Source organism: Panicum virgatum, chromosome 7N (assembly GCF_016808335.1).
Source record: "Panicum virgatum strain AP13 chromosome 7N, P.virgatum_v5, whole genome shotgun sequence".
NCBI classification, from domain to species: Eukaryota; Viridiplantae; Streptophyta; class Magnoliopsida; order Poales; family Poaceae; genus Panicum; species Panicum virgatum.
In genome coordinates this window covers 17,345,388-17,416,864 of record NC_053151.1, presented here as the reverse complement: position 1 = coordinate 17,416,864, position 71,477 = coordinate 17,345,388, and the positions used below count along the sequence as shown (strand labels likewise).

The window sequence follows — 71,477 nt, the reverse complement described above, 5'->3', positions numbered from 1 at the left end:
TGCGTTGCAACACGACTGGGCGTGTACTCCTGACGACGTGCGTGGGCCCTCCTTTGCCTGCATGCCATGCCGTGCGCAAACATCCAAAGCTTGCAGCACGCACAATCGTCTTGTTTGGTTCCCACTTGTTAAACTTTAATCCCATTACATAAAAAGATCTTACTATTTAAAAATATTAAATAAAATCTATTTATAAATTTTTTTAGTAGAGCTTTAGCCCCCCTCCTCCAAACACACCCTAACATGTGGTTCCAATTTAGCGTGACCCCAATAGGCAGTGCAGAGAATCTGAATGCAAAGACTGCAACAACCTCACCTCTTGGGCCTAAACATATGTTTGAGACAAAAATAAAATTAGTCCAAACCAGCATCAAATCTTCAAATCTAGACAACTTCAACCTCTCCTCGCAGTGCATCCATGGTAAAAAAAATTCAGCCTCTCCTTGTAGTGCATCCTTGGTAAAAAATTTGTACGAGGCGCTTAGAAGGGTCTCAATTGGTCCAATGGTGGTAGAAAGAGTTAGAGCCACTTCAGACCCACCGCTGGATCCGTCCCTGCAGTTAGCCAAAACTCTACTCCTGCCGCTTCGTCATCATCTCTACGTGCTATTTTTTCTGATCCCTCCCTACTCCGCCCCATCTGTTCTTCTCCGGCAGACGAAGACGACGTGGGCCATGCGCTCCCTATGACCCATCTGTCTTCCGACCTCAAACAGTGACCGACCGCACGTGCATCCGTCCCTCGGCTCTCCTCAAGGTGCGTCGAGGCGCCGGTGTCGCACATTTATAATTCCATTCATGACTACATGGAGATTATACTTTTGAATAAAAAATCGATAATACATGTTTACATGCTTTAAGTGCTATTCGTAATCATGTTGTTCCTGCTATAGTAGAATTGCAATATTAGATTATGCTAGGTACTTGTACATTCATAGTGTAAACCTGGGGCGGATCCAGTAGGGGGGAGCTATGGAAGGAAAAGAGTGGAGAAGAAGAAAATAGAGAGAGGAGAGGGTGGGGAAGAGGAGGAAGAAGACATCAGCCCCCCCCCCCCCCCAAAAAAAAGGCTAAATCCGCCACAGGTGTAAACATTTGTTTTCAGATAATGAAATGGTAGAAGGGAGTGTGCCTCAAGCAGATGTGCATTGTGTTCGCACTGCTCAGCTTTAGCCTAGAGAGAACAAGCTTGTGCTCAGGCTACTCGTGGTGATTTGAAGTATTCATAGTATCCATCTAGATTTGCTTACTAGAGCTTGAAAAAACTTCACCAATTCCTTAAGTGTAAGACTACATGTATAAGAGTTCTGCATTTGTATTTTTCCAAAATATTCGTATGACACATTAAATTCATGATGAATTCCATATATTTCCCAATTATTGAGCCACGGTGTCCATACATGATTTCCTATATCTTATCTTTAAATGTTAGTGCTGAAATAAGATGTATATCTATATGATTTCATTTGCCTATTTCAATTTTAGATTGCAGTCCTGTCTCTTTTAAACTGTACATTTACGTTATGATAGGGTGCGCAAAGCGCGCTTAACTGTTCTAGTACCTAAATTTTCAGCCCATCTATCTACCCCCTAAAGCATCAAACAAGTTTTTCTAAAGCCACCAACCAAAATGCATCCCGTTGAGAGAGCTAGGAAGCACTGCACCCAACAATTTGTACCCAGATTCCCTACTCCATTGAAATCGATAGCTCAAATTTCACTAGCCAAACATCAACGCCATCGGACGGTCCACGTTATATGGATCCACGGCTTAAACGCCCCATCCCACCTCCACCCCACGGACCGGCGGACGCAACACCAAGGTTCGAACCACAGCGAACGCAGCACAAAAATTTTTCCTCCCGCGCGCCTCTCCGAACCTCGCCTCCCGCCGAAAGCGTCCATCACGGAACCCTCACCTGCGCCGGCACCCTCGCCCCCCAACGAATCCGCCCTGCAACGGAGTAGCCCCCCCCCCCCCCCGAACCCCCCTGCGCCGCTCGCCTCGCCCCCAGCGAAGCCGCCCTGCGCCGCCGGCTAGCGGCTCCGCCGCCGGGAGCAGGTTCGGCCGGCGACGCCGTGGCCCGCGCCGAGACGACGTCGGGACCTGCCTGCACGCGCTTCCAACATCCCAGCCGGAGACACAATCGCCGTCGCCGCTACCGTGTTGTCACCTCGCCAAGTTTGACAAATATAACGCAAATTAGAGCATTTTTCTGGCAAACTACGTTTGTGGAGAGGATTAAGACTTGTGTTAATTGTTTCAGGGTCAGAGAGATGACGGGGGGAAGCAAAGTATGATTCTAAACAAAAACACCATTGAAAGTTTTGCTTTATTGCTAATCCAGATCCAGATGTGCTAGATGTTGTGATGTTGGGTAGTTAAGGGCAACAAGTACAAGGGGAGCATTTGCCTTTAGTATTGGCGTGTAATGATCGGCTAAATTCTGATTGAGAGAGATTATGGTTTTTTTCTTTCTCTGCCTCTTTGTCAACATTGCCTAGCTGGAACATAAATACTCAGTGGCTATTTTGTCAATGCCCAGGTGAAGTAATAAAGTGTTCGGGTCAATGCATCAAGAGTGCGATGGAAGGGTAAAATGTTGTTCACCACTGTTCGGGAATTGGCTCATGGAGATGACAGAGCAACAGAGCAAGAAGAAAGAAAAATGAAAATAAAGATTGCAAAGGTAATACAGTATATGGTTCCTTTTGCTGTAAGACTCCATTCTATGCCTGACAAGATGTTACCATATTTTGTATCTTCTTGCCAGGCATTGTATAGGTGACTTGCGTAAAATTGCCTCAGAAGATGTATACATAGCGAAGTACCATGATAACAAAATGCTATAAGCTAGCTGGCCCACTTGGTTTATTTTTTGAATGCATTCTTCTTCATGTAGCAATTTTGTAACGAACATGGCACCATTTATCCCATTTCGAGTGATTTTGGTGATCGAATGACAACGCAATCAATGGGACTAATGGTTTTGTTAAGAGAACATTTATAGATCCCATGGATGAAGTAAAAAGGTCATGCAAAGCAAAACACGAAGAAAGAACTCAAAGAAACGCTAAAATGGAAGAGTTCTGCAGAAACCTGTAGCACCGGAAGAACCGATGCCCAAGCATCGGTGCATCCGATGGTTGTCGGATGATCCGACGCCCTCGCTGTGGATCAAGTCTGAGTGACTCTGAAGATCAAGTGGAGAAACAAGTGAAGCACCGGTTGAACCGACGGCTTCAAGTTAGGCATCGGTGCATTCAGTGTACCATGTTCCAGAGACGATGTCAAGCGAGCAGAAGCGAAGTCTTCAGCACCGGTTGAACCGGTGGTGCGTCGGAGCATAGCATCGGTGTAATGACGTCAGCAGAAAAGAAGAAGGCCAACGGCTAGCTGAGTGCTGTGAGTGACCGGTTTAACCGACGGGCAAGCATCGGTTCAACCGATGATCACTATGTCAGCTGTCAGGAGTTCAACGGCTACTTCGGGCGGATGAACCGACGCTACCCCTGCCAGAGGGATCGGTTCATCCGATGATACACAGATTTATGCTGACCGTTGAAGCAACTGCTACAAGACTTGGAGGCCTATATATATATGGCATCCCCCGAGTTTGCTAGAGTTGCTAGAAGTCACACACACACCCAAGATCATCTCCAAGCCATACAAGAGCCCATTGATCATATCCTTAGCCTTTAGCACTATCCTTGTAAAGTGTGAGTGCTAGATTAGCTCTTAGTGAGTGAGATTGCAAGGCTTTGAGTCTTTGTGTTGTGGTTTTTTAGTGAACCAAAAGAAGAGCTTGGTGCACCGGCCCCTTGGAGCTTTGAAGGCTCACCGGCAACGTCATCGATCCTCCGACTTGGTGTGGAGCGGCGGCGACACTTCGTGCGGGGGACGTGGAGACCCAATCCTTTGTGGAGAAGCTCCTTAGTGGAACCCCGGGGTCAAGGTGACCGTGATTGTGTTCACGGAAGAGACTTGGTGGCCGAGTAGCAATACTCTTAGTGAGTGATACAACAACGTGGATGTAGGTGTGCCTTTGTGACTAACCGAACCACGGGATAAACACCCGCGTCAAAGAGTTTGCTATCTCCTATTCCGCTCTTTAAGCTTTCGCATTTCATACTAGCAATTTGCATGCCTTTACTTTCATAGATTAGTTTCTTGATAGGAAAGGCTATAGGCTGCTAAACTCTTTTGGGATAGGGGTTTTACACTAGAATAACCATAGTTGCACATCTCGATAGCTTGTTTTAGTTTAATTTTTGTGCAAACTAGTTGGAGCCATAGGTCTAAGTTTTTAGAGTGCCTAATTCACCCCCTCCCCCTCTTAGGCTAGAGCACCTGACTCCTTCCATATTTGAAAAAAATATATATGGATTATAGACCATAATATTTCTCCAAACATAGATTGTCCAGGAGAACAAGCATGCTGAATATGTAGGACCAATAGATGGTTCAATGGTTGAACATTAAAATTCTCCAGTCATCTATTTCTCGGGTAAAATTTGCATTTGTGTGCTGCTATTTGGTTCATTGCTGATTTCTTTTATACCCAGCTGAATCATATTCACTTTAGGAATATGAAGAGGTAGCCCAGTTTAATTCATGACAATAGTTGCATTCTCTGATCTAAAGCTTCATGGAGGCTGATCTGCCATTTCATAGCTCTGAATTGCTTCAAAAATGAATCTGGCACTTGTGCTGCTGATTGCTTGATTGTTTTTTTTTATACCAATTTCACCACTTCACCAATATTTTATCATGTGGAACTTTAAACATACTATCTTCTTGCGTTTTCAGTGTTTCAAAGACAAGAGAATAACATAGCTACATGATTTCAGGGAAATGCAAAGATTTTGGTGCAGCTTAGGCGGCCTTTGCTTTGATATTTTGAAGGCATATTCATACCTCTTATTTGTTCCCATTTGCAGAGGCAATCCATGTGAAGGATATTGAACAATCAAATTTGTAGGAGAAAAATCAGAGCTCAGTTATGCTTTCGAATGGAGGATATATCCACAAGGAAATAGCAAACACACAAGGTAAGCATCTATTCCCCCAAATTGCCTTTGCTATATCATGCCATGCGGCTGCTGCAAATTAAATTCCATGCCAGTGTTTTTTATGGTATTGATATCATTGTGTTCGGATCAACATCTTTGTGTGACATTTGCTATCTACAAATAATTCATATGCTTAGACGAAACAATAGTTATTGATGTTTCATAGCATTTTGTTGAGTGGACCCGACTCTGTTAATAAATATATGGCAGAGAAACTAGAAGTTTGAGGAGAAAGCAAAAAGAATAAACCTGCAAATTGTGTCGTTGTTTTTCATGGTTGGCTTAACCAAGGGGAAAGTAACATGAGTGTTGCGGATCCAAACTTTTCTATTTCCATTTAAGCAGTGAGATTTTGATCTGGATGCTGCTGCTTAATGCGCCACAGGATGAAAAAGTTCACCTCTTTAACGCTACACAATGGACATGGTTATTTTGTTGATTGACCTGTATGTAAGCAAAGCTACAATCTTGTCTTTCTTAGCTATACTTTGTAAGGCTGCTATAGCTTCCAAGATTGCAAAAAGGAGCTATTACTTGATAGCTGTAAGCAGCAAAATAATCATGCAAAAAATGTCTTAACTTGGGATTCTGTGTGGTTCCTGTTGTGTTGCTTTCTATGATTCTATCCATGACCTGAAATTGATTTCAAATCTATTACTCAGTTGATATAATCTCTAATTTCTAGCTGAGGTAATCTCTAATTTCTTCATGCTTATCTGGTGGTTCTTTAATGTCAGGAAGTGTAGTGTCCTATAGGCCAGAGAGATGGGTGACAGGTTGATTCCTGGTCTTATGCTTGGAAAGTGCAGTGAGGGCTTATGTGTGACAGATTCTGGGACTTCTATGATCCACATGATGAATCAAAATTACTGCATAGTGACCTAGTGTTGATTGATGAAGAGGTACAGATTATCCCTTGTCTATGTACACACACCTAAGTTTTCATGTATTATTTTCCGCTGTGATAAGCTTGCTATGTTCATCTAAACTGCAAGATGGTTATGCCTATGGAGGTCTGCTCCAGTTTTCTTAGTGCTTTGTGATGCCTTCGATTAGTATCTGTTAGTTCAGTACATTCTTAGTTGTCCATGCCTCTAATAATACTTTGATGCCTCGATCTGATTGAAGCTGCTGCCCTGCCTGGATCTGATTGAAGCTGTTGCCCTGCCTGGATCTGATTGAAGGTGATGAAGAGTATTCCCGAGATTAGACCCTTATCACCAATTTATATTTCAGTTTCTGTTATAATTTGTTCGCAAAAAATTAGGAACTGCAGAGTGGTAATAGTCCTAATCTCAAAGGGAATTCACCGCTGTGGTGACATGACGCAGCAGAAGATTAGAAATGCACGGTCAGGTACTCTGCACTTCTACAGAGTTGAGGGCAAATGGTTCTTCGGCTTCCTGTTGGTAAAAAAAAATATCGAGCAAATCACAGAGTCATCCTGATCCCATAATGTTTGGCGTTATCTATAAGCTCCTTCTTGTGTATATTTTTTGGCAACATAATTGCTGTTATCCCGTGCAATAATTGTTAGTACTTATTCAGCTTTTTAGGAACAAGTAGCATCTTTGTGTACACTATATAGTTTCAACTATTTCCAGGAGCAAAGGCATAGGCTTCTTGAGATATGAAACTGTCTATACTTTGTTTAAGATACTATATAAGACTGAACTAGCCTGGTTACACATTCGTCCAAAGTTTCTCCAAATTGCTTTTTTATTCATGTTTGTCCACTGGTGGCATTAACTTGATATGGCCTATACTGTTATACCGAAGGATTTTTAAGGCCCTTATGTATTCTTTTATGCCACTTATATGAATTGAAAATGCAGATAGGCTTGTTTTTTTTTCTAGTATGCCTTCTTGGCTGTGTACACTGATAAGTATTTGGACTTTGTATGCAGTGATCTTGTTGATCTAATGGATGAATAATTTAAAGGTTTACAAAGAGATTATATATGTTCAGGTAAATTCTATTTAATTATGTCATTATAAAATCTAGTTCATTCAGATCCTATAGTCTTTTTAGACTTGATATTGGAATATTAAAGCAATGTGATTTTAATCACCAGAATGAAGAATTATTTTAGTCCTTGTTGATATACTTCCTAGCTATCTATATGTAAGTTGAAATGATCAATGTTACAACTAGGTTTCTCTATGCAGGTTGAAATGATCAGTGCTTGAATTCATATATTTGTATGGGCCAACAATGGATCATGAATGGATTATAGAAGTTAAATCGCATAAAGAGCCTCTTTGGCTGGTCTCCAAACGGCACTGAGCCTCCACCGGCTCCTTGTGGTTTTGCGAGGGGGGCGGGAGCGAGAAAAAAGACACTAGTGATCAGGTAGCTGTGCTACAGTGCATTGTTACATGGAGCCATTGTTACATGGAGCCGGAGCCCATTGGAGCCATGCCAAAGGCACCCATAGGATGTCTAATAGTATAGAGACATCCTTTTCAAAAATATAGTACAGAGACATCATGTACCCTCCATTGCTATATATGTACATTTTCTCTCTAGAATCACGTCATGTGATGAGTAATATTATTTTTTCCTCCGTACAATCAATACAACTTCCAATGATTATTCAAATTTCTGGTTTGTGTGATTTTGTAATGTGTCGTGTTCCCAAAAAATCGTATCAGCATAAATACCATATGCATGTGTATAATAATTTTTTTTTGAAACAATTGAATGTGTTACAATATATAAAATATGTGTTACAAACCATGTGTTCTTAATATTTGGAACTGTGTTCTCATGAAGTGTTACTAACACAATATAGAAGTGTTACTAGAGTTAAAAAAAATATATTACACAATGAAATCATTGTAACACTTTTTTTTGGATATAAAAGAACACATGTGTTGTGTTCCAATAGGTCATACCATAGTAACATCAAGAATAGGAACACTAACAAGATGTGTTACAAGGAGACCTAGTAACACATTTATTAACCTGTAGTAACACAAGTTGATGTTACTACATCCATATCCTGTAGTAGTCAATCACTCAAATAAGAGAGAGATCATTTTCAATCTCTCATTACTTGTGTTAGTCAGCATGATGCTTTTAAGAAGGATTTCCTAAAGTAGTCAAAACAGTGGATCATAAAGATTCACATAAGCAATAGTGACTGCAATAAGGAAATCGATAGCGTTGACTAAAGTGAAGTAATAATTTTGAGCCGTTGCTTAATATATGTTGCTCTTATTTTCAAGACAAGAGCTATAAGTACTCATATTAAGTAAATTTAAGAGGGATATTGTATAAAACTTGAAGCTTATGCTCTTTCAAGTATTCAGATTATCTCGATAATATTCATTATATTTTTGAATAATAAAATCCATTGAGATAGGTCCAAAGATTTACTAAGTCTGACTCAAAGAGAGTATTAAGGCTGACTCAAATAGGTGCACTAACAGAGGCTTAGAATGTCTTCAGTAAATAAGGTTATGTCTTCAGTAAATAAGGTTACTTTGTCACGCTTATTTTGGGTCAAGGGCGATAAGTTCATCTAAGTTTATTGAACGCCCTTAATGTTATAACCGGGATTTTGGCAGAAATCAATTTAGAATTGGACCCCTAGAATTTCCTAAGAAAAGCTTTGCATCATATGCATAGCACTAAGATTACATGCTTACGAATTAAAAATTTGATAGCCATAAGGTTACTGGTTATTCAGGTGCTAATTTTGCAAAGAGTGTTGATATAAGAATTCCACGAGTCTTCACTCTTGCTCGAGTCTGGGGGAGCTATATTGTGGAAGGTTCCACCCAAACTCAGTTGAGATTATCAGTTGTGGCATGTTTTGATCCATATCAGAAATTAAGATTGAGAATTAAGTTTTCAGCATGAGATCAATTTGAGTTACTTTCTTAGAATTAAAAGAATTGATCCCGGAATCACCATAAGAAGTGCAGTTTAGTTTTGAGTAACATGTCTAGTGGTACTGCCAAACACTTGACATTGTGAAAGAAAGATTCTGAATCATACATAGTATTTAAGCTCATGCTCTAATGATATAAGATGATGCTCAACATATAAGTGCTAAAAGTTGATCATCACTCAGGTTAAGTTTTTCCTAATTGATGGCTTGTCTCAAATTATGCCGGCTTTATGAATTGAGACAACCTATAATTTTAGGACAATTGAGATCTCAAATCCTTGATTCTGAATACAAGTTTTGTTTTCTTATTACTAAATGCGCATGATGAAGTTGAAAACAAATTTGCACATGAGGACCATAATTAAGTACGTCATCTCCCATTATGTATAAGAAATTGGAGTAGGATGATGTATTGTGGGTAATGAAGTAGCAATGGTGTTTATTGGCCGTTGTGACGCGTTACCTCGTATGTGTTTCTACTATGAGTAAAAGATGTTGATAAGCCTAAGCCTTACGATCAAAGGGAAGAATGTTGGAATTGATTTTGGCTTAGTCAATCCATAAGAATTGGGCCACATTGGATCAAGCCCAGCCCATGATCAGTGGGCCCATCCAACAGCTAAGTGGGCTAGGTCCCAGGCCACCACGAGCTATAAGTAGGGAAGCCACCCTTTACTGGGGGATTAGTAGAGAAAATCCCTACCTAACCTCCCTGATTAGAGGAGCTCGCGAGTGGCTTGAAGGCCTATGCCGCCCCTTCGTCACGCCTGAATGGAGCAGGCATGGGTCGTCATCGCCCCTTTTGGGGATCTACTGTTCTTGATGTAAGTAATTAAGTTCTAATTGTTACAGTTTATAGGTGTTCATGTAATTAGGCTAACTAATCCTGAGATTAAGTAATGTTGTAAATCCAACATTTGGTATCCCGTCCTTAGAAATGGGTTTTAGGGGGCGGGTGTCGCCATCAACTGCCCCTAAGAATGATGCAATTTTTAGGGGTGGGTGATGGCGTCAACTGTCCCTAAAAAATCAAAAAGCAGTGGTGCGGGCAGCAGGAGCACTCTTCCATATTTCTGGAATGACAACAACAGTAGCACATGCTCTCTCTTTCTTGTCTCTTCGGCCTTCTCCCCATCTCTTCCTCTCCCACCTGCCACCTCTTCTCCCCAGCCTCCCTTCCCTACACAAGGAATTTCAGAATTTGGGTCCTAATACGCGCGCCTCACTGAATTAGGGACTCAGTTCGTGCGCCTTTCAGAATTTGACACCCTTACTGCGAATTGTTCTATTTTAGGTGTTTCTTCCCATTTTCTTTTTTCTCTTATCCTCTACGATTCACGGGACGCAAGGGTCACGGGAGCCCAGACCCCAGGACACGACGCTCTCGTCGTAGGAAGAAGAGGCGGCGCCGGCCGCTCCCGCCCCCAAGCCCAGCGCCGGCGACGGCCCTCTCGTCGCAGGAAGAAGAGGCGGCGCCGGCCGCTCCGTCCCCCAAGCCCAGCGCCGGCGACGGCCCTCTCGTCGTAGGAAGAAGAGGCGGCGCCCGCCGCTCCCGCCCCCAAGCCCAGCGCTGGCGACGGCCGCCCCCGCCCCCTGCCAAGCGCCGACGACGGTTGCTCCCGCCCCAGCCGTGACTGGGCCCAAGCCGCCGCGCCACAGCGACCCCCGACGGGAGGCGCCCCTGCCCTCCACCAGCGACCGCCCCCAGGCTGCCGCACCGCGCCGCAGCGGCCCCAGACGTTAGGCGTGGCTGTGCCCTCCACGGCTCCACCCGCGACTACCTCCAGGCCGTCGCGCTGCAGCAACCCCCGACGGGAGAGAACAAAGAGAACTGTGTACCCTAGGGGTAGTTTGGTCATTTCAGGTGCCTTGGAAAAGAAAAAGAAAAGGGAAATGGATGTAAAGAGAGAAAATGGAAAGAAACACATGAAATAGAACAATTTGCAGCAAGGGTGTCAAATTCTGAAAGGCGCGCGAATTGAGTCCCTAATTCAGTGAGGCGCGCGTATTGAAACCCAAATTCTGAAATTCCTCTCCCTACACCTAGGGGCGAAGCCAGGTTATGAGTTGTGGGTGTGGATGCACAAAAAAAAATATCAAAAAGCTAGCTATTATCTTAAACTTTGATCATATTGCTTGAAAAACATACATATTTTACATTCCAACAAAGTGTTGTACCCCATCAATTTCTCTCTATCTCTGTCCTTGCCTGCAGCGCCGCCACCTCCCCCTCCTCTCCCCCTCCCCCTCCCTTGCCCTACGGGGCAGGGCCGCCGCGACGGCCTTCGCATGGCGGCCACTGTTTCGGGAGTACACTGGCACGAAGGGCCAGAACATGACGTCCACAGACATGCCGGTGGACTTCCACTTCATCCTAGCTATCGCTATTGACTGCGCCTCCGACTCAACCAACGCTTCTAGCCCCGTGCCCCATCGATAGCCGCTTCCTGGGACAAGGCCAACCGCATGCCATCTGCGGTCGCTGCCGCCAAGCACCGCAGTGGCTGCGGTTGGCGGCGTCACGCTCAGCCTTAGCGGTGGCATCATCCGTTGTGCCAATACCACATTCCACGCCTCCTTCGTTCACGGTTGTGACGTGGCACACGATGGTGGCTCGGCACTAGGGAGGAGCGGCGGCCAGCACGGGGAGCGGAGCAGGCGGTGGCTCTGGTGATTTTTTTGTTTTTTATTCGATCTGGAAGGGCAGGTCGCGGCATGATCCACCTCTCAAAATCCACTAGGAGCGCGTCATGCCTTCACCCACCACTATAAATATATTTTTAGGTGCAAAGAGCATGATCCGCCTCTAGAAATGGGTGTTTAGGGGCTTCCTTTCCTTGCAAACAATATTTGTAGCTGCAAAAAGTAGAAGCATATACCACACACGCCCTTACAAATATATTTTTACCCGCCCAAAACCATTGTCGTGGCAGTGCTCTTTTGTGTCTCAAGTGCTCTAGTGGTTCTTCATGGCCTTTGTGTCAACCTTCAAAAAAAAAAACTCTACCCGGGGGGGGGGGGACGGGCCCACCGTTTTTTCATTAAGAGGAAGCCACACCTGATTACCCGGGTAGAGAAAACCCCCGAACCCTGGCCCATGCCCGTGAGGGCCAAGCCTTACGGCGAGCACAGCGAGGGGTTTTTTTTTTTTTCTCTCAGCAGCCTGAAATTCGCTTCTGATGAGAATCGAACTCAGGACCTGCTGAGAGCGCGACGCTACCGGGCCGGGCTAGCCATCTCAACCGCCCGACCCCTTATAATAATGTGGAGGTGCTGCTTCGAGCTTTCTCAAGGTGACTGATCGGGACTAGCTCACATGCACGCGACGGATTAGTATAACAAAGGCTTACATATTTATTAGTTTCTCGATCTTGGGGATAGATCCAGATCAGAGGTAGTACTGTATATTTTACGTGTGCACTAATTTGTGCTATAGGGTAAATTTAGATTAGTCGTTTCAACCAGCATGTGTCTATTTAGATTAAGAATATTGCTGTTGGAATCCTTAGATTTTATTCAAATTTTACCTTTAAGCAATTTCTAATGAGTTGAATTTCATTACTCCCTAAGTAGGCACATCACTAATGATGTTATGTCCTCATTTTGCTTTCTAGAATTGGCTACACTACATTAATTGATGTCTTTGGATTTGTAGCATACCGATTTTTTTAAACCAACAATTCGTACTTTTTTAAAATCTATCTCTCTTTTTTTAAAAGAGCTGTCTTGGTTTTTCATTAAAAATTTCTATCACTATATATTACTTATTTTTTGCGAGTGACTATACATATGTTGTGCAACCCAATGTCAAGATCGATTTGGATTTTCTAGTATTATTGTACGGCTTACCCAAACCATATTATTTATTTTCTTTGTATTTGTTAGATGTCATAGCACGATTATTGCATCAGGATCTGTGCCTTAAATAAAAGCAACATATCATAGCACGAATAGCCCCAAACAAATGGCGATCGAGCTGAAGTACGTATTTGATTTAAATAAAATCAAGAAGGCTTTGTTTATTATTTGAACACTTTGCCCCGGTCAACAGGCGGTTACCTTCACAGATTTTGCGCCACATGCCTCACCCTGCTGAACAGATTACAGGTTCAGTCAGACAGAATTGCTAGGAAGCTCCATGTGTGAACTAAGTGGTTGACAGAAGTTGCCAAATCGCCCCTGAACCGCGTTGAAAAAGATTTTTCGGTGCTGGAGATCCATAGCACCCAAAATAATTGAGCAGATCAACCTGGTATCGCGCGGATGGATTCGAAAAATGTCTCCAAATGACGCTACCTCACCTCGGGCGTGTTAATTATCGAATCCATGTTGCCGGCAATCTCCAGCAATTGATTTGTTAGCATTATTTTCTACAAGGATTTCGATGTTGATATGTCGAAGAATTTTCCACCACTATGTAGAACTAAAATCATTGAATATTCGTTAAAATGTATCATGCTGTAAATGTTGATGCATGTAGGATTTGAAGAGTGTGCTGCAATACTCCGTGTAATAATATCTTCTTGATCTTGTTTGAAGAAATTTCAGAATGATTTATTGCTCAAACGAGAATGATTTCCATAAACAGTGCTTTGACATGATTACTATGTTTCTTTGATTGGAGTACTTCCTTGCTGCCACGTCCCTCCCCCCCCCCCCCCCCCCCCCACCCACCCACACACACAAAAGGCCGTTAAAGAGAATTCCAATGATTTCAAATAAAGATGAAGTTGCTTAAGGAAACTTGCTCCTTTATTTGTCACTAGTGAATGGATCTTAGTGGCCTGCCTTCCAAAAACGGACACAGCTAACCATCCATTCATCTGGTGCAGCTAGAACCTCACCTGGAGAGACTTCCAGTTTGACTTGGACAATTGGAAACAGGAGGTGGACGCGAGTGCCCCTCCCCGCATCCAGATAAAAATATCAGACGATAACTCTTGAGATCAATGAATTTACCATTGTGGACAAGCATATTTTCTAACATTTAAAACTAACACCATTTTTCCTTAAAATGTATATGAGAAGTTCTGAGTATCTACACTGTGTCTAGACTTGAAGGTATGTGTAAATATTGCATTGTAACGAATTTAACCAATTGAGCTATGCACAATTCGCGAAAACTACTTAGCAACCCCTTAAAAATTTATGGAAAATTTGTTTTAACATTGTTCCAACCTTCCTGTTCCGCCGCTTTTAGGGGTTTCGGCCAAAATGGTTAAGAAATGAGGTCACAACCACAGTCGAAAATAGAGAGAACAGGAAAGAAAAAGGAATCATCAAGCAGCAGCCAGGTAGGCCCATGTTGGCATCCAGTCCACGCGCCTCGACTGAATCAACGCCTGCATTTGAGCCCTCTCGTGTCCCTGCCTCGGGCGCCCTGTCCAGCGCCAGCGTGCTCCTCCCTCCCTCCGGTCACCAACCGAAGCCAAATCAATCATCGTCTCCGTCTCCGACGAATTGTTCCAACCCGTACGCCGCTACGCATACACACACGCGCTATCTGCTCGCGGCTATATATAAATCGGCGACACCAAGCGTCTCTTTCTCATTTCCTCGCACGCATTTATTTTTCCATCGTCGTCCAGCCTTGCCTCCCCCCTAGTTTGCTGCTGCTGCCGCTGCTCCTCCCCTGCCTCGGAATGCGCGATGCCAAGCCCCTCCAGCTCCAGCGGCGGGGCCGGGGCGTGGCCCTGCGCCTCCCCGTGCTGATTCAGCTTCTCGGCTTCCTCCTCCTCCTCCTCCTCGCCGGCGTCGCACGCGGCCAGCAGAGCCCGCTGCCCCCTGTCCCCCCCGCGCCGCCGCTGGCCCCGGAGCTGTCGGCCGTCGAGAAGCAGCTCAACAACCTGACCAACAACGTCGCCGAGACCATATCCGACAATTTCAGCTTCTGCGTCGCCGACCCGTAAGCTCTGCTCGATCGCCTCGCCTCCCCGCTGCTTCTTCGACTTCCTGGCGCCTTTGCTCGCTTCGGATTCTGATCCGGTTCCCCTTTGCCGCGTTGCGTTTCAGGGAGGAGGATTGGAACGAGGCCTTCAACTACACATCCGACCTCAGCTTCGTGGATAAGTGCCTCCAGGACACCCAAGGTAAATCCATGCCCTTCCATCGAATTCCTCGTCTTCCGTTCCTGCTAGCCCTTTGACTGGTGAATCAATCCCCATTATATTCCGCAATACCTCAGGTCTGTTCTTGCTTGCTTGCTTCGTCTGCTCTTATTGACTGGGTTCCTGGTTGATTTGTTGCGTTTCTCGATTTGTTTAGTCTGAATCGGCGAATCTCGTCTCGGCAAAGATTGTTGGGTGAATTAAGTATTGTAGTTTGGGGACAGGTGCATATGTTGGATCAACTTTTCAGCAGACAATGTCCAAATGCTTCTATTAATCCCCATTGGACTCAACTGCCCTGTTTATATTTTATTTCCACTTCTCATCTGGATATATATACTAGTGTTTGTTACAACTTACAAATTTAATATTTCCTGGTGGTGAACTCAGTTCGATTCCGATTTCCATGTGACGAGGCATATAAGATAATTATTATGAGGATCCGTTTCCTAGGATGACAAAACAAGGCTAAACACACAAGACCGAAGACCTTCGCTTTCACTGTTTTACATGTTGTTATCTTGTTATTTCATCCTTGTCCCGAAATAATCATATTTATGTCATTCGACCAAGTGGCTGATTGGGACCTTGTTAATTTGAGTCGTTCTCTTACACAGTTCTTCATGGCATTTGTTACAACTTGGATAGCATGATGTGGACAGATAAAATTGGTGACATGTACTCGTGACAAGTGAAACCACTACCCTATATTGACCATTTATTTCTGTCATGCTTCAGTACAAAGGAATTGTGAAAAGCAGCTAAATAGGACTTGGGCACAGTTGGGTTTGACAAGCTCAACTCCAACTAATCGTATCTAGTGATGTTTCTGATGTGTAGAAGTTAGTCGTTTTGACTCATTCTCATATCAGATGAACCTGCAACCTTCATTAATCAAATTATATGCTAAAGTTCAATTGTACTGGATAGTGAAATTTGGAAGTAACGAATTACTTGACTTCAGAAAAGATATTTTTTTTGGATGCCATTTTGTTATGAGGTTCAGGCCCACATTACTGATTTTTGCATTATATCTAAATGATACATTCAGGTGATCTGCCACAGCGTCTCTGCACACCCGATGAAGTCAAATTCTACTTCTCAAGTTTGTATGACCGTGACGGTGATAAGAACATCAACCTGAAGACTAACATAAACTGCAACATATCTTCTTGGGGGAAGGGGTGTGATCCAGGATGGGCTTGCGCTACTGATCCAGTTCCTGACCCCAGAATACATGATAGTAACAACATTCCGCTGAGAAGAAGGAATTGTCAGGCATGCTGTGAGGGCTTCTTCTGCCCCCGCGGTCTTACTTGCATGCTCCGTGAGTTTCTCCAACAAGTCCTACTTTTTGTTTTTCTGAAACGTCTAGAGAAATCATTTTATGGGGTTGTGAATGACCTGAACTTTTGTTTTCCTTTTGGCTATAGCTTGTCCACTAGGCTCGTACTGCCCACGTGCCACAGCGAATGAGACAACTGGTCTTTGTGATCCGTAAGATTTTTCTTGATGTATTCCTATTGCAATAGGATTCTTGATAAACAAATACAGGATACTATGTATCTGAATTGTGGAACTTTGATCAGATACAAGTATCAAATAACTCCAAACTCAAGTTCAACAGAGAGCTGTGGAGGTGCTGACATGTGGGCTGATATCCAGAGCACTGAAGAAATCTTCTGCCCAGCTGGTTACTACTGTCCAACCACAACAAAAAGAGATTCTTGTAGCAGTGGGTACTGATCTACCTTATGCTTTCTCTATATTGTAAGTCAAACCTTTAAGAAGCGAAGTGGTTTGATTTGGTCATAATTGCTTGTTTCTTCTGCAGGCACTATTGCAGGCTGGGTTCCACCGCTGAAGAAAGTAAGCATCATGAACATGACTTGGATCACACAATCATACAAACTTTTGATTAATGAGCTTATTTGGGATTAATTTGCAGAGTGCATAATAAAGGGCTCCTGTGATGAAAACACTAAGAATGAAAACATAGTCATTCTCGGTGCTTGCTTAGTGGTAACGCCTAATTTATAATTTCAGAATCTCTCTCTCTCTCTCTCTCTCTCTTTGTGTGTGTGTGTGTGAGTAAAATTAACTTTGCCATTCAATGCAGGGTGCATTGTGCCTGTTGCTTCTGATCATATACAACTGCTCTGACAAATTCCTCAGTATTCGTGAACGGAGAAAGGCAAGATCAAGGGAGAACGCCATTCAGCTGGCTCGGCAGCAGGTGAAGGCACATGAGGGATGGAAGGCGGCAAAACAGTTTGCAAGGAGGCATGTGAATGGCATGCAAGATCATCTTTCACGCACATTTTCAAGAAGGAAATCGTTTCGTCAGCAGGTAGATCCAGATAATTCTAGCCGTAGGGTGCAGGAAGCACCACTGATGGGCCTGGACAAGACGCAGGAAATGTCAGACTCTGCTGTATTTGCAGCTGAGAGCATAAATGAGATAACTGAAGTAATGCCGTCAGTTATCGTTGATGTCAGTGATGAAGGAGAAGTAGTTGCTGCAAAGGAAAAGCCTGCGTCAAAAGGAAAGCACAGATCAACTCACACACAGGTATTCAAGTATGCTTATGGCGAGATCGAGAAGGAGAAGTTCCGGCAGCAGAACAAGAATAATCTATCCTTCACTGGGGTGATCACCATGGTGAAGGATCAGCAGAAGGAGATAACTAGGCCTTTGCTCAAGGTTGAATTCAGGGACCTGACCTTGATGCTTGGAAAGAAGAAGCTGTTAAGATCTATCAATGGCGAACTCCGGCCAGGCCGTGTAACTGCAGTCATGGGTCCATCAGGAGCTGGCAAGACCACATTCCTCAATGCTGTCACTGGGAAGGTGAACGGCTATAAGGTGACAGGTTCGGTCCTTGTTAATGGGAAGAATGTTAATATCCGTTCTTACAAGAAGGTCATTGGTTTTGTGCCGCAAGATGACATTGTTCACGGGAATTTAACAGTGGAGGAGAACCTTTGGTTCAGTGCAAAGTGCAGGTAACGATTATTGCATATTAACTACGTCTCTAGTAATTAGCTCACCAGTTTCTGAACATTTCTATTGTGAACCTACAGGCTCTCTGCGAGAATGAAGCGCCGCGACAAGGTCCTCATAGTGGAGAGGGTAATAGATTCTCTGGACCTCCAGGGTATCAGAAACTCATTGGTTGGGACTGTTGAAAAGCGTGGGATTTCTGGTGGGCAAAGGAAGCGTGTTAATGTGGGCATTGAGATGGTGATGGAGCCATCACTTCTGATCCTTGATGAACCAACTTCTGGCCTGGACAGTTCCTCATCACAACTGCTCCTCAGAGCTCTTCGGCATGAGGCACTTGAAGGCGTGAATGTTTGCGCTGTTGTTCACCAACCGAGCTATACATTGTACAACATGTTCGATGACTTGATACTTCTTGCAAAAGGAGGGTTGATGGTTTACAATGGTCCGGTCAAGACTGTTGAGGACTACTTCACAACCCTTGGAATCCATGTTCCGGACCGCGTAAACCCCCCAGACCACTACATTGACATTCTGGAGGGCATTGTGAAGCCTGAGTCTGGCATCAAAGTGAAGCACCTACCAGTGCATTGGATGCTATACAATGGCTATGAAGTACCAAGTGACATGCAAGATGATCTCAAGGAAATTGGTGAACAAACCCCACAAATGAGCTCTAGCCCTTCAATGTCTGGTTCAACCCCTCACTGTCTCCCCCTCAGAAACGCTTTCACAGAAGAGCGTGACCGTCTCGAACACCATCTGTCAAAACCAAAGGACCTATCCAGCAGAAAAACACCAGGGATCTTTATGCAGTACAAATATTACTTGGGAAGGTAAGCTCAGCAACCTTTTCAATCTGGTTCTAAAATCTTGAACAGCTACTTATCAGTTGTTACTAAATATATACCATTGCAGGGTTACCAAACAGAGGTTGCGTGAAGCTAAGCTGCTCGCGGTTGATTTCCTGATACTAGGCCTAGCTGGTATCTGCCTAGGGACGATAGCAAAGCTCAGTGACAAGACATTCGGGATGCCTGGCTACATATACACTATAATTGCAGTTTGTAAGTTCTGATATATATCTACCACTTTATTTTCACCACGAGCATGATGAAAGGTTCACTGACATAAGTTACTGCCATGCAGCTCTTTTGTGCAAGATTGCAGCATTGAGGTCATTTTCACTGGAAAGATTGCAGTACTTTAGGGAAAGAGAATCTGGAATGAGCTCGCTGGCGTACTTTCTTGCCAGGGACACAATTGATCATTTCAGCACTGTTGTGAAGCCAATCATTTACCTCTCTATGTTCTACTACTTCAACAACCCGAGATCAACAATGGCAGATAACTACATTGTACTCCTCGCACTTGTGTACTGTGTGACGGGGATAGGATACACCTTCGCCATCTGCTTCAGTCCTGGCTCGGCGCAGCTGGTATGTATCATGCTGTTTAAATATTTTTTTGTCAACATTTTTTACATGATTGGCCACATATATTGTGCCTAATTCTGATTCTTTTTTGCAGTGTTCGGCACTTATACCGGTTGTTCTAACCTTATTATCCACTCAAAAGAGTACTCCAATGTTTCTGAAGAGATTGTGCTACTCAAAATGGGCATTGGAGGGCTTCATAATTGTAAACGCCAAAAAGTTAGTGTTTGTTGATCACTGTTTCGTTTGAGGCTAGATTTTTTTGCTTCATACAGGCCCTACTGTAATGTTGAACTAGAAGTAATGGCGTTGTCTTTTGATGCAGGTATCCTGGAGTTTGGTTAATAACTCGTTGTGGCCTGTTATTCAACAATACTTTCGATATCCACAACTACATGCTCTGTATTTTGATTTTGTTCATGTATGGTCTGTTCTTCAGGATGGTGGCATTCGCGGCCATGATTTTGTTGAAGAAGCGATGACCATAGTCTAGTTGTTCCATTTTTTCAAACTTAATTTTTTCATTCATCTGTAAATTTGTAAATCAGTTCTGATCTAAACTTTTAGTATGCTGACTAGCACAAAGATTAGGAAATCCTTTTTTGGCATCATTTTTTTAATACACATCTAGTGATGGAAGTGGAAACGGAAAATCACATACAATTTGCCGGAGTTTGGTTTTGAGATTTCCTTGCATTTTATGTAAATTGGAAATGACAAAGTACCACAAATACAAAACAATAATGGTAAAAAAGTACCAAAATGATTTGGTCTCTTCCAACTGTTTCCATATTTGGCTGAAAATTACTGTTGTTTTTTTTCTCCTTTTCCATATTGATCCAGTCATACAAACATACGTCTAATACAGACATGCAGATGCAACACAAGATCTCAAGCCTCTTCCTAAAATTAGACGTCTCCAAAGCTTTCGATGCTTGGACTTTTTTGTTGGGAATTCTCTCGCACTTGGGTTTTGGTGCTTCCTGGTGTTCTCTCATTCCAAACTAACTCAAATCTGCCTCCACTCAAGTTTTATTGAATGGTGAACCTGGCGATCCTTTGTCGCCCATGATCAGTAGCGGTGTAATTACAATTCTCTATTCATCATCCATCCATATTATGTTTTGATGGCTTCAAGTACCACAAACGAAATATTATGTTTTTATTACTATCTACTTTAAAACCTAAACGCTGGGTAAACTTAATTATGCAAAACCTCTCCCATGATCAGAAGGGTTTTGCTTGCATGCAATGCAGTGCAATGTGCTTCCTATTTTTGGCTGGAAACTCCGTGGATTTTATAAACCAATGAGCCAGACAAACTATTGAGCACCAACGGTGATAGCAGAGTTATCACGTGAAACAACCGCGTAGGAAAACTGGGGAAATGATCTCACCCTTTGTTGAAGGCTTGCAAGTGTCTGTAAAATTTAATATCAACCTTTTCAATTTTTGTATGAAACACAAACGCAGACTTTCACATCCACGCACGCACACTCATCTTCTATAAATACACACACAACTTTACCTCTGTAAGTACACTTTTAGCGATTTAGTAACTGCTTTTGCTAGCATATATCACAAAAGAAGCTTACAAAAATCAAGGGGAGAAACGCACTTATATTTTTCCAATCAAACATTTCTAGCGATGATTCCAATGCATGTTACCTTGCAAGTTGCCACCATAGTCTGAACTCTCAACCCCAGTATGCGTAGCACTCCGGTCCCGTACGATTTAATAACTGCTTGCAGGGCATAAGAGTTTGGTCAACATGGATCGATGTAACCAAATCTTGCCTGGATTATTGAAACCTTGTGCATACGCCTATACACGCGTACTCGTTGATATTGAAATGGCGACGCTTCTCCTACTTAAACGCACAATTTCTGACGTCCCCATCCGGCCAACGGTCGGTCTCCACACCATCTCCTCTCCTTGCCCTGCATGAGAATTGGCTGGCACCTAGGCAAGCCGCCGCTCCATTTCTTGTAAGTAATTTTATTTGGTTCTTTTCGTTCAAAAAATCGTTTTTTATTATCTAATGCCATTGTCATAATATTTTCTTAATATGTGAGTTTGTTTCTTGCAAAGGATGAAGACTTTTTATGAAGGGTAAGTAATAGCATTTAAAATGCCACTAAATACAAAGATAAGCATTTAATTTAGGAAAAATAGAGAATATATGTATATATATTAATTCGATAAGAGGCTATGTTGTTGTTGTTATATTAATTCGATAAGACAGTCAATCATATGGTAATTAAGATATGGAACTGTGTTGGGCACTGAGCTAAAAAGTTGTAATGTCCAAAAGGCAAAACAAAACAGTCATCCTTCAAGAACTGTTTTTAAGAGTAAATTTCACCTTGAAATAAGTTGTATGAAACTAGAACCTTTGAAGCCTATTGTGAAAATCAAAACTATTTCACACATCTTACTGCAACAACAATGCAACTTTCTCAGAAACAGAGTCCAACATGTTAGTAAGGAAAGTGGTTTTCCAGCACAATGTTAAAATAGTTTTATGTTTGTACAATAACACTCCAAAATTATTTCTGCAACATACATAAAAATAACTGGAAGTTTTTACAGTTGACATTTTTTTTAAAAAAATTGTGCATGGTTTCAAGGTCGCTGTATATGTCATGTGTGGGAGGACCATCTGCCAAGCAGCGAGCGGCGGCAGGCCCCTGCAGTTGTGGGGTCCACATGTCATCCTCGCACTGCTGCTGCTTCTGCTCCTGCTCGCAGGTGTCGTCCACGGCCAGCAGGCGCCGCTCCCGCCGCCGGCGCCGCAGCTCCGAGACATCGAGGAGCTGCTCACTGACCTGACCAAGCGCGTCGCCAGCATCATCTCCGACCGCTTCAGATTCTGCATCGCGGACCCGTAAGTGCTCCCGCTCGCATTTGGTAGGCAGCGCCGTCGCCCGTCAGTTAGAATTCGCCACCATTCGTCCGTGCCATCTGGCTTGCTGTTTCGATGATTTGGGGTTTGGGCTGCATTTGGTGTCTCAGGGTGGAGGATTGGAACGCGGCGTTCAATTACTCATCTAACCTCGGTTTCCTGCAGCAGTGCCTCATTGAAACCAGAGGTAAAATTCGTAAATCGGTAAATGCTCCCATTTCTTTAGAGGTTCTTGTTGAATTCATTGATGTATTCTTAAATACGACGAGCCAATTTTTACTATGCCAAAATCAAAGTCAATATGTTGGCTTGCCAAAATTAGGGCATACCAAGTTGTTAGCAAGAAATTTAGGTATTCAGTTGGTTTAGTGACAACTAATATTTTTTCTCCTTTAAAGTTTAAGAAGTTTCTAGTAACTTGCCATGTTTTGGTTAAAGTGGCCAATTTTTAGACACATACCGATTGATAGCCAAATCTTATTGCCACGCCTTGATTTTGGCATGGCAAAAATTGGTACCAAACCAATCAAGCTCGACGTACCAATGGCAAGAGGTCCTTACTTTGAGACATTTGGGGGTCGACATTGGGTAAATTGTTGGCGCATAAACCTTTGAATCGACAATTCCTTATTATCATTGAAGAAATTTGTAATCCATGACATGTAGAGCCCACCAATAGTGGTAAATAAGGATCGTGCAAAATTGTGATAGCAGGAAAGAAACTATTCCGAATATATCTGAAGCTAGTATGAATTCCCTGCACTTGAGTGATCCATGAATAGATTTGGTATGTACGATTGTACGTATGATATACTGTAGCATGGAGGAAGTGTATGTTTTTGTCTTCTCTGTACCTTTACTAATGCATGGGTTAAGAGCAAAATCCAAAAACACATTTGAATGTGTGGCAAATGTTTCTTTTTTGTGATTTCAATATCAGTCCAACCTTACAACTGGACATCAAATAGGTATATACAACTGGACAATTCAATACCATGTGAGTGAGATATGGGATCTGCAACCATTATTTCCATGCTCTACACAGTACTTCTGTCTAGAATTCTAATGAAGATCTATTATAATTTCTACACTCAATGTTGGAGTCCAATGGATATTTTGAATTGTTGGATTCCTATCAGAAGATAAAATTTATTATTCTGATGTGAACAAAAATGATTTATTAAGGTGATCTGGTTGGTCGTCTATGCACACCAGCAGAAGTGAAATTCTACTTCTCATGCCTCCATGATCAGAAAGGCAAAAACAATATCTTCCTGAAGACTACCACAAACTGCAACCAGTCCTATTGGGTTCAGGGATGCGAGCCCGGATGGGCTTGCTCCATTGGTCCTGATCTTTTACTCAGCAACATTAATAGCAGCACAACTCCACCAAGAAGTATCAACTGCCAGCAATGTTGTGAGGGTTTCTTCTGCCCCCGTGGTCTTACATGCATGCTGCGTGAGTTTTTGTCAACAATTCTCAGATAATTATGCTCAGTAGTAATTAATATTTTCCAGAGAGTTCAGGCATATATATACCTAGAGGAATGACGAGTTTTCTTTTTGTTTTGCCTGTAGCTTGTCCTCTGGGCTCATACTGTCCACATGCCAAAGTGAACATAACCACTGGTCTTTGCGATCCTTAAGATGTCTTCTTTACGTGTTTGGTTTACGTTTAGACCATGGTTTGTAAACAGATGTGTAGCTCCATGCATATGAATTGTGGCACTCTATACAGGTACAAGTACCAGTTCATTCCAAACTCGACAAATGTCTGCGGTGGTGCTGACATGTGGGCTGATTATGACAGGACGGAAGCTGTGTTCTGTCCAGCAGGTTATTACTGTCCTAGTACAAAATCGAAAATTTCTTGTAGCAGTGGGTAAGGATCTTACTGTATCATTCCTCTCTCTTACACCACACATTTAGTGAATTTTACAAAGTTGTTTAAATTGGTCATGTTGCTTCTTCTTTGGTTCCACTTCAGGTACTACTGCAGATTGGGTTCGACCACTGAAGATAGTAAGCATTATTTTCCAGATATATGATCTTGCTGTTAGTGTTTTCATAGCAATTATTCTTCAGTATGTTGAATTCAGATTAAATGCAGAATGCATCATAAAGGACTCCTGCAAAGCAAACACAAAAAATGAAAGCATATTTGTGCTTGGTGCTGGCTTGGTGGTAAATCCTTTTAAAAATCCGTTTTACTGGTTTACTACATTACATCTTATATTATCAGGGAAAAATTTAGGAGTAATATGCTCTCTGCGAATCCCTGATCCATTGAGCCTAGTAGATTCAGTGTATGAATATAAAATTGAACTTTCCAATATCATACAGGGTGCATTGAGCATGGTACTTCTAATCATATACAACTGCTCAGATCATTTCCTCACTATCCTTGAATGGAGAAAAACAAGATCAAGGGAGAAAGCCATTCAGATGGCTAGGCAGGAGATCAAAGCACAGGACCACTGGAAGGTGGCAAAACAACTATTGAGGAGTCATGTAAATGGAATGCAGGGTCAACTTCCTCACGCGTTAAGGTCCTTTGTTCAGCCAGCAGATACAGAGAACTATACCCATAGAGTGCAGGAGACACCAAAAGTTCTGCTCAAGGCACAGGAACTATCAGAAGCTGCGGTGTTTGAGAGTGAAGGCACAAATGGGATATCTGAAGCTCCTTCAGTTGAGATAAATTCTAGTGGTGATGGAGAAATTTTTGTTACCAAGGACAAAGGTGCACAAAAAGGCATCCACTGATTATCACGGTGAAGCGTCCCCTCATAAGAGAGAACTTAAATGTGATACAAACATCAGTCCCAGGAGGCTGATGCCATATTTATTACATCAGATGGTTCATTACCATACAAACCTCCGAGGAGGACACTCGATACAGATGATAATAACTAGTAACCAAGCTACAACATAACACCAGACCGCAACCCACATGTGGTCTAGCTCGGGCTCAGAGTACTGCGTCAGCGAAAGCATCTCGAAACAGGGCCAGTTCCACAGGCAAGGTTGGGTGTAGAACGATAACCCTACTCGGCGTCGTCTGGTACGAAGTCTGGGTCTTCTTCTGTAAAAAGTAAGAATGGGGTGAGTACAAATGTATTCAGGAAGTCCAATCACACCCACGGGGGGGTTATATCAGAATAGCATGCACAGGTAAATCAAGGGTAGGGTTACGGTTTAATTTGCAGAAAGCTAAATTTTTATGCAGGGGTTTATTTAGCAGAAAACATTTCAGAGACCAGTTTTGTATTGAGTAACACGGAGTTCAAGTTTTAAAACTGCTACCGGACTCCCCGTCCGTGGTAGCACATGGCACGACTGCCGGACACAATTTCAAAACAACACACGCTATCCCAAACCCAAAGAAACACTAGTTATGTGACCACACCGTAACTCGCCCAATACCGTGGGCACGACTATTCGAATAGCTTTTAACTCTGCAGAGGTGTGCAACTTTACCCACAAGCGGGTACCACAACGCGAGCACCGAAGTGTCGGTGTAGATCCCGACATAGCCATTACCCACCTTAGCTAGATCTGATTCGCCATCATGGGATTCACCAAGGGGTCATCGACCTATCTCTGAGGTACGACCGGGGTATAAGTCACACTGAACATATCCCTTCTCCTTGGTCACCCGTTGCTCTCAGCCCTCCTGATGGCTATCACATCAACTAGTGGGGTTTATGCTAAGCCGTTGCCCATTCAACGGTCGAGTGGTTTGCATGATAGTGGAGTTAGGTGAGATGACACACCAACTCGGTCCTTAGACACGACAAGATGGATATCTCCCTTCTTTGCCCTGCCACATTGGCACGAGCACACCAAATGGCAAATCCGTAGAAATGCCATCCATCCCGTCTGAACTTGCTTTACAAAAACACCACATTTATCCCATCCCACATACGCACACATTTTCTTTATAAAATAAATCATGTTATGAGTAAAGTTCTGAGCGTTCTATTATCGATTAACGTCCAAGCAAAATCAGACATTAATCAAGGTGGTCAAGGAATGGTCATCACAAATCAAGGGGTGGCTATCCAACCGTGTTTTCATGCAAGCAAAACTTATGCAATTTTATAAAACAGGCCATTGGGTTGTGTTTATAAAAACTAGGACAGAAACATGCATCAAAGGATGGGATTGAACTTGCCATCTTTAAAGCCTTCTGGGATGTCCTGTCCTTCGGGCTCGCGGAACGGGTCCTCGTTCACCTGCTCACAGTACTGCTCATTGACGGGCTCTCCTTCGTTCACTCCGTGGTCTACAGCGTACACAAACAAGCACACAATCAATACACAGAAAATAAAGATATATCGTTGAGCTCGAATAGGGAACACATAAGATAAGGGGTACAGAGTAATATTTTCGAGTGGTTTCTGAATGGCATGGCCAAAACTAAGTTAAGAGAGGCGTGGTAAAGTTTTGGGCCGATCAGAGTTCGTTAGGTGCATGAAATAATAGGTTATGTAGGGGTCTAGGGTTTAAATAAGGGGTCAGGGACCTTGTTGTAATTATTCTTGTGCAGGCAGGGGCCTGTTTGTAATTTCTAGAAATATCTGGACTATTTTGGAAGGGTCAATGGTTTATTTAGAACCATGTTTGTATAAGGGAGGGGTTTATTTTGAAATAGGATAAAGGGCATGGTTTACTTTGCAAAATGGTTAAAGAGGGGGGGGGGGAACTCTTAACCAAATAAGAGGGAAAGGAGGGGGCTTGGGGCAAATTTGCCCCCTTCTTCCTCCTCCCTCCATGGGAAACAGAGGAGGAGCCGAGCGGCGCCGGCGGCGGCCCGATTCGGGCGCTCTGGGCCTCGGCGGCGGCTCGGGGTAGAGGGGAAAGGAAGAGGGGAGCCCGCGGGGTTGATCCCCAGCCGTAGCTCGGGCGGAGGCGGCCCGGGGCAGCCTGGCCGCAACGGCGTGTGGCAGCGGGCGGCGGGGCTTCGGGCCGGCGCTTCTGGGGGTGCGGTGGCGATCAAGGAGTGAGAAAGAGCATCAGGGAGCCATGGGGGTGTCATCCCCTACCTTGATTTGGGCCGAGGAGCAGTGGGGAGGGGGGCTCCGCGGTGGCCGGCGGCGGCAATGGCAAGCGGCGGTGCTGCAAGTTGGAAAAGGAGGGCTGGGGTGGCGGAGTTGGCTGTGGTGGGGTTGTGGAGCTTGGGGGTGCTCCGCGGCCCCTTTTATAGGCGGCCAAGGCGGTGGGGGGGGGGGGGGGGGGTGAGAGCGGGGCGACAGCCGGCGAGGCAGCTCTGAGGGCGGCGTTAATGGTGTGGGGCGGGCGCTGCCGGAGTGGTCTTGCCGCCGTGGCGGTGCAGCGTTGACGCGGTGAGCGTGCCGAGGCGAGCACAGGCGACGCAACGCCTCGGGCAGGCGGTGCTGTGCGGGTGTCAACGGCGGTGTGCGCGGGCGGGGCAGGGCGAGCGGGACCGGCGGCGTGGTGCGGTCGGCGCCGTGGTGAGTCGTGGCGTGACGTGGGCGCGCGCACGGCTCGGGTCGCGGGGCTGCCTTGCAGCGTGCGGGGACAGGGAGCAGGGCGATGGGCGGTGTGGGTGCGCACGGGCGGCGGCGTGGCAAGGCTTCGCGGCCGGCGTCGTGGTGAGCCCGTGCCTGCGCGCGCGCGTGCGTACGCGTGGGCACGGCCCGGGGGGGTGGTGTGCGCGCGGCGAGAGGTAGGCGGCCGGGGCGCGGGGCTGCCCTGCATCGTGGGCGCGTGCGGCAGGGGCGGCGCCGAGCTGGTGCGGCCGGGGCGCGGTCCAGGGGGGAGGCGTGCTCAGTTGGGGAGTGTGGTCGGGTGGAGCAGGAGGCGACGGGGCCGGCCAAGCGGAGCAGAGCGGGGAGGGGTGGCGCGGTCGGGCCGCGCGGCAGAGGAGGAGGGAAGGAGGGAGGAAAAGAAAAAAAAAAGGAAAAAAGAGAATGGGAGAGAGAGAGAAAGAAAAAGGGAGGGGGAGGGAATCGCGCCGGAACCGGCGCCCGGTCGGCCACGCGCGGTGCTTGGGCGCGCGTGAGCGCGACGCGCGGGTCGAGGGAGAAATAGGGCGGTGGATTTGGCTGTCGGGGTTGGGTCCAACAGGGATCGGGAGATCGGGCGGAAAAGGGGAGAGTTCCCGACACAAAAAGGGGGTTATGGAAAACTTTGAGCTCAACGATGAACACTTGGTTTTGAAACTAATTATCGCACGATTTAAATTTAGCGGATTTTTGGGATGTTACACACGGTCACAAAGGTTCAAGTATGCATATGTAACAATTGAGAAAGAGAAGGTTGAGCAGCAGGAAAACAAAAACCTAACTAGGCCTTTGCTCAAAGTTGAGTTCAAAGACCTGACCCTGACACTTGGGAAAAAGAAGCTATTGAGATCTATCACAGGGGAGCTCCGACCTGGCCATGTCACTGCTGTCATGGGTCCCTCTGGTGCTGGCAAGACCACGTTCCTGAATGCCATTGATGGGAAGGTAATCGGTTATAAGATCAACGGTTTGGTCCTTGTTAATGGAATGAAAGAAAAAATCCGAACTTATAAGAAGATCATTGGCTTTGTGCCACAAGATGAAATTGTCCATGGAAACTGTTGGTCCAGTGATAAAGCCCCCCTCTCCCCCACTCTAACACCTGGGTTTTAGGGTCAGAGTGGCTAGAGGGGGTGGTCTAAGTTGGTACCAGAGCCAGGTCCCGGGTTCGAAACCCATCGGCCACGCATTTCTTCCGCTGCGCGATTTCCCCTGCGGGGTTCGCTGAGACCAGCAGCCAGCAGCCACAGGCGCGGCGCGGCGCGGCTCGCTCGCCGTAGGGGGAATGTTGGTCCAGTGATAAAGCCCCCCCTCTCCCCCACTCTAACACCTGGGTTTTAGGGTCGGAGTGGCTAGAGGGGTGGTCTAAGTAAAACTTAACAGTGGAGGAAAATCTTTGGTTCAGTGCGAAGTGCAGGTAGTGGTGCCTATGATTTGTATCAATTATTCTCTCAGTAACTAACACAACAATATCTATGCGTGCCAGCTTGGTCGTCATGTTCGACTTCCCTTTTCTTCTTCTTCATCGCATGCTGCGCATGCCTTTGATCTTGTTCACTGTGACCTATGGACCTCTCCTGTTCTCAGCCTTTCTGGCTACAAATACTATCTGGTGGTGGTCGATGATTTCTCACACTACTCTTGGATTTTTCCCTTGCGCGCCAAGTCTGAGACCTTCCTCACCCTCCTCCACTTCTTTGCCTGGGTGTCCACTCAGTTCGGCCTCACCATTAAGGCCGTCCAGTGTGACAATGGGTGTGAGTTCGATAACTCCACCTCCTGTTCCTTCTTCCTCTCTCGGGGTGTTCAACTGCGTATGTCTTGTCCGTATACCTCTCCTCAGAACGGCAAGGCTGAGCGGAAGATGCGCACGACGAACGACGTCGTGCGCACCCTTCTGATCCAGGCCTCTCTGCCCCCGCGCTTCTGGGCGGAGAGCCTCCACACCGCCACCTACTTGCTTAACCGCTTTCCGTCCACTGCTTGTTCTGCTCCCACTCCACACCACGCTCTTTTCGGTACCCCTCCTAGCTACGACCACCTTCGGGTATTCGGGTGTGCGTGTTATCCTAACACCTCCGCCACTGCTCCTCATAAGCTGGCGCCCCGCTCGACTCGGTGTGTGTTCCTTGGTTACTCCCCTGGCCACAAGGGGTACCGATGCTTTGACCTCACTTCTCGCCGCGTCCTGATCTCCCGACACGTCGTCTTTGACCCCGAGCTGGAGTCTCTCTTTTCGACTGACCCGGTGGTTCAGCCACCATTACCTGTCTTTCCTTTCCCTGCAGGTTTTCCCGGCACACCGGCACCGCTTCCGGTGATCCCTGCTGCGCAACGCGTAGCCTTGGTGCCCGCGGTCGCGCCACGCGCGGCCCCCGGACCTCCGGTTGTGCCGCGTGCGGACCTGGATCTCCTGCTGCGCCACGCGCGGCCCCGGTGCCTCCCCCTGCACCTGCGCGGTACGCCCAGCCGGTGCAGGTGTACCGGCGTCGTTCGGCGACGACACCGGCGCCGCAGCGGTACGCTGAGCTGGTACAGGTGTACCGGCGTCGTTCGGCGCCGACACCGGCGCCACCTCCTGCTCCGGAGGCTCCTGCGACGTCTACACCGGAGCCGTCGCCGCCGCCGACTCCGCCGGCTCCCTCTCGAGCCGAGCCGGAGGTGTACCACCCGCCGGTCATCCATTGGGATCCTCGGCATATCCATCCCATGGTGACTCGGCGGATGGCGTCCCAGGCCGCGACTCTCTCCGCCACCGAGGGAGAGCCGCGGGTCTCTCCGGTACCCTCCTCTATCCGCGACGCCTTGGCGGATCCTCACTGGCGTCGCGCGATGGAAGAGGAATACGCGACTCTTCTTGCCAACCAGACGTGGGACCTCGTGCCTTGTCCGTCTGGTTGCAATGTGGTGACTGGCAAGTGGATCTGGACGCATAAGCGTCGGGCTGATGGCACACTGGAGCTCTACAAGGCTCGCTGGGTTCTCTGGGGGTTCACTCAGTGGCCTGGTGTGGACTATGATGAGACCTTCAGCCCGGTCGTGAAGCCCGCTATGGTGCGCACGGTCCTCTTACTTGCGCTTTCGCGCACTTGGCCTGTGCACCAGCTGGACGTGAAGAATGCGTTTCTTCACGGCACCTTGTCAGAGACTGTTTACTGCTCTCAGCCTGCGGGATTTGTGGACTCGAGTCGTCCGGATATGGTCTCCCGGCTCAACAAGTCTCTCTATGGACTGAAGCAGGCTCCACGGGCTTGGTACTCTCGGTTCGCCACGTTCTTGCTGACATTGGGGTTCACCGAGGCCAAATTTGACACGTCTCTCTTCATCTACCGCCGTGGGGATGAGACTGCATATCTGCTGCTATATGTCGATGACATTGTGCTCACAGCTTCCAGTCAGCAGTTGCTTCAGAGTATCATCTCCTCTCTGCAGCAGGAGTTCGCTATGAAGGATCTCGGTCAGCTCCACCACTTCTTGGGCGTCACTGTTGAGCCTCGCCCGTCTAGTCTTCTCCTTCACTAGCGGCAGTACGCCCTCGATATTCTGGAGTGGACTGGGATGACTAATTGTAAGCCCTGCTCCACTCCAGTCGACACTCAGGCGAAGCTGTCTGTTGATCTGGGTGATCCGGTGGCTGATCCTACTGCCTACCGGAGTCTGGCCGGCGCTTTGCAGTACCTCACCTTCACCAGGCCGGACCTCACCTACGCTGTTCAGCAGGTCTGTCTCCATATGCATGATCCCCGGGAGTCACACCTTGCTGCACTGAAGCATCTCCTCCGGTACGTCCGTGGCACTGTGGGCCTCGGCCTGGTGCTTCACCGCTCGTCCTCTGCTGAGCTGGTGGTCTACACCGACACTGACTGGGCTGGCTGCCCGGACACTCGTCGCTCCACCTCCGGCTACGCCGTCTTCCTGGGCGGCAACCTGGTCTCCTGGTCGTCCAAGCGGCAGCCGGTTGTCTCTCGTTCCAGTGCCGAGGCGGAGTACCGGGCTGTCGCTAACGGCGTGGCGGAGGGGTCCTGGCTACGACAGCTCTTGGCGGAGCTCCACAGCCCCCTCGCGAAGAGTACGCTCGTCTATTGCGACAACGTCAGCGCCGTGTATCTCTCCACCAACCCCATCCAGCATCAGCGGACGAAGCACGTGGAGATCGACCTACACTTCGTGCGCGACAGAGTCACAATCGGCGATGTTCGGGTACTCCATGTCCCGACTACCTTCCAGTTTGCTGACATCTTCACCAAGGGGCTACCCTCCTCGACCTTCTCGGAGTTTCGATCCAGCCTCAACGTAGCCGGTGGCTAGTTGTGGCTAGGGGGGGTATTTGCCCTTTGTACTCTATTTGTGCTCTCATCTTGTCCAGTCTTGAACACCGCTGCGTCGGTTGTTCAGACTGCGGAGGGTGTTAGCTTTCTTGTTGTCCAGTCTTGAACACCGCTGCGCTGGTAGTTCAGACTGTGGGGGGTGTTGGAGTATATCGAGCCCATGTGTATAGAGGCCCACCTAAAGACCCATGTATAGGTTCTATATATACCCACCCATCTAGGGTTGGAGGAATACAACAATTATTATCCTCCTACAAGTTTAATACTTCAGTATCCTCTGTAGTTGCATCATTAATATGTGAAATTTACTGATATAAGTTACCATGATGCAGCTCTTTTGTGCAAAATTGCAGCATTGAGGTCATTTTCACTGGAAAGGTTGCAGTACAAGCGGGACAGAGAATCTGGTATGAGCACTTCAGCATATTTTCTTGCCAAGGACACAATCGATCATTTTAGCACAGTTGTGAAGCCAATTGTTTACCTATCCATGTTCTACTACTTCAATAACCCAAGGTCAACAATAGCTGATAACTACATAGTGCTGCTAGCACTTGTGTACTCTGTCAGCGGGATGGGTTACACTTTTGCCATCTGCTTCAACCCTGGCTCAGCGCAGCCGGTATGGATCATGATAATTTTTCCCATTCTAGCTGATAGCACATTTTGTATGCTAACACTTGATTTATGCAGTGTTCTGCGATTCTACCAGTTATCCTGTCGTTGTTGTCAACTCACCCAAGCACTCCCCTGTTACTCAAAAACTTGTGCTACACAAAATGGGCACTTGAAGGCTTCATCATTGTAAATGCCAGAAGGTAAGAGTGTGCACATGTCACTCAGATGTTACAAAATAAATCAATGTTTCAAAAATTTATCTTTATGGTGTATCATCTAAAATGCTGATCCATTAGTTACTAAAATTGGAATTATTCTGCTCCAGCATACGGCAAATATGTTTCTTGCTTAGTGGCTGAGACTGCATATTTGTACTGACATATGTGCTTCTTACAGGTACCCGGGAGTGTGGCTAATAACTCGCTGTGGTTTATTGTTCAAAAATGACTTTGATATCCGTCACTTCAAGCTCTGTATTTTGGTTCTATTTATGTATGGTTTGTTCTTCCGGATCATCGCATTTGTGGCCATGATTGTACTCAATAAGAAATGAGTGAATCAGAATCCACAGTCCCTTTTTCATCAAATAGTTTGTGACGTCCATTGTCACCTGCAGAAATTTTAATTTAGAACTCCACTTGTGCATGGAGAAATAAAAAGGACAAATCTCATTATGGAGTAAATTGGATCAATAAACTTAGTTGTGGGATTAAGTTGAACTAGAATATAGTTTAGGAGATACGTGGACTTTGTCCATACTTGCGGGAAATAATTAGAAAATTTATTTTTCAAAAACTTGTTCATTTAATATAAAATATTTTTGTTCTACACCTGAATTTTAAGAGTGAACGTTGCAAGAAAAAAAATCGGTGGAGGTTCTTTAAATTCCAAGGCAGAGACTTGAGAGATCTCAATTTCAAAAATTACAATGGATGATTATTAAGTACAATATTCTTGTTGTAATGTATTGTGTTAATGTTTTTTTAAACGAACTGGGTAGTTGCCCATTATATTAAAAAGAAAATAAGATCCAAATTGTTTTAATGTTGTGCATGTATTTAAATTAAAAATGTTGCTCATGTACGAGGAGGAAAGATGGTGAATTCCCACATTTGTTACTAACAAAAAGATCAAAACAAAGACATACTTGTCAGGATGATGGCGTAAAGGCGTATTCCGGTTTTCACTAGAAAGTTTCACGGCTTTGCCGCAGCCGCAGTGGACCCGTATTCCAAGTTGCAGTACGGTAGTTGATGCAAACTTTAGTTCTTGGATATAGAGTAATAATTTTTGCATATAGGCAGATGTATATTTTTTAAAATAATGTAGGTAAGATGAATATATTGTTTTGGGTGTTTGCTTCCGACGAGCCTGCACCACCGACTTTGCGTATGTATAATTTTATGTGATTATATTTGCCATTATAGAATAATTTGGATCGATTATATTAGGTGTTACCAACCGGTACCTTAGGCTCATCCATAGGCACCGGTTGATGGTACCACCAGGTACTAATGTAAAACTTACCACCCGGTATCTATGGAGAGCCTTAGGTACCGGTTGATGTTACCAACCGGTACCTAAGGCTCATCCATAAGTCCCATGCACCCCAAAAGCATAGGTCCCGGTTCATCTTCATCCTGATACTTTTGGGGTGCATGGGACTTATGGATGAGCCTTAGGTACCGATTGGGGTGGACCTTTGGCGTGTTTTCTACTAGTGTGTATTTGCAAGGGGCATGTAAATTAACATATAAAGTGTTTGTAGTTGCGCAAAAAATATAGTATATTAGTTAGTTTATATAATAGCAGAGATAGTTTATATTGGAATATATACATGTTCATATGGATGGTTCTATTCTTCACATTCAGATTATGGATTAAATGAAGATTTATTCCTTCATGCATTCTCAGGTTGTATATTGAACTTAGAATGGTAACCATACAGTCTCTCAATCCTATATGAATTTTATAATGCAATAATTATGCACCATTAATTAATTTTAAAAACGGATTGACATAAACTAGAGGGTGTTTTATGGGCTTAAATTTGCACGTGATGGGCTTAAGTGAGCTGGGCTGCAGCCTTTTAGTTTAGGCCCGCTTGGAATTATCAGAGAGAGGGGGGGGGGGGGGGGGGGGGGGGGGGTGGGGGGCGGGGAGGGGGAGAACAAGGATATCGTCCCTTTCCCAGCGGCAAGTCAAGCCATCAGCCATGGTAGCGGCTGGAGCTCACTGAGCTATGCCGGAACAGAGATTCTGACTTCCATTTCCAACTATGAGGGTGTTGACAGCCAAAATTGACACCAACCGGTCTGACCGGTATGCCCAAACGGTCTGACCGGTCTGCTCTCTGTAGCCGGTCTAGCAGAGGATGACCGGTTTGACCGGTGGGTCCGATCGGTTTAACCGGTCCATGTGGAGTCCGAATACAATCGGTTTAACCGGTCCATTTGGCTGGTTGAAATGGCGGCAAGCTTCTGGCATCCTTTGTGACAAGAGGGTGCCACAAAAGCTAAAAGGCAAATTCTATAGGACAACAATTCGTCCGGCGATATTATATGGTGCTGAATGTTGGCCTACAAAAAGGCGACATGTCCAGCAACTGAGTGTAGCAGAGATGCGGATGTTGCGGTGGTTTTGCGGGCACACAAGGAGGGATAGAGTCCGGAACGAAGTTATTCGGGATAGGGTCGGGGTGGCACCAATTGAGGAGAAACTTACCCAGCATCGGCTGAGATGGTTTGGATATGTCCAACGAAGGCCTCCTGAGGTGCCGGTGCGTAATAGGGTTCTTGAGCGGGTCGATAATGTAAAGAGGGGTAGAGGTAGACCTAAACTGACGTGGGATGAGTCGGTTAAGAGAGACCTTAAGGATTGGAATATCTCTAAAGAGATAGCTTTGGATAGGGGCGCTTGGAGATTAGCTATCAATGTGCCTGAACCTTAAACTTATTTCTTTCGGGTTTCATCTCTAGCCTACCCTAACTTGCCTGGGAAAAAAGACTATGTTGTTGTTGTTGTTGTTGTATAGATTTAGATCTGTAAATAAGATTTCTTGCGGGGTAATTCTTCCCCACCCTATAAATATAAAGGATCACGACCGATTGAGAGACAACCCAATCGAACCAATCAAATACATTTATATTTCATTGTCTTTAACTTTTTTCCCTTACCCTTGCTTTTGCAACCTCGACATGCTGTTCATCTCTCGTCTCCATGGCATCTGCGGACGCCCTAGCTGGCCTGCCGAGCCTAGGGCAACCTTGGCGTTTGTCGGATCGTCGTCGTTCTGCACGGCGATAGGTCGGACCGGTCCCTCTGACCGGTCTGACCGCTCCACGCAGGAGGCTCTACAAGGAGCACTCCTCGTACCACGCGATCTAGCGCGTTCGTGTGTTGACCAGAAAAGGCGTCAACACAAATTGGCGAGTCCGCTGGGAAAGAAAATCTGGCTGTCATGGCCGATCTATCAAACTCCAGCAATATGATGGAACTTGAAGGATTTTCTGAAGACCTGCGCAAGGTTATCCACATAAATTTGCATTCTCTTTGTTATCGGGTAACAGAACAAGGCATCATCATGATGAAGATATCTGTAATCGACGAGTTGAGGATGTACGATCTACCAAGGCATAGTAAGTCCACAGCTACTGTTATAAGTGGTTTGCTTACTTTTGTGGATGAGCTGATTAATAAAAAGAAGAGTGTAGATCAAATTACTGTTATTCAAAAGTCGTCTATTGAAAAGCCGGCTAATAATCCTTGCAAAATTTGTCCTAATGTTGCTTGTCAAGATACAATTTGGCCGTCCCAAGCCGAAATTGTTGAACCAAAATCCCCTGGCAAGAGTACAGAGACTAAATCTAGTACTTCAATGCTCGGAGGGTAACAAAACAAAGGCAAAGATGATGGTTGCATTGCAACCGGTCTGACCGGTTCCAAGACCGGTCTAACCGGCACATCTAGGATTTTGCAAAATAAATCAAAACCTAAGATGGTTAAGCCCAAAAAACCTGAGATTGGTGTTTAGAAAACTGTTGAATCCAAAGGCCATCACAAACATCAAAAGGAAAAGCCGAAACCCTTTCTTGGAGATCTTCCGGCTAAATCCAAAAGACCAAATAATGATGCTGTTATCGCCATAAATTAACAAGATTAATTTATGGGCCGAAAGCAAGATGGACTTAAAGCAGAAGATTAAGAAGACTTGTAAATCGGCTCCTGCGTGAGCATCTGGGCCACATGGGCCATGTATCCTTAGATTTAGTTTAAGATTAGTGATAGAGTCCAATCGGGATAAGATTAGTTTAGATTGTTTCCCAAGTCTCCGGACTATAAATATGTACCCTTTGTTATTCATGAAGGAGAGCGTCATCACGTCTCACAAATAACAACTCTCGGCGCATCGCCAACCCTAATCCTAGGGTTTCATCCAAGTAAGCGCCATGCTGCCCTGATCGCTTCTTGCGATCAGGGCAGCGTTGTTCTTGATTTTACCTTGGTATTACTCGTACTGAAGCGTTTTTGATGGCGAGTAATGCTAGTTATCTTGATGTTCGTAGCTTGGCTTTTAGCAGATCTATTGTGCTTCGTTGCTTATCATCTACGAATATCATGTTGTCTATGTGCAGTGACGTTTCAATCTTATGCTAGCTCTTGTCGCATAGAATTAGTTGCACAGAGGCAACACCCTACTTCTTTTATGTTTAGTAGATCTGATCTGTTATGGTTTGCTCTTATCTTAAGAGTCTGCGTAATATCTGCTAGGTTAGTCCTTGCAAACGGATTGGATGATCCGGTGGTGTAGTAGATGCTTTATCTTGGCCTTGATAGGGATTGTTCCGGGAATCGGCTCTTACTAATTCTTAGGCCTCTGTTTTGGGTTACGGTTCAGTTGTCTGTTACGTTCATTAGGCCTAGTCACGTGTAGGATGTTCCGATCTAGCAGTGAGGCTTTTACCATCGTGGATTAGATCAATTAGATTTAATTGAAGCAGCTTCATAGTTATTTGCTTTATTTATCAATATCTGGATAGATATAGATCCACTCTGACACCGGGACTCGATCTGCTCTTTAAAAGCCGATGCAAGAGTCGTCCCGGGGAGCCGACCACGGCTCGGACTTACATTTACACGTGTCTTTGTACGCAGGAAACTGTTCGGAGCACGTTCGCACCCTCCTGATCGGGTATAGGTCAGGTGGCACGCCCGGCTTTCCACACATTCTCCGGGCGTGTGACGGAATTGCGGGTCGTCGACGAGGGAGCAGTGCCTGCCAGCGCCCCGGCGACCTCCCGGCTCTTCGTGTTGCCCGTCGCTGCTCGCCGGTGGGTTTCGACTGACAACACATTCTGGCACACCCGGTGGAACTACTCTCGGCAACGTCCACTGCAACAATGACTGGAGCTCAAGATCAAGAACCCGCTCCCAAGCCGGTCACGTATGAAGAGCTCTCTCCTGAACACAAGAAGAAGTATGATGAGATTAAAGCTCTGCTGGAAGCCAATCTCATCGGCTCTTTTGAGAGGACCCGCAACCATGGCATCAGGTGGAAGGGGTTCTCACCAGAAGGCGCTCTCGACAATGTAGATCTGTATGTACCATCAGAAGAGCGCACCAGAGCCCTGCGTCAGGAGATGAACTACATGGTGGCCCATGCGCTTCATCTGCACTCTCAGAGCCTGATGAACGAACTCGAGCGCATGGCATATCGCGTCATCCAGGAGATAATCAAGAACCAGTACTCTCCATCGGGGCCAACCCTGGGGAGTCACACAGAGGAAGCTGCGCTGCATTCTAGACCGGTATTGCCGTTCTCGTTTGCGGCTCCAAAACCACAAAATTCGCCGATCTACGTCATCCACAAGATCGGCGGTGATCCTGGAGAAGGCCAATTCCTCACCGAGCCACCCAAGGAGATTCCGCACGGCTACACGTGCGCCTACATCCCTGACAACGTCAATCCAACACGCTCGGTGCAGATGGTAAACCCAGGAGCTTTTGGAGTAGACGCAGAGAAACAAGCGTGGCTGGCAAAGTATGCTACTGGGCCGAGTGCTGAGCCATCGGCCCTAGGAGTTCTTAGTGTGGAGCAGGTCAGTGCAATACTGAGAGACCAGTTCGGCATCCTGCCCAAGAGGAAAGTGATCGGCTATTCCAAGCCATATCCAAGTGACTATGACTTGATCCCGCTGCCACCCAAGTATCGGCTTCCTGAGTTCACCAAGTTCAACGGGTCAGAGGGAGCCAGCTCCATCGAGCATGTGAGCCGATACTTAACGCAGCTTGGGATGATCTCAGTGTCGGATCCGTTGAGGGTCCGGTTCTTCGGCCAATCCCTTACAGGCCCAGCTTTTGGATGGTATGCATCACTGGCTCCGGATTCGATTCGAAGTTGGAGGCAGCTCGAGGATCAATTCCATACCCAGTACCACTCGGAGGCTGCTGAAGCCGGAATTGCCGACCTCGCCCAAGTCAGGCAGAAGCAAGGAGAGAATGTGTCAGAGTACATACAGCGCTTCAGGGAGGTCAAGAACCGATGCTACTCGTCGCGCATCACAGAGAAGGAGGCAGTCGATCTGGCTGTCCTGGGACTTGCTAAGCCAATCAAGGATGTGGCTTTTCAGTTGGAGTTCACATCTCTGGCGCACCTGGGCAGAAACTCACAGCATACGAACATTACCATCCTGAGCTGTACCAGGACAAGTTCAAGCACCATGTAAACATGGCCCAGGCGGATGAATCTGACGACTCTGGCGAGGAGCAAGAAGTGGCCGTGGCAGAGTGGACTCGGGGGGCAAACCCTGTCCCGTGCAAGTGGGTCAAACAGCAGGGGCTTGTGAAGGGCTTCGACTTCGACGTGACCAAGGCAGAGCAGATATTTGATCTGCTCCTCAAAGAAAAACAGCTGAAGCTCCCAGAGAATCACAAGTTACCGATGGACAAGAGCTGCAGGGAAGACTATACTGCAAATGGCACCACTCGTTCACTCATTCCACGGGTGAATGCAAGGAGCTACGTCGTCAGATACAATCAGCTATCGAGCAAGGCCGATTAATCCTGGCTCAACACACGATGAAGGTTGACACAAAGCCCTTCCCACAAGCTAACATGGTGGAGCTGTCAGATTTCGGATCCAAGGGCCAGGATTTGGCGTTCCAGGTCAACATGGTGGGACCCATGCGCCGCCATGACAAGCAGAGGAGAGAGGCCATTTCTGGCAAACGGCCGCAGGATGAACGCGAGTTGGAACAGCAACATGTGACTGAAGAGCAGGTGCGTCACATCCGCAATCAGCTTGCAGCTTCTAATCGGCTTCTGGAAAAGTACCAGTACCAGTACAAGTTGCGCCGCCGATACGAATCGGAGGAGGACGAGTACGAGCACCGCTCAGGAAGGACACTGGGGAGACGCCAGGCTATACGCGACCACTGGCATTGCCTGTTCTTCAGGTACTATTGGAATTCCAGCATGAGCCGATTGCCTACTATAGATGATTGCTCGGAGTGTAGGCCTCGAGGACACCAGCAGGACGAGACATCGGTGTTCCAGCGCTTAGGGCCCAGAACACGTCATGATGACCGTGTGAGGAGGATGACCAGGGGTGATTCCGAGCAAGAAGAAGAAGAAGACAGGTACCATCGTCCACGTTGGTGTCCTGACGGGCTTAATCACTTGCAGAAGCGCAGGGTGCAGTGCTTGCGCAATCTGGAAGAGGCAGAAGCAAAATACCTTGACGTGCTGAGGAAAGCGCGTCCGGATCTCGCGGAGCAAGTCAGGCGACCGCGAAGGGAGGAAAGGCACCCTCCGAGAAAAGAGTGGCGCTCCAAGCAGACAAAAACCGATGAGAAGCCATCGGCTGATGTGAACATGGTGTTCATGCTCCCATCGGAATTTCGGGCACCCCAACCAGAAGAATCGGCCATCGCACAGCTGGATCTGGGCCCTCAGCCGATCATCTTCGAGAAGCCCAAGGAGAAAAGCTAGAAGCACCTTAAAGGATTGTATCTCAAGGGCTTCATCAATGGCAAGCCTGTGAACAAGATGTTGGTCGACACTAGTGCTGCAGTCAACCTGATGCCATATTCTGTGCTGCGCTGATTGGGTCGTTCTTCTGCCAATCTGATCAAGACCAATGTGATGCTCAATAACTTTAGTGGACAACCATCAGAGGCAATGGGGGTCCTTAATGTGGAGTTGACAGTGGGCCGCAAGACGATCCCAACTTTGTTCTTCATCGTCAACAGCAAAAGTACATACACAGTATTGCTTGGGAGGGATTGGATTCACGCCAACTGTTGTATCCCTTCCACGATGCATCAGTATCTCGTCCAATGGGATGGCGATGAAGTGGAGGTGGTCCGTGCAGATGACTCTAGCGAGGTCTCGCTCGCAGACATGAATGCCTGGGACGCGGAAGGACAAGAGCCGATCTCAGGGATTGCCCTGGAAGACTGTGATCGGATCGAGGCGACAAAAAACGGACTGAGGCTGGTCTTATCCATTGGCCTCATAGAGTAGACACATCCTGGCATGCCACGGGATGTAATAGAAATAGAGAGGCCGGTCCCAGCGATCGGCCCCAAAAAATAGAAAAATCCTGTTTTGGTCGGAATTGTTACATCATGTACACACGATGGTCTGCTCTGGCAGTTGGCCACTCATCGACTATTTGGTTTCGAATGATAATGGAATTATGGAGGCGGCCAGCTCGTGCAGTTGGCCAAATAATTTTTCTTGTCATCTCCCTGTGTTTGCCGCTGATCTTGTGGATAACGAAGACTCGCTTGCGTTCGCAGCTGGTTTTTCAGACGACGGCAAACTCGGATACGGGTTCACATCGGCTGATGATTTGGAAGAGGTTGACATCGGTCTTGGGGATAAGCCACGGCCGACATTTATCAGCAAGAAGTTGGATCCGGCTTCGCGAGAGGAGATGATTGCATTACTGAAAGAGTACCAGGATTGCTTTGCATGGGACTACACCGAGATGCCCGGACTGGATAGAAGCATCGTCGAGCATCGGCTCCCGCTCAAGAAAGGGTTTCGGCCGTTTCAGCAACGAGCACGTCAGATGAAGGCCGAAGTCCTAGAAGAAGTTAAGAAAGAGGTGGAGAAGATGCTGTATGCTGGGTTCATCAGGCCGTGCCGGCATGCAGAATGGATCTCCAGTGTGGTACCAGTGCAAAAGAAGGATGGCCGATGACGTGTTTGCGTCGACTTTAGAGATCTCAACAAAGCAACACCAAAGGACGAATACCCGATGCCTGTTGCAGAAGCATTGATCAACGCAGCTGCCGGCCACAAAATGATGAGTTTTATGGATGGCAATGCTGGTTACAACCAGGTCTTCATGGACCCAGAAGACGTGAACAAGACTGCGTTCAGAGTACCAGGCGCAGTCGGCTTATTCGAATACTTGGTAATGACCTTCGGACTGAAAAATGCCGGTACAACGTACCAACGTGCCATGAATTATATTTTTCATGATCTCATCGGCAAGCTGGTAGAGATTTATATTGATGATGTTGTGGTCAAATACAAATCAGCTGGGGGGCATCTAGAAGATCTGCGCCATGTGTTGGAGCGGACTCGAAGGTTTGGGCTCAAAATGAACCCAAAGAAATGTGCCTTTGGAGTATCGGCCGGTCAATTTCTGGGATTCCTGGTGCATGAGTGAGGAATCGAGATCGGCCTAAAGAGTCAAGAAGCTGTAAAGACGATGAAGCCACCTACTACAAAGAAAGAATTACAGAAGCTCATCGGTAAAATTAACTTTGTCAGGCGATTTATTTCTAATCTGTCTGGATGCATTGAACCATTTATGGGTTTAGTGAAGATCAAATCCGATGATGAGTTTCGCTGGGGGGCAGAATAGCAGCAAGCTTTCGATGAAATCAAGGAATATTTGTCAAAGCCTCCAGTATTGGTTCCTCCTCAGCAAGATAGGCCGTTCTACGTATACCTATCCGTGGGTGACACTTCCATTACTTCGGTGTTAGTCCAGAAGCATGACGGCCAGGAAAGGGTGGTTTTCTATCTCAGCAGGCGCATGTTAGACGCCGAGACCAGGTATCCTGAAATTGAGAAGCTTTGTCTTTGCTTATACTTTACTTGTACAAAGCTTCGCCATATTTTGCTCTCGGCGGAAACAATTGTCATATGCAAATCGGATGTCATAAAGCACATGCTGTCGGCTCCTGTCCTGAAAGGCCGGCTTGGAAAATGGATGTTTGCATTGTCAGAGTTCGATATTCGGTATCAGCCTGCGAAAGCGGTCAAAGGACAAGCACTGGCGGATCTTGTTGCAGACAGGATCAGCACTGACATTGCTACATTATTTATTCGTGCTTGGGCTATGTTTTTTGACGGATCGGCTTGTGATGATGGGTGTAGTGTGGGAATTCTGTTGGTCTCGCCGCGTGGGGCGACTTACTCCTTTTCCATCAGAATGACTGCCCCATGCACCAATAATTTGGTGGAATATGAAGCCGTTCGCAAAGGGATGGAACTGCTCCTAGAAGCTAGTGCAGAAGCGGTGGAAATTTTTGGGGATTCAAAGTTGGTGATTTTTCAGCTCACGGAAGAATATAGATGTGAGAGCGAGGCTCTATTTCCGATATGGATACAGTGCCGCGAGTTGATGTCACAATTTAGGTACATCAATTTCCACTGGATACGCCGAACTCTGAACAATGAAGCCAATGATTTGGCACAGATGGCTTCCGGGTACTGAGAAACAGCCGATGGAGTCGACGTGGAGGTTCAGTTTCTAGAACCCGGAGACTGGAGAGCCGATATCTTCAATTACTTGAAGGATTCGGCTCGGGGGGCACCCAGAAGGATAAGACTCAAGGCCATGAAGTATGTTCTGATAGGGGATGACATGTTCTACAGGACCTTGGAAGGACTACTGCTTAAATGTCTGGGACCTTCAGAGTCAAATCAGCTCTTGCATGAGGTTCATGAAGGAGCCTGCGGTACTCACCAATCGGCTCATAAGATGAAGTGGCTGATTAGGCGATCGGGTTATTACTGGCCCACTATGCTGGAAGATTGTTTCAAATATTATAAAGGATGTCAGGCATGTCAGAGGTTTGGCAAAATTCAGATAGTGCCAGCATCAGTGATGAATCCTATCATCAAACCGTGGCCATTCAGAGGTTGGGGCATGGACATGATTGGACAGATCAACCCGTCATCTAGCAAGGGTCACCAATGGGTCTTAGCTGCCACAGATTATTTCACAAAGTGGGTAGAGACAGTGCCCATGAGGTCAGTAGCATCGAGAGATGTGATCAGCTATGTCAAAGAACACATCATCCACAGATTTGGGATCCCTCAGACCATTACGACCGATGGGGGATCGGTCTTTATATCAGAGGAATTCAGAAAGTTTGCTGATGACATGGGGATTAAGCTAATCAGATCATCTCCATATTATGCCCAAGCTAATGAACAGGCTGAAGCATCCAACCAGAGCCTCATCAAGCTCATAAAGAGAAAGATCGATGAATATCCTAGGCGCTGGCATGAGGTGTTATCAGAAGCTTTGTGGGCATATTGTATTTCTTGTCATGGGTCCACCAAGACATCGCCGTACCATCTAGTCTACGGCCAGGATGCTGTGCTACCATGGGAGATCACGGCTGGATCAAGGCGTGTTGAGTTTCAGAATGATCTATCAACTGAACAGTATGCAGCCTTGATGAATGACAATGTGGAGGATCTGACAGAGCTAATACCTTGGTCGTTGGAGAAGATCAAGGAAAATAAGACTAAAGTTGATCGTGCATACAACAAGAAGGTCAAGCCTAAGGATTTCTAGGTGGGAGACTTGGTTTGGGAGGCAGTATTGCCGTTGGGAACAAGGTTGATCAAGTTTTGCCTGGGAATGCATACATGCTCGAGGAATTGGACGGTGTCAAGTTTCCTGTCGCTGTCAATGGCCAACACCTCAAGAAGCATTTCCCAAGCATGTGGGAAAGCGAGTAACAAGAGCCGATGAGATCCATCTGGCTGTAATCATGACAGGCCAACACGTTGAGTTGGCCGCAAAAAAAAAAAGAAAATATCATGAAAGGCCAACATGTTGAGTTGGCCAGTAAAAGAAAAAAAAATGATGACAGGCCAACACGTTGAGTTGGCCAGTAAAAAAAAAGAAAAAAAAGAAAAGAGAAGGGGCCAACACGTTGAGTTGGCTAGTAAAATATATATAAAAAAAAGCAAGACAGCCGATGTCTAACCATCGACTTAAGATGTTTTTAAAACAGTTACAAGTTTCAGGTTAACAGGAAGTACTAATTATCTCTTGAGCCTATCTACTATTTCAGGAATTCTTCTATGGCATGGATGGCTTCAGTACAGACGGCGTCTGCTCGTGCTACAATTGCTTCGTCATCCTTGTCATTGCCTGTTACTATCTGCCGACTCAAGGTGCTTATTTCTGCAAACTCTGCCTGTATCTGCTCGGCTATTTCCTGGGTTTCTTGTTTGGAGTTTGCAATGGAAGCTTCCTCGGCTTGGATGAGTTCCTTGGTGGTGTGGACCTTTTCTTCGAGTTCCGCAAGTTCTTTCTTCAGGAGGTCGAGTCGGTTCATGTTGGCAGACACGTCAGCTTTGATATCTAGAGTTGCCTTCTTCTGATTAAGGGCCTTGCACTTTTGGGTAACGTCGGCTTTCAGGGAAGCTTGAGAGCGACGTGCTTCCATTCTTTGTTGTGCTTTATTCACTTCTATCCGAAAGAATGGAAGGTTGCTGGCTGGCCAGAGTTTGATTTGCAATGGCTCCGGGAGTTGGGATTCTATTTGCTCGAAGATGTTCTTTATCTTGCTGGAATCATCAACCAGAGCAGTGATTGGAGCAGATAGTAGATCTTTGATGAGTTGAAGCTGATGTGTCAAGTTAGCCGATTGCTCCAAAGATGATGTCTCTGCTCCAGGGATAGTCAGACCCATTGATGCAGGGTCAAAGGAAAGCAAACCTGAAATGTCAAAGCTCTATGGGCATGTCTGGAGTTAGAACAAGATGCATTTATGGAGCTATCGGCTAGTTCAGAATTGGTTTTGGAATGTTACCTGTTCTGAAGAAGAAGTGTTGGACGGTTCAAGAGCAACTGTCCTGTTAGAGCTGGTGTTGACGTCAAGAACATCTTCTGCATCGGCTTGTTCTTCGTTTGTCTCCGTCAGTGCATCAGGAGTAGCAGTCATCCCATGTTGTACTTGGCTTTCTGCATTAGGGATTTCTTCGGGTGCGTCCTGGAAATAGAATTACAGTCAACCAGAGTACATGTGTACGAAATAAAGAAGAAGTTTTTGAATGATGAGTTACCTGGTTGGTGTTGGACTCTGATGGACTCGGGGAAGCTGGTGCTGGTTTCTTGATCACTCGCCTCGTGATCATCTTCCTTTTCTTGGTCAAGACTCGGGGGGCAACACTTGCAGAAGTTTGTCTTCGTTTGGAAGCCGACTGAAGTAAGTCTGGCTGAATAGTCATTATCACTTTCTTCATTATTGGTGATCCTTTGCAGAAGAGTACATTAGGAGTAATTGGAAGAAAGTGGAATGGTTCCCCGTTGCTGGTCATAGGTTCTGGACCATCTTGTTGCTGCAAACAGGGTGAGTTAGAATTAGACAAATAGAAGGATGGATGATCTGGAAAGAACAAAATGCATAAATTCAGTACCTCTTCCTCGGGGATTACATATTCAAGATCGATTTGCTGCAGTCGAGGACCTAGAGCTTTTCTGCAGACATGAGTTTTCCACATGTTCCATCAAGTATCAAAGCCGATTGATGAAGAGGTGAAGGATAGATCGGCTGGTATTGGAATGTGGAGATTATCAAACATGCTGTAGCATCTTGAGCTAGTGAGACCATCAGGCAGATCAGCTTTGCTCTCCACCAAGTGGTGAATATGGAAGTGGGGAGGGACCTGTCCTAGGCCAAATTGCCGAGCTGCTATAACTGGTTGGTAAGATTCATAACCTGGCTTGATGATTCTATTAGAGGTGCTGATGCCAACGGGGAGGAAGCCAGGTCAAATCATCAAAGAATACAGATGCCGAGTGCTGTCATCATCGGCAAAGTTATCTAATCTGAAGGCAGTTGGGTTTTCAAAGGATTCAGATTCAGTGAATGGGAAGTAGAGGGGATTATCTAGTCCTTTGTAGAAGACTCTGAACTAGTTTGCTACATCTGATGAATTTAATTTACTGCCAGGAAGGCTGAATAAAGCTTGGCCGTAACTAGTACATCTAATTGGTTTGCAACTCTCATCAGGGAAAGAGTTCTTGGTCAGGCCTTGGAAGTTGGGAATATGGTGCTGGAAGTACAGTTGTGCCCACAACTGAATAAACCACCAAGGGCCTCCAGTTCTCAGTTTCTTGTGGTTAAGCAGGTTAGATGTCATCAAATGGAGATATCTGTAAGTTTCTCTAAGGAAGAGTTTGCCAAGGCCGGTGTGATTGCCATGGGCCAGGTGATAGGCCAAGGGAAGATAGTTCTTAGTTGGAGCTAAAGAAGGACCACAGAAGATGAAGTGCTCTAGCCAAAGATTTAAGAAGGCTGTGTGTTCCTTCTCAGTCACTGGACCTTTTGTTTTCATGTGCTGATTCATGTAAGTGCCCCAGTTTGTGCAGTTAACCTTGGAAGAAAGTTTGAAGGGGACTTCTGCCATTTTGTGAGCAGCAGGATTAGGAGAGCTAATGTCTAGGCCAGTGATCATGGTGACATCCAGCAGGGTAGGGGTCATGGGTCCATGACCAAAGAGGAAACAATTCAGAGCATCAGACCAGAAATAGCCGATGGTTTTCAGAAGGTTTTCATCTTTGTCAAGGGTTGATAATGATAAGCTAAGTGCATCGGCTATGTTCAAATCCTGCCACAAGGGCATATGAGCTTTTGCTACTTTGTTGTACCATGTGATCCAGCTCTCAGGTGGATTAGGCCAGGCTCTTAAGAAGTCGGCCCAGAGGTTTAGATCGATGTTTTGACTCACAAAAGGGATCCTATTTGCTTCACAAGAGATCAAATCTATGGGGTTTTCATGGGTTTGTGGGCCAAGACAGAAAGATTTTGGATTAGAGGGATGCGGTAGAAGGATGTCTGACACCTGAAGTTCAGAAATTCAGAAGTATGCATATGGTTTCATGTTTCAGAGTTTAGTATTTCAGAGGCTTGGTAAGCTGAAGAAAACTAAAGGATTAGGCCGAATATTACCTTCAGGCCATGGATTGCCGCATCATCGATTGCAGAGCTTGTCGTCTGAGCTGCAGAATCCGCCATGGTCCAGATCCGTTGACTTAAGGTTTGGTTGTTGTGGGTTCTGATTCGAATTCCGGCTGCTTGGAGAGTTCTTGCTCGAATTTGTAGAGCTTGGTTTTCGAATTGCGCTCGGGTTTAAGAGTTTGTCGAGTTCAAATTGGAAGGAATACTCTATTCTTCTGCGGGTTGCTTCTAGTTTGAATTCCGTCGGCTCTTGGATATTATAGAAGCCTGATGCGTTGCCATCGGCTTTTTGGAAAGTAAATATCGAACACACAAAATTAAAGGGAATTTGATTTCATTAAAGGAAAGTTCATTACAAGGAAAGCCGATTTTACAAAGGAATTAATCCTTCGGCTTTGTGATCCTACCACTACGAAGCTACTACTACTGTTCGTAGGTACCTAGTACCTACAGCGGTTAGGGCATCGGGCTTGCGCATCCCCGCTGCCGTCATCGTCGCTGCCATCGTCGTCGTCACCATCGCTGCTGAAGGCGCTGCTGCCGCCTTCAGACCCGAAGTCACTCCAGCCGTCACCATCGCCGCTCTTCTCTTCCTCGCTGTCCTCTTCGGCGGACCCGAGGAACCGAAAGGGCTTGCCGCCCATCGGCTCGTCGTCATCGGAGGGGGAGTCGATCTCCTCTTCCGAGGAGGAGTCGACTCCGTCCGAAGAGGGGTCTTCTTCCTCGCCACTCTCCGACTCCTCATGGAACAGGAGCCGGAGGTCTTCTCCTTCAGTCATGGGCTCGTCCTCCTCGGAGATGACCCCAAAGTCGAACTCCTCTGCATCCCAGTGCAGAGGAGCCAGCGCTTCATACACTGCGGTTGGGTCCCACTCCGGCGTCGACTCCCGACTCTCTAGAATGGAGTCGATCGAAGAAGCAGGGAGAGGGGAAGAAGAAGGAGAAGAGGAGGAAGAAGAGTCTCCAAAGGAGTTGGAGTCGGAAGAGATGACCATGGCTGTGCAAGGATTGGGGTTTCTGTGCTACTGGCTTGGGAGGAAGGAGTTTTTGCTGTGAAGAAGAGCCGATTCGGGGCGAGGTTAAATAGCAAAAAGATGGAAGATGGATCGGCAGTTTTCACGTTCTACGAGGAGCCAGTTGCAGAGACGTTGCATCTTTCTTGGCGGTTGCAGTGTGTTTAATGAGCATTAACGGGAAGATGAAGCGACGGATTGGTTTTGGAACTATCATTGCCAAAACTAGGGGGGCATGTGTTATCGCCATAAATTAACATGATTAATTTATGGGCCGAAAGCAAGATGGGCTTAAAGCATAAGATTAAGAAGACTTGTAAATCGGCTCCTGCGTGAGCATCTGGGCCACATGGGCCATGTATCCTTAGATTTAGTTTAAGATTAGAGATAGAGTCCAATCGGGACAAGATTAGTTTAGATTGTTTCCCAAGTCTCCGGACTATAAATATGTGCCCTTTGTTATTCATGAAGGAGAGCGTTATCACGTCTCGCAAACAACAACTCTCGGTGCATCGCCACCCCTAATCCTAATGTTTCATCCAAGTAAGTGCCATACTGCCCTGGTCGCTTCTTGCGATCAGGGCAGCGTTGTTCTTGCTTTTACCTTGGTATTACTCGTACTGAAGCATTTTTGATGGCAAGTAATGCTAGTTATCTTGATGTTCGTAGCTTGGATTTTAGCAGATCTATTGTGCTTCGTTTCTTATCATCTACGAATATCATGTTGTCTCTGTGCAGTCACGTTTCAATCTTATGCTAGTTCTTGTCGCATAGAATTAGTCGCACAGAGGCAACACCCTGCTTCTTTTATGTTTAGTAGATCTGATCTGTTATGGTTTGCTCTTATCTTAAGAGTCTGCGTAATATCTGCTAGGTTAGGCCTTGCAAACGGATTGGATGATCCGGTGGTGTAGTAGATGCTTTATCTTGGCCTTGATAGGGATTGTTCCGGGAATCGGCTCTTGCTAGTTCTTAGGCCTCTGTTTTGGGTTACGGTTCAGTTGTCTGTTACGTTCATTAGGCCTAGTCACGTGTAGGATGTTCCGATCTAGCAGTGAGGCTTTTACCATCGTGGATTAGATCAATTAGGTTTAATTGAAGCAGCTTCATAGTTATTTGCTTTATTTATCAATATCTGGATAGATATAGATCCACTCTGACACCGGGACTCGATCGGCTCTTTAAAAGCCGATGCAAGAGTCGTCCCGGGGAGCCGACCACGGCTCGGACTTACATTTACACGTGTCTTTGTACGCAGGAAACTGTTTGGAGCACGTTCGCACCCTCCTGATCGGGTATAGGTCAGGTGGCACACCCGGCTTTCCACACATTCTCCGGGCGCGTGACGGAATTGCGGGCCGTCGACGAGGGAGCAGTGCCTGCTAGCGCCCCGGCGACCTTCCGGCTCTTCGTGTTGCCCGTCGCTGCTCGCCGGTGGGTTTCGACTGACAACAGATGCTAGTCAGCCAAAACATTCAAAAAACTCAAGATCTACTCCAAGACAGCAATTTTATCATTGAAATCGGCAACAGAATAATTTTTGTAATTCAATGCCATGTCCGTCACATAGGTCACCTATACCTATGCCATGCGGATCTTATTACAACATGTCTTGTTTTTATCTGTCATGGTATTATAATTTATGTATGTCATTTCTCCCTACATATTTGTGCGCAAATTATGTTACCGATAGGGAACCGGCAATTGGTAAACCATCACCTACCATTAATGACCGTTTTGATGAAAAAGATCGGTCTATGCAGAAAAAGAAATACAAGGTATGACCGTTTTGATGAAAAAGATCGGTCTATGCAGAAAAAGAAATACAAGGTGATCGAGCAAGTTTATCGTGTCAAAAAGGATGGATGATTAAACAAAAATTTAGATTTGACACTAGATAAAGAAAAGCCGATCGTTGAACAAACATCGGCTAGTTCTATTGATCAAATTGTCCCCAATAGCAATCCTGCATCAAATAATTTGGCTGAACAACGATCAAGTTTGGCTGGGGGGCAAGGCAAGAAGAAGAAGGCCGACAGCAAGTCGTCCGGTCTGGCCGGTGCTAAGACCGGTCTGACCGGTGTGCCCAGTAAATCTGGAAATTCCTCCAGAAGCAAGACAAGGCCGAGTTTCAAGGAACTCTTGGCCAAATATGTGAAGGAGGGGATTGCTCAGAGACAGAAGGGGCGATTAAGTGAAGCCAAGGATACGGGATCATCGTCATGACATCAAGAGCAATCGAGTTAAGGTAATCATGCTTCGTCTAGTGGACCGATTGCTCCATGGTATTGCTGGTATCCTTACTTCTATACACCTATGGTGTGACACTTCAGGTGTCTAGCTATTAATTAAAGTGTAATGTGTGAATGATGTGTGAATTTTTGTTTGATAGCTAAAACTTTGCAGTGCAAAGTAGGGGTATTTTGGTAATTATGAAAAATTACAAGTCTTTGTTTGCAAAAAAAATTGATTTAGGAAGTATTTTCAACTTTGTGAAGGGCTTTCTTGCAAATGTGCTAATAATAATTATTTTGGTAGCATTGTTGCAATTCAGCCCAAAAATATTATAATTTTGTTATTAAAAGTATTTTTCCTTAATGGATTAGTGTTCTTTTGAAATTTTAAAAATATCTTCAAATCCTTTGATCTAGTGAAAATTTGCATAACATGAAAGTTATAGATCTTGAAAAGTTGAACAACTTTAATGTTTGGCACTTTTTCATTTGAGCCCTAATTCAGTGGGAAATTTTAGTTTTTAGATAAGTCCCTAGACTTTTTGCAAATTCCAAACCAGTCCTCCACTCCATCTCCTTCCAGCCTTCTCGGAGTGCTGGCGGCGCCGCCTCGCCGCCGCTCCCGCCGACGATTAGCACGCCGATAAGCCTCCTTGAACCCTCCTGGACCCACTCCTCCCCTTGCTGGCGCATATCCCTTCCTCCACGACGCGCAGTGCCGCCGCCGCTCCTGTTTCGAACTCCGACAAGCTCAACCGCCGCGGATTTGGACTCCCGAGCCGCCTCACCGCCTCCACGCGTCGCGCAAGGGCTCCCGCTGCCTTTCACACCACCTTTGCTGCCCTCCATGTGTCGTGCCACGCCGTCCCGCAAGCCTGCCTGCCCGCCACATCGCCGACCGACCCTGGAGAGGCCAATGTCACTGCCGGATCCCGCCCACAAGCTCCAGGCGAGCTTATCTCCTCCCTGTCTTGCTTATCTTCCTACCCATGGCCTATAAATAGCCCTACCAAGCTCAATTGAGGGCATCCCTCTACCGCCGCCCTCTCTCCTAACTCCGGCGAGCCGAGTTCACTGCCGACCTACCACCACAAAGCTACTCCGACCTCCACAACCCCTCAGTTAGCTCCACCTTGAACCCGTGAAGCTTTTCCCCCACCTCTTGCCGTCGATCTTTTGCCGGAGCACCCCCGTCGCCGTTCACCCCCACCGCCGTGCTCTACGCCGTCGCCGACGAGCCTTTTCCGGCCACTCCACGCCCCCTTCAAGCACACCAACAGGTGCGCCTCGAGCTCCTCTAGCTCCCTGGCCACTTACCCCTCGCCGCCGGCGACCCTCCTCGCCGGAACACGGCCAACCCCTTCCCTGTCCTCTCCTTCCTCCGGCCAAGAGCCTATTTGCAAGGATTTAAAATCTTCCAGGGACCTTTCTACAAAGAAACAAGTCCCTTTTATCTTTTTTCTAGTGAACTTTGAAAATTCATAGGAATTTGTAGAAAAATGAAAAATGCAGAACTAATTTTGTTATTTTCCTTGTGTTTAGCTCTACATGATGATGTTATGAGTTTATTTTGAAACCTTGTGTAGCTAGAATTAAAAATAGGAGTAAATTATTGCTCTTTTTATTCTATACTAAGTCCTAAAATTGTTCTTCTTTTAAGCTTTGAGGCATGTGCTCTATGAAGTGTATTTAGCTTTATATAATTTTTCTAAACCCATTAGTGGACTTTAATTTGTGACTTTCAAAGTTTCCTTCTTTATGTGTGTTGACACTATTTTTTGACACGTGTTAGGGAAGGTGATTTTTGTGAAGGGAAGGTGGCCAATTTGGAAGAAACCAAAAGATGCACAGGGTTGGAATCGGCTGATGGAGTTCGTCCGATGGGCCAGAAGAATATGCTTTGAAGATGCTGATCCGCTAGTTCTGGTATCCGACTGATGGAGAGTTGCCGATGAAGTCAAGGAAGGAGAAGACGATCCGGACTCTACGAAAATCTTGATGATTCGGTTGCAATATTTTAAGTAGTTTATCTTTTAGATAGTCTTTTCTTTAGGGTCAAGTAATATTTGCCGTAATCGGTAAGGACTTGATAGCGCTAGGCTATAAATATGAGTTGTAAGGGACCGAAAAAATTTGATACACATCCAATACAACAAACTTTACAATTCCTTTGCACTTTTTCGGCGACTTTGCCTTTTCTCTTCTTTTTTTCGACGAGTTCTTTCAAGTTGATCAAGGACGCCTCACATTCAAGCGACTTGATTTGCTGGTGAGTTTTTGTTTTACCGAGTATATTTGAGCTTTAGCTACCGGGCGCATCGCTGTGGCTTCGTTCAAATCTTTTCAAAAGTTATCGAGTTTATCTAGGCTTTGACTTCCGGGCGCATCGCTGTCGTCTCATCTAGATTTATTCACCAATTATCGATATCGGCTAGATTTGTAGGTTTTCCTATGCTTTTTGGCCATTATCACATCTAAAACATACTAGATCGGCTTTTGGTTTTGGAGTAACACTTTTGTTATCTCTAGAGCCGGTTTAGATCTGTTTTTAGCTTTACATCATCTGAGTTAAACATTCGTAGCTTAGATCTTGTCATACATACACGATCGGCTGTTCAAAGCCGGTTTTGTCGTTTAGTGTATCGGCTGATCCTACCGATACGCTCGTTTACTACGCGTTTGCATTTAATATCTTTTTGTCGTCTATAGTATCGGCAAAGCTTGCCGTGATATTCGGAATCCCAGCCGATATGCTCTCGAATTTGACTTTGTTTTCTCCCTTGTCAATTCAGGTCAATTTGACTGGCACGCTTGGTTGACTTTCCGTGACTCGGCGAACACTTGCCCTCGGATTCCAGTGTGTTGATTTTTGCGTCAACAATGTGTCATTTATCTTTAAATAAATCCTTTCTATAGATTATTTCAAAAACCTTTCTCCATGTTATTCTGAGTAGTTAAAGTACTTGACATGGATCATCTTGATTGTTTGATTGAGTGAATTCACAACTATTTAGTGAAGGAAAGCTATACTCAAGTATAGTACCTTATTATTATTTTTTTCCAACAATTGGATTTCATATAGAGATCACCCCGTTAGCAGACGGAACGTACGAGTTTCTCCAGGAATCAAACAGGGATTTTTTTGAAGCCCAGGCCAACGCCGTTGAACTAACTGAAGCTCCGAACTCTGATTCGGAAGAACCAAAGTCTACTGACTCTATAGACACTACTACAGGCAAGACCCGATGCATAATCCTATTATTTCTGAATTATACAATTCAGTATTGTTTACTTGTGCATTTAAGTTATTGGAGTTGAATGAAAACTTAGATGCATAATTCTAGGTACCTATTGATTGAACACTAGAGCTGAATTCGTTTAGATGCTATGCTAATAGGACCGGTAAAAGTCGAGTTATTTCCTGTCACTCGCGAGATTTATAGGAGTTGATTATTTACATTCTTGCAATCACTATAAGGATCATGGATGGATTTGGTTTCAAGTTTCATGGTTGAAATCCGTCTGTGTTGATAAATGATTAAGACCGCAATGTGTAGTAGTGGTGGTTAAGCGTTTGAAAGTACTAGCCACATGCCGTAAATATGGTATATGGTAAGCTTAGTAACTGATCGGCCTGGCAAGTGGACATACCTCCCACTCTCTCTTAGAGATAGGAGTATATATATATTTTATGTTGCAACACCGCGACTACAAAGATGTGGTGGTTCTCTGTAGTCGGGGAGAGTGGCCCTGATCCATGATCCGGAATGACAAGCAAAAGTTTGCTTGGGAGTGACTCGACAGTACTCCAAGCGTGTGTGCTAGGTTTATCCTTGCAAGGTTGGATTGAGACTGCTTGATCCCTTTGCTACATAGATTAAGAAGTTGAACATTGAAGATATCAAATATGGTTGGATGGAAATAATTTTCTACCATGTTTGTTTAGATAGGTGCAAACCTAGAATGGTTAATACAACTAGAATTTGAAAGCTAAAAATTGAATTAAGGACATACTCTTTGTGGCTTTTCAGCAAAAGAAAACCCAGAGCCTTTTCAAAGCCTGGTCTGTCTAGATAAAGGGTTATTTTACAGCCTTAATCGGATCAGTCTTGCTGAGTATTAGTATACTCAGTCTTGTTGGTGACTATGTTTTCAGGAATGACTTTGGAAGACCCAAACACTGGTCTGACTTGGCCTAGTGTTATACCTTCTGGCTGGTCTATGGAATGGGAGACCACTTCGACCAGCAATGATCCGGAGGAATAATGTCATGCTCGGGCTTATCATGGCATCTACCCTACGACGTTTATATATAGTTGTGTTTTCCCCTGTAGAACTTCTAAAGTTAGCATAGCTTACTATTATCTCTTTTCTTTTGAATAAGTTGTAAAAGCTAGAACTTTAATGTACTAGCTTCAAAACTCTGATGTAAATCCCACCTCTTATCTATGTGATGTAAAATATTGTGAAATGTTGTATCTCCAACTCGCCTTCGTGCGGGACATATACTTGTGTTAGGATCGGATATTCAGTGGTTTTATAGGGATGTTACCCGACATACCAATGATTATACTGTAACACTCTAATTTAATAATAAATTTAATTGGCTTTATTTAATAATAACACTCTAATATGCTTAGACTTGCATTTAAATTAATTTTCTTTCACAAGTAATTAAATTTTTATAGGTTTAAACTTGTTGTTGCATTCATGCTGGTGCATGGTTTTATTTTGTTTGAATGCATTGGAGTTTTGAATTCAAATTTGAATTTGAATTCAATTAGATTTGAGTTAGTTTGAGTTGAGTTAGAAAAGGAGAAGGAAAAGGAAAAGAAACCCACCCGGCAGCCCACCAGAACCCAACCCAGCCCGCGTCCTTCCCCTCTCCACGGCCCACACCAGGAGCCAGCGGCCCAGCCGCATCACCCTCTCTCCCCTTTCCCCACCAAGTCAGGCCCACCTGTAAGCCGGTGCCGCATCCTCGCGCTCACGCTCGCCGTGGCTCACCCTGAGTCGCTGCCAAGCCGGGCCCACTCGTCAGTTCCTCCTTCCCCGCGTCGCACAACGGCCGCACCCGATCCTCGCCGAGGATTTCGCCGCACTTTCCATACCGGGCACGCACGCCCAGGCCACGCCGTCGCCCTATAAGTAGGATCCCCGGCCTCCTCCAAACCCTACCTCGCCACCCCGCAGCCGCAGCCGCCACAAACCCTAGCTCCGCCCGCCTCGCCTTGCTCCACCGTGTAGAGCACTCTGCTCCGCCGTGGACTCGCCGCTCCGCCACACCACAACCAGCCCGAGCTGCCACAGGTGAGACCGGATTCGGGAATTTCGTCGCCGCCGGCGTTCCTCCGGCCGTGCTGACCCTCCGTGCACCTTCGCAGCGCATCCCCGCACCCGCTCGTGGGACCCAGAAGCCTGGAGGAGCTCTGCAACGACCTCCTCCCCAAGCACCGCCCGTGCACAGCCGCCGGACTGCGATGCTGACGTCTCTGCACACCGACACCGCTCGAGTTCGAGCCTAGGTGAGCACCAGCCCGACCCTCCCTACCTTTTGCGCTAGTTGTAGTGGCCTGTAGGCCCTTTCCGAGGCCGGAACGGCACTCGCCGTCGCTCCGCTACCGCTCACACCGCAGCCTTGCCGTAGCGAGCACGCTGCAGTGACACACAGCCCTGCACGAGCCCCCTTTTGTGTTGCCCATGCACTGCGGACGCTCCACGGGCCTTTTGCGCCCCTTTCTGAACACTGGAGACCCCCGAACAGCCTGCGCTGGCGAGCCTCGCCGCACAGAGCCACCGCCGTCACTGCTCGCGCCGCCACAGACCCGCTCGTGCCCAGCTTTTGGTCTAGGTGAATCACGCATGCCACGTAGTTCCTTCCTGACCCAAGCGCCGACCGTTTTGACCCCCGGAGGGCCGAGATTGCTCGACTCCGGCGAGCCCGAGCGTGCACCGCCGCGGAAAGCCGTCGCCGGCGTTGAGCGCCGCCGACCCTACACGCCCAACCTTTCCTCTCCGCGCGATCCAGATCGAACGGCCAAAAACAGATCCAGCCCAAGTCAACTCAGGCAGATAATGGTCAGCGCCAGCCCCCTTTGCAAAAGAACCCCTGCAGTTTCCAGTAATCAACCCGCCGTCCACTTAGTTCAAAAGTAATTGCGAATCAGCCCTGGTTTTTACGTTTTGAACCCTGAGCTTTTTAGAATTAGAACCCGCAGTCAAGACCCGCTGGTTTTGCATGTCAGACCCAGATCTATAGTTTAATTATGTATAGGTCCCTGGTTTTTGCAGAAAACCCCTGGAAACTCAGTTTTTCTTACAATTTAGTCCCTAGATCTTGTTTTAAGCCTAGTTTTCGCGTTCTAGCTCCGTTTTAGGTGTTCTTTATGTCCATACGATTGTTGTAACGTGTAGAACAGTTCTAGCTTAGTTTTGTTTGCTGTTTTTATGTATTGTTGTACTGTTTCTTAGTGTTTGCCTTTGTTTGCATGTATGTGTATGTGCTGGACTTGTTTTGGCGTTACGATCGTGAGTAGACGTTGATCCTTCAGAGGAGTACCAGTACCCGGAGCAGCCACCGTCTTCACAGCAGTTTGAGCAGTAGGAGAACTTTGAGGAAGGCAAGTATAACATGAACACCACCTATCACTTTTAAATACATTTTCATACTGCATTTTAATACTGTATACCCATAAAGATTTTCCTAGCCACTTTGTATCCTTTATATATCCCTTGGGTTGCATTTTGGTTAGTTGTGCTAGGTGCTGCACTATAACACACTTGATCCTTTTTAATTAATTTGATTAATGGTATATGCAACTTAATTCTGGGAGTGGCCCTCTGTGATCTGTGCTTCAGTGGCTCACGTCTCGTTAAAAAATGGTTTTTCTAGAAACATGGTTTAGGGGGCCAGCACGGTGCTTAGTGCTTGGTTAGCCACTCTCCTTAAGGACCAGTTCATAAAGCGACAACCTGGGACAACAGTGCTACCGCAAGACTGGAATGGGACGGTCTTGGCTTACTAATTAGGTCTTTTTGGTTTGGAGTAACTTACCTGCGGGGCAAGGGTGGTAAGCTTCAATGGTCCCTGCTCCTCCGGCTTGGTTTGTGCTACGTGTCTTGTACCCCCGTGAGGTGGGCCCCATCGTCGCTGATCCAACTCTTCGCGGTTACGCCTTACCAACAAGATTCTTTGTAACGGCCTCGTAGTGTGCTTGCTAGCCATCTCACCTAAGGAAGTGTGATGAACAACTAGCGTAGCTCACGACTTGTGGGTAAAGATGTGCAACCTCTGCAGAGTGTAAAACTAGTATACTAGCCGTGCTCACGGTCATGAGCAGCCCGGATCCTCCTTTTGATTAGTGGGGTTACCTTGTTGGTTTCGGTGTGGATCTCAGAAGTTCTTAATTAATTTGATTAATTTCTATGCAACTGGGTTATGGTAATTTCATCAACTTGTAGTAATTAGCTTTAATAAATTTTGCCAAGATTAAAAACTAATGCAGTTGAGTCAGCCAACCTTAGAGCCTCATAGTTTGTGTTATAATTATTGAGTACAAGTTGTGTACCCACTCTTGCCTACTCTACTCTTTTCCTCTTGTTCTCTTTGGGGACACCCTACTGCTGCTCAGTTCCCGGCGACGCGGAGGAGTTCACCCGGAGCTACCAGGAGTACGAGGATTTCTAGGCGTTCGTCTCCCAGTCGACGACCCTGTGGCGCCCAGCTTCAGAGAGAGTTTCGTGCTTGTTCTACGCTTCCGCATATTTATATCAGACATTTTGTCATTAATGTAATAAATAACATTCGTACTCACTTTATTATATCTTTTACGTGATATGTGCTGTGATATACTGTTCATTCTGTTATATATATGTGTGACTTGATCTTGGCACGTATATGATTGCTCGGTTTATGTCCTTTTGTAAACCGGGTGTTACATATACTGATTAAGGTGCGCTTAGATATTTAGTGCACTTGATTTGGTGTAATTCAGAATGGTTCTGCCACATATGGATTATAGTTTTTTTGAAGGAACCTATGGATTATAGTAGGATGCATATGCAATCATATTATATTCAATATCCTCCTATGTATCCAAATCATGCATTACTACAAAGACCGATTGTTGCTACCAATAATCTGGTCAAGCAAGATGTTGATTGCAGCAAAGAGAATGAGAAGAGCAAGAAGCAAGACTCAAAGTATTTACAGCCGAGGTGGTTTTCCTTAGACTTGTCTCATACTCAGAAGTGAAGACTGCAACGTATGCACAAGAAGGAGGCAATGGAGCAACAAGTGAAAGCCGTGCCAAAGACGTCAGCAACCATGAAGAAGGTGTGGCGGCCGAAACAAGTTGTTTCAACATCAACTTGAATAGAGCAAGTTATGGCCGATAGTTGTTTATCTCCCTTAGCACAAATAATGGCCGATGTGTTATTAATCATCGCCCTTAGATAATTTTGGTTCAGAAGAATGTTTTTTGGCAAGCAAGCTTTACCAAAAAACATGGGGGCATATGTTGACAGCCAAAATTGGCACCGACCGGTCTGACCGGTGTGCCCAAGCGGTCTGACTGGTCTGCTCTCTGTAGCCAGTCTGGCAGAGGATGACCGGTCTGGCCGGTGGGTCCGATCGGTCTGACCGGTCCATGTGGAGTCCGAATACAATTAGGGAATCTTATAGATTTAGATCTGCAAACAAGATTTTTTGCGGGGTAAGTCCTCTCCACCCTATAAGTATAAAGGGTCATGGCCCATTGAGAGACAACCCAATCAAACCAATCAAATACATTTATCTTTCATTATCTTTACCTTTTCCCTTTACCCTAGCTTTTCCAACCTCGACATGCTGTTCTTCTCTCATCTCCATGGCGTTTTAGGATGCCCTAGCTGGCCTGCCGAGCCTAGGGTAACCCTATGCGTGCTTGCCCTGACAGGGTCCCTCCCGGGTGAGCGTTTGTCGGATAGTCGTCGTTCTACACGGTGAACGGTCTGACCGGTCCTCTGACCGGTCCGACCGCTCCACGCAGGAGGCGCTGCAAGGAGCCCCTCCTCGCACCGCGCGATCTAGCGCGTTCGTGTGTTGACCAGAAAAGGCGTCAATAGAGGGCATGAGAGGGAGGGGATGATTTGGGGTTTTCATTTTGGTGGTTCTCGTTGGGGGTTGAGGCATGGAAGGGAGAGAACCATGGACGACCATTTTTGCGGGTCTTGGAGCTCGTGGGGAGCTTGCCATATGTGAGGATAGAGAGGGGCGTGACTTCGTAGAGTTAGAGGATGGTGTGGTGGTGCAAATTGTCGAATTAATCAGACTATGGTGGCCGGACTTCGGAGATCAACGAGGGCAGCCTATTTTTGTGTAGAGGAGCAGGAGGAGAAATTGAGGGAGACCGAGAGCGGTGGCCAGCGAGTGAAGATGCAAGCCTCAAGGCTCGTCGAGGTGGTAGGTCGAGTGGCATGTGGAGGGCGCAATCACAGACTCACAACGCGGGACAGCGCGGCTAGCCGAACTTCCGTAGGCCTGAGCAGTGGGGTGGCGCAACACTCGGGAGGTTGCCGGTTCCGATTGACCGTTCGATCCCCCGATTCGATAGTTCATATTTTTCGGGAGACGTGGCGCGATGAAGGGCCAGAGAATTGCCCAAGGATGAACGTGCTTTCCTCTTTAAAGATTATCATGAAATGTACTTGAACACATGTGTAGCGTGAGAGGGGACCTGCGTGTCCGTCAGGCCAGCGCTAAAAGCTGAACCGGGAGAACCGTGTAAAGACAGCTAGCTTTTCAAATTAAACTTTGAATTGAGACAGGTGATCAGGGTCGTTTCCCTCCACGTGCCGAATTTGTGACGTTGTGCTTGATCTCACGTCACCAGTGATCGCCGACGGCCAAGGGGCATCACAAGTGGTATCAGATTCAGTTATCCTCGGCGCGCCGCTGTTCGTTTCGCTTTAACCATCCCCGCCCCCGGTCAGATCTGCTTCCTCAGCGAGCTCGACTTGCTCCACCGATCATCCTTCCGATCTCGGCATCCCACCCCCGCCCACCGACTCCCAGATGGCGGCGACCACCGCCAACCGACGGTTAGCCACCCGGCGCCATCACCCACAAATTTCCGTCACGCCACTTATGTTCAAGTGTGGGGATCGGGCGTTCTCGCTGTGGAATTCTCCATTCTGAGTCTCGACTACGGGTGCGAAGGCGAGCAATTCGTCGTTGTTCGTGGGTTTCGGCGAGTGACCACTGAATTCCATCAGGTTGGTGATGCATCTCATGCCTTTCGAGGTAACCGCAAGTCGAGTTGTGTTCACTTTGCTTCTGGTGTGGTCACCACGGCGGCCCCTAAGCCCTCTCAGTTCGTGCTCTCTAAGATGGATGAGCACGTGGTGAAAGAGGATGAGTGCTTTGAGAATTTGATGGAAAATCTGGATCTCTTGTTTGCTCAAGTCGGAAATCTCTCTTCCCATCAGCAGAAGATGGCAGCTCAATTTGATATCACAACCAAGATCGTGGAGCAGTTATTGTTGGATCAGCAAACTCTGAGTCAGCAGATTGAAGCAACTGGGCAAGCAGCGGCCAACTTGACTCTGAATCGTACGCGGCCATCTAGTCCCGCTTCTGAACCTTCTTCTCCTCACCGTCGGTGCTTCGCGGCAGGTACTTCTCGTTCCACACCACACCATCCTTCTGCTAGGGTGTCAATGCATTCTCATGAGGGGGAGGGACCAATTAGAGCTGTCTTGCCGAAGTTGTCTTTTCCACATTTTGATGGCTCGGATCCTACGATTTGGAAGGATAAATGTGTGGACTACTTTACTTTGCCTAACATTCCTGAAGCTTTTTGGGCTACTGCTGCTGCTTTTCATATGGATGATAATGCTGCTAAATTGTTGCAAGTGTACAAACTTGAGCATGGATTGGGTTCTTGGAATGCTTTTATTGAGGCTGTAGAAAAGAAATTTGGGGCTGCTGATTATCGGGATGCTTTGAGTGGCATGTTTGACTTGCAACAAACTACTACTGTCGAGGAGTATATCTATGCTTTTGAGGATTTATAGTATCAGTTGACCATGCACAATAGTCACCTTGGCGAAATGTTCATTGTTACCCAGTTCATTAAGGGGGTTATTGCCTGAAATTAGTGCAGCAGTGCTATCTTAGGTTCCTGACAACATGCAGTGAGCTATTATGTTGGCAAGGATTCATGAGCAGATTATAGACAAGAGTAAATTGATATCCAACGAACCTCAAAGTTTTGGCAAGGGTACTGGTTTTCAACAAAAGGGGGATACTAAATCTTCTGTTTCAGGCTCTTCTTTGTGGAAAGTGAGGCAAGTGATGAATTATAGAAAGGCCAACAACTTATTCTTTCAGTGTGGAGAACCTTGCAGCCCAGCTCATGCTGTAGTCTATACTAAAAAGACAAAGGCCCAGGCTAATGCTTTGATGGTGAATGATTTGGACATGCCCTTGTCAGTGGAAATTCTTACACAGCTGGCCATGGAAGACTCTATCTCTACTGATTTTGGTCAGTTATCTCTCAAAGCAATTTCAGGAACTGATGCTGGTGAGGCTTTGAAAGTAAGAGTATTGGTTAAGAATCAGGTGATGTTAACCTTAGTGTACAGAGGCAGTAGTCACAATTTTGTGAGTGCCGAGCCTTTGGACAGAGTTGGCATCACACCTGTCCCCACAGTGCCCAAACAAGTCAGAGTGGCCAATGGAGAAATCATGATCTCTGATTCTTATGTTCCCTAGTTATCTTGGTGGTGTGCTGGGTACACTATCGAGACTGATATGAGAGTGTTAAATTTGAGAGCCTTTGATTCTATACTTGGCTATGATTGGCTAGCACTACACAGTCCCATGACTTGCTACTGGTACAATAAGACTCTTGAATTCTTGCATAATGGGCAGTTGGTATCACTTCAAGGGATAGTATCCTCCAACCATAGTGTTCAGTCATGGTCTGCCCAGCAGTTGCTCAAGCTGTATAAAGGGAACGACATTTGGGCTTTTGTTCTGGTATCCAAGGACAAAGAGGAGCAGTCTTCCCCACCACAACCTGAAATTCAGACTTTATTGGACAACTACAAGGATGTCTTTTCAGACCCCAAAACTCTTCCACCTCCCAGGGCTTATGATCACACTATCCCTCTAATTCCAGGGGCTGTGCCAGTAAAGTCCAAGCCTTACAAGTATTCACCACAGCATAAAGATGAAACTGAAAGACAAGTACAAGAAATGTGGGCTAGTGGCCTGATTGTCCCCAACACTAGTCCATTTGCTTCTCCTGTTTTGTTGATTCAGAAAAAAGATGGCAGCTGGAAATTTTGTGTCGATTTCAGGAGGCTGAATGATTTAACCATCAAAAATAGGTTTCCTATGCCTATTATTGAGGAGATCTTGGAAGAATTGGCTGGGAGTAAGTATTTTACCAAGTTGGATATGAAGTCTTGCTACCATCAAGTGAGAATGAAACCTGAAGATGAACACAAAACTGCTTTCAAGACACATCAAGGGTTGTATCATTTCAAGGTCATGCCATTTGGGCTGACCAATGCTCCTGCCACGTTTTAGTGCATCGTGAATGATGTCCTATCCCCATTTCTGAGAAAATTTGTGATGGTTTTTCGGGATGACATCTTGATTTACAGCCCTTCCTTTGAGGCTCATGTCAGCCATTTACAGCAAGTCCTGGATAAATTGAGAGAGCATTGGCTATATATGAAAATGAGTAAATGCTCTTTTGCTCAACATCAGATTGAGTACTTGGGTCATATTATTTCCCAAGAGGGAGTTGCTACTAATCCTAGTAAAACTGTGGCAATGATCCAGTGGCCTTCCCCTACTTCTGTCACTGAACTTAGAGGTTTTCTGGGGTTCACTAGTTATTACAGGAGATTTGTGATGAACTATGGGTTAATTGCCAAACCGTTGACCAAGTTTGTCTAGACCTCAGCTGCTTAACAAGCTTTTGATCAACTCAAGCATGCCATGTCTTCCACACCATTTTTGACTCTCCCTAATTTCCAAGAAGCATTTGAAGTTGAAACTGATACTTCTGATGTGGGGATTGGCGCTGTCCTCAGGCAAAAAGGCCAACCTATAGTCTTTTTGAGCAAGGCTCTTGGAGAAACTCACAAACATCTTTATTTTTATGAGAAGGAATTTTTAGCCCTCATTATGGCAGTGGAGAAGTGGAGGCCATATCAGCAAAGGAATGAATTTGTCATCAAGACGGATCATAAGAGCTTGTCCTTTTTGGTAGAACAAAACTTACATTTAGAGCTCCAGAGGAAGGCCATGACTAGATAGATGGGTTTACAATTTAAAGTGGTCTAGAAAAAGGGCAAAGACAATGTAGCTGTTGATGCTCTTTCCACAGTGGGCCATCTAGTAGCTATTCAAGCAGTGTCTGTTGCTCAACCGGTTTGGGCACAAGAAGTGGCTAGTTCATATGCCACTGACAGTCAAGCACAAGAATTGTTGCCACGGCTGACAGTCCATAGTCCTGATGAACACGACTACTCATTGCAGCAGGGTATAATCCGCTTCAATGACAGGATATGGGTCAGCAATAATTCAGGCTTACAGACCAAGATCATTACTGCTCTCCACTCCAGTGCTAGTGGTGGCCATTCTGGGCAGCGTGCTACATATCAGAGGGTGAAAAGAATGTTCTATTGGAAGGGGCTCAAATAGCATGTGGAAACTTTATACAACAATGTTCAGTCTGTCAACAAGCTAAGCATCTGAACACAAAACTAGCAGGTCTTCTTCAGCCTCTACCTATTCCAAATGGAGTGTCGCAGGACGTTTTCCTGGACTATGTGGAAGGCTTGCCCAAGTCTGATGGCTTTTCTGTTATTTTAGTGGTTGTCGATTGCTTAACCAAGTATGCTCACTTCTTCCCTCTGAAACATCCTTTTTCTGCTCTCTCAGTGGCTCAAGTGATTTATGATGGGGTGGTCAAACTGCATGGTCTGCCAAAAACAATGGTTTCAGATAGGGATAAGATTTTCACAAGTATTGTTTGGACTAAGCTGTTCAAATTGGTGGGGGTTCAATTACTTTTTAGCACTGCCTATCACCCACAGACTGACGGCCAAACTGAGCGGGTCAATCAGTGCTTTGAAATGTATTTGAGATGTGCAGTTAGTGATGCTCCCAAGAAATGGCATGCCTGGCTTGCCCAAGCTGAGTTTTGGTACAATACCAATTTTCACACTGCTATTGGTTGTTCACCATTCAATGTATGGATATGATCCTGACTTGGGAGTGTCTCCTTCCATGCCACCTTCCACTCAGCAATCTGTCTGAATTTATTCAAGACAGAGCTACTCATCTGGGCATTCTGAAAGAGCATCTCTGACACGCTCAAAACCGTATGAAATTGGCTGCTGATCGCCACAGATCTGAAGTGGTTTTTCCAGTGGGGGATAAGGTTCTTCTGAAGCTACAACCATATTCTCAGTCGTCCCTGGTCAATCGCCCATATCCCAAGTTGGCTACGAAATACTTTGGCCCATACACAGTGCTGGAACGTATTGGTTCCACATCTTACAAACTAGATTTACCATCTTCTTTACTTCACCAAACTTTTCATGTTTCGCAGTTGAAGACTTTTGTCTCAGATCATACTCCAGTTTTCTTGGCGCTTCCCCATCGAATTCAGTTGGACGCAGACGCGGTTCCGCTAGAGGCCATCTTGGATCGATGTCTCGTCAAGAAGGGTAATCGTGCAGTACACAAGTGTTGATCAAATGGACCCAGGTGCCTGCTTCCTATGCTACCTGGGAGGACTAGTACGTGGTCAAGACAAGGTTTCCTGAAGCTCTTGCTTAGGGACAAGCAAGTGTTCCGGTGGGGGCAAATGTCAGGATGATGGCGTAAAGGCGTATTCCGTTTTTCATTATCATGTAATGTACTTGAACACGTGTGTAGCGTGAGAGGGGACCTGCGTATCCGTCAGGCCAGCACTATAAGCTGAGCCAGGAGAAACGTGTAAAGAGAGCTAGCTTTTCAAATTGAACTCTGAATTGAGACTGGGGGTCAGGGTCGTCGCCCTCCCCGTGCTGAATTCGTGCTGTTGTGCTTGATGTCATGTTGCCGGTGATCGCCTACGGCCAAGGGGCATTACAATACCGTTAATTATTCGTGGGAAATCCCATGTCCTTTAACATGGACACGATATGTGGGACATGCCAAATTTCCTGTCCTCCCACCTCATAAGTCTGCGATAACGATCACAATTTGGACACAATAAAATTGGCATATTCCTAGCGCCTGTTCAGTAACTATGTTTCTAGTTCTGTGTGGAAAGTGATTCAATATAATTGTCTAGTTTATTTTTCTAAAAGGGAAAAGTCCATTTTACTCATCTCACCAATCCACATTGTCCACTTAACCTCCTGAGAAAATATTTAGGCTCGATATAATCCGAGTAAAATTTCAATTGGTCCAATCTACCCCTATAGATATTTCTCTTTGTTGTTTCTTCGTGTACAAATTGAATTTTAAGTTCAATTTTGTGAATGTATCGAGAACATGATGCCTTATGTTAAAAAATACATTACAAATTTTTCATGATTTTTTTCATAGGTTAGGAAAATTTAATATAAAATTGCAATTCTACATGAAAATTATTCATAAGAAATTCATAATGCATTTTTTCTAGCATGGGGGCATCATATTATAAGTCACGGTGCAAAATTTGAAGTTAAAATTCCACTTCTATGTGGAGAAATAAAAAAGAGAAATATCATTAGCAGGTAGATTGGACCAATTGAAATAATTCAGGAATGTCAATTGAGCCTAAATTTTATTCAGAGGGTTAAGCAGATAAAGTGGATTGGTGAGGGAGTAAAGTGGACTTTAATAATGTTAAGAATTGAATCAGAAAAATATTTTATTTTTTTAGTTCCCAAGTAATTAGTTCATTTTAGAGAACCATTCGCAAAATCAGCCAAGAATCACTCAGCAGTAAAATTTCAGCAAAGGTTCATGTGAATTCAGTCTATAAGCGACTTTGGGAGCTTTCCCGTTTTCGGAATTGGACTTGCTTTCCCTTCCTTTTAAAGTTATGTATATGTATGCAGCTTCAACTTCTCTTGGTCAACGAAATTTCAAAAAAAGGATAGCCTACTCCTCCGTATCTCATATGGGTTTGCCGTGCTCTGGCCCTATATATTGATCCTCCAAAGGTTATAATCCTAGCGTAATAAAAAATATTAGTGTCAGAAGAAATGGCACCGGTATCCCTCATTATTAATTGAGTTGCTTTGACAAACAGATATGGCCTGATAACATTCAATGCGCATGCGCATGCCACGAATCAGGTAACCAATTCCAGGCAGCCAAATAGATAAACATGCATGCCATTGAATGGCCAGACGCATGCATGCGCGTGGCTGATGTCAATAATCTTTCAGCTGAGGTGGAACTCTACTTGTTGATGCTGCTAATTCTTTAATGCTCTAGGGCAACCGAATGCCGCAGCAGCCCAACCGCCATTGCCACACTGCTCATTCTGCCAGCGGCTGTCTTATTGAGAACCTTTATCTAGCGATGCCCACCCCCTATGTCGTTGTTAACAGCTAAAATCGGCTAAGACCGATCTAGCCTATGTAGTCCGAGTAGGTTTAGATCTGTAATTAGACTGTTTATGTAAAAGAAAGATCTATCGGACGGTCCGTTGCGCTAAAGAGGAAACACACGACGGTTCAACCTAGCAGGCCACCAAGCCGCCGGCCTTTTTCCCCTACGCATGCCGTCTGCTGTGCACGTGACCCATGCCTACAATACTCCACCTCCCTCACATCCACCACACCTCCCTTCATTCTCTTGCATGCTTTCTTATTAAATGATGCTTGTTGGTAAAAATATTTATCTTCATATGATCTCCATTTTAAGAACCGATCATACTATTGTGTTCTGACGAGATAAACAATACTAGACCCCACTTGCATATGTTCCAACGATGTTTGTGAACTGGTAATAATTTATATGACAATTTACTTTCTTTTTTAGCAACTATGTGTATATCGGCTTACTGTAGTAACAACTTATGTGAATATTAACTCTATTTTTGTCAACTATATGTATGAGCGCATCATGGATTTTATTTGAAGTAGCTTATAACTTATATGTGTGGCAACTCATGTGTATAATAGATTTTAATTTTTGGTAAGTTTTGTTTAAATGCGTGATAACTTTTATTTTTTTGGCAATTTATGTATAAAGTTACTCTTTTTTTTGCTACTTAAGAATATAAAACACTACTACAAAATTGATTAACCGCGACCTTTCAAAAACCCCTCGGAGGCGGGCAGGAATTCCAACCGCCTCAGTTAATGCCTGGCACTAACCAAGACGGTCATGTTTTATTAACCGAAACGGTTACGACAACCGCCTTGAAAATATATTAACCAAGGTGGGCGTTGTAACTCAATCGCCTCGGTAAATCAGTTGCAAGCACACATATAAATACCAGACTTTAGGGTTTCACACTCATTGTTGTCCTACCTCTTCCTCAGCCCGTCAGCGCCGCCCCTCCTTCCTCTCTCTCTGTCGTCCCTCGTAAGACCTACCTCTCCCACCTCAATCTTTCTCCATGCGAGGCGCGCGGCTTCTCCCCCACTGCGTGCGGTGGTTGGCTCCCTCCTCCATGAGCGCACAACGGCAGGCTTCGTCCACCACGAGAGCGCACGACGGCGGGCTCCCTCCTCCACGACGGCACACGGCGGTGGGCTCCCTCCTCCACGTGCAGCGTGCGGCGGCGGGCTCCATCCACCATGATCGCGCACGGCAGCAGGCTCCCGCCTCCACGATCGCGCACGGCAGCAGGCTCCCGCCTCCACGATCGCGCGCAGCGGCGGGCTCCATCCTCCACGATCATGCGTGGTGGCACGCTCCCTCCCGCGATGTGGTTCGGCGCTCCTTGTCTACTCCTCCGGCATGGAGCCCAGGTCCGGCGGCGGCATGGCCGGGGAGGCCGGATCCGGCGAGTGCTCCTTGTCTTCTCGACCATGGCGGCGGGCTCCCACCTTCTCGCGGCTGTGGAGGCCGGATCCAGCGAACGCTCCTTCTCTTCTCCACCACTGCCGCGGGCTCCCACCTTCTCGCGGCTGGGGAGGCCGGATCCGGCGCTCGTGAGCAGACGTGGTGGTGGCAGTACTTGGATGGGCTCGGCGGGCTTGTCCGTGGTTTTTTTATTTTTCCTATTTGATTTACGGAGGCGGGCAAAACAACTGCTGCTGTAGTTCTCTCATTAACAATGACTTTTACTTGGAGGCGGTTGGATTGCCCGCCTCCAAAAATCTGTTTCGCCTGTCTTGCAAATTTTTTTTAGTAGTGTGACATATTGTGTTTATGATAACTTAGATTCTATTTTTGCGACAACCTATGCTTATAACAAATTATGCTTTTGTGGCAACTTTATTTGTATGACAACTTATAAATATTTTCGTGGCATCCTTAAGCTTATATGTGTGGCACCTTGTATATGTATATATTAGCAAATCGTTCAATAATATCAAACACAAATTTACGTAGAAGTTGATAGTAGTACAAAACATCTTCAGAGTATATGTAACTGAGATCTAATTTTGTTTGTCTCATCACATAGAACACAATGATAAAATCATTATACAAAACAGATACCATTTGAAGGAGATCAAATATTTTTTTTATAAACAATCTACATGCTAAAAATCCTACAGGCATGCTATACTAGTGGCACACAAGGGGTCGTGCACTTCCATGTGCACTTCCATGTGCACGACTGGTGGTGAGATAATGCCGTCCATTCTATATGCATTTTTATGCCTTGTATTTAAAAAAAATATTTTTTGGAGGTAGTTACATAGCTTAAATTAAATTTGCTGCTCAAGAATCACACAAATAAGACAAATAAATAAATAAATACATACTGTAACGAATATGACCCCATTTAGGCCATTTCGAGTGATTTTGGTGGGACTAACAAGTTTGCAAGATCATATTTGTAGGATTTTTTAGGTCCCTTGGATGAAGTCCAAACCATATCCGAGACGGCCAATTCACCATCGAGATGTCCAATTCACTGTCCAGACACTCAAGTCACAGTGAAAAAGCATTTAAATCTGCTGTCCAATTCGCTGTCGAGATGTCCAAATGACTGCCGCAACAAGTTGGACAAGTGCAAGGAAGAAACAGAAAAAATTCAGTAGCACCGTAATATCCGATGGCCGTCAGAAGTTCCGACGACCCATCATCGGAAGTTCCAACACACTAGTACTGGGGCAATTGTATGTGCGTTACTAAGTCTAGCGAAGAAAATCAAGTACCATCGGAAGTTCCGACACCTCACCATTGGAAGTTCCGATGGCCATCGGACTATGCACCGGAGCATCACTCGGAGAGCGTGTCAAGTGCGCAGAAGCAAAGTATTCAACACCGGTTGATCCGAAGGCCATCAGTGCAATGCATCGGTTCAACCAACGGTGGCCACATCAGCTGTTAGAAGGCTCAACGGCTACATCAAGGCACAGTATAACCAAAAGTTCCGACGCCCTCCCATCGGAAGTTCCGATGCCCTACGCAGAAAAAGTGCATAACGGTCACAAATGGCTACTTCGAATTTGTGGCCTATATAAGTGCCTCACCCCAGTCATTTTCAAGATGCTGGAGTTCAGGGAGACTCCATACACATTGAAGAATACCTCCAAGCCAACCCAAGTGCTTAGTGATCAAATCATTAGTTCTTAGCACACCTTTGAGAGTGTCAGTGCTAGGTTAGCTCTTAAGTGAGAGACGTGGTTCTAGAGTGAACCAACACTTTTATTCGGTGTGCCGGCCCCTTGGAGTCTTGGTGGATCGCCGGCAACGTCTTCGCCCCTCCGACTTGGTGTGGAGCGGTGTCGACAACTTTGTGCGAGGGATGTGGAGACCCCATCATTCATGGAGAAGCTCCTTAGTGGAACCTGGGGCCAAGGTGACCGTGGTGACTTGACAAGCCTTGGTAGAGAGTCAAGAAGAGTCCTAGAAAAGACTTGGTGGCCGAGAAGCAATAATCTCGATAGAGTGCTTCAACAACGTGGACTAGGGGTGGCTTAGT

The 71,477-nt window shown here is 45.9% G+C and overlaps 3 protein-coding genes across 17 annotated transcripts in view; all 3 read left to right on the top strand.

Moving 5' to 3' along the window:
• Positions 1-7,684, top strand: part of LOC120682492 (transcription factor PCF1-like) — an 11,388-nt gene extending 3,704 nt beyond the window's left edge. For 3 of the 15 annotated variants that reach the window (XM_039964442.1, XM_039964438.1, XM_039964427.1), the window contains 6 exons: positions 2,268-2,466; positions 2,547-2,690; positions 4,942-5,052; positions 5,811-5,975; positions 6,202-7,042; positions 7,243-7,684. The gene's annotated coding sequence lies outside the window, so the exon portion shown is untranslated. Of the gene's footprint in view, positions 1-2,267; positions 2,467-2,546; positions 2,691-4,851; positions 5,053-5,810; positions 5,976-6,201; positions 7,043-7,242 lie in introns of all 15 variants that reach the window. The other 12 variants (XM_039964440.1, XM_039964439.1, XM_039964437.1 and 9 more) reach the window with 12 other exon arrangements.
• A 6,679-nt stretch (positions 7,685-14,363) lies between these two features.
• Positions 14,364-20,293, top strand: LOC120681929 (ABC transporter G family member 25-like). The gene is made up of 13 exons (XM_039963617.1): positions 14,364-14,877; positions 14,985-15,061; positions 16,131-16,406; positions 16,513-16,576; positions 16,669-16,818; positions 16,914-16,948; positions 17,028-17,101; positions 17,199-18,085; positions 18,164-18,919; positions 19,002-19,150; positions 19,233-19,522; positions 19,614-19,738; positions 19,845-20,293. The coding sequence occupies exons 1-13, from the start codon at positions 14,615-14,617 to the stop codon at positions 19,999-20,001; spliced, it is 3,303 nt and encodes a 1,100-aa protein (XP_039819551.1). The 5' UTR covers positions 14,364-14,614; the 3' UTR covers positions 20,002-20,293.
• Positions 20,294-22,165: 1,872 nt separating this feature from the next.
• Positions 22,166-33,486, top strand: LOC120680962 (ABC transporter G family member 25-like). The gene is made up of 11 exons (XM_039962524.1): positions 22,166-22,407; positions 22,536-22,612; positions 23,611-23,886; positions 24,006-24,069; positions 24,166-24,309; positions 24,415-24,449; positions 24,538-24,611; positions 24,771-25,192; positions 32,605-32,908; positions 32,980-33,104; positions 33,301-33,486. The coding sequence occupies exons 1-11, from the start codon at positions 22,166-22,168 to the stop codon at positions 33,455-33,457; spliced, it is 1,920 nt and encodes a 639-aa protein (XP_039818458.1). The 3' UTR covers positions 33,458-33,486.
• The last annotated feature ends 37,991 nt before the right edge of the window (positions 33,487-71,477 follow it).

Coding starts and splice junctions, on each gene's coding strand:
- LOC120681929 (XM_039963617.1), top strand. CDS start 14,615: ATGCGCGATGCCAAGCCCCTCCAGCTCCAGCGGCGGGGCCGGGGCGTG. Junction 14,878..14,984: donor AGCTTCTGCGTCGCCGACCC/GTAAGCTCTGCT, acceptor GTTGCGTTTCAG/GGAGGAGGATTGGAACGAGG. Junction 16,949..17,027: donor GGGTTCCACCGCTGAAGAAA/GTAAGCATCATG, acceptor ATTAATTTGCAG/AGTGCATAATAAAGGGCTCC.
- LOC120680962 (XM_039962524.1), top strand. CDS start 22,166: ATGTGTGGGAGGACCATCTGCCAAGCAGCGAGCGGCGGCAGGCCCCTG. Junction 22,408..22,535: donor AGATTCTGCATCGCGGACCC/GTAAGTGCTCCC, acceptor TTGGTGTCTCAG/GGTGGAGGATTGGAACGCGG. Junction 23,887..24,005: donor TGGTCTTACATGCATGCTGC/GTGAGTTTTTGT, acceptor TTTTGCCTGTAG/CTTGTCCTCTGGGCTCATAC.